We start from the raw sequence: 72,089 nt of genomic DNA, 5'->3' as shown, positions 1-72,089 counted from the left end.
AAGTACTCCTTTTCTTTCTTCACACTAGCTCAGGTTCATGAAGCCACTGTGAAGGGCTGAATACACTGACAGCCCTAAGCTTGCAACTTTCTATGCATGCAAAGGTGACTTTACCATACATAGAGGGTATGTCATGTAGGGAATTTGTGTTATTATACCTAATAAACTGTGCACAAGAGTCTTAGAAGAGCTCCATGTATGTCACTGAGGGGAAGTAAAAATGAAGGCACTTGCCAGGAATTTTATATGGTGGCTAGGCATTAACCAGCAAATAGAGCAGCTTGCTGTGGAATGTTCGGAATGTCAACAGGTGCAGTGCATGCCTAAACCAGAGTCATTTCACCCCAGGAATGGCCATCAGCTCCCTGGCAAGGTGTGCATATTGGTTTTGCAGGACCATTTTTGGAATGATGTATCTAAGAGTGGTAGATATCCATTCCAAATGGGCAGAAGGTTTTTGCATGAAAACCACCACAGCTGCACAGACAATAGAAAAACTATGATTTTTTTTTGCAAGAACTGGACTACCAGAGCAAGTTGTGAGTGACAATGGCTCTCAGTTTAGTCCAGAAGAGTTTCAGTTGTTCATGAAGGAAAATGGTATTAGATGTTTTTACCTTGGCACTATATCATCCAACCACAAATGGCTAGGCTGAAAGGTTTGTACAAACTTTCAAGTGATGCATGACAGATGAGATGGGGTCATTACAGCAGAAGCTGTCACTCTCCTTACTAGCATATCAAAATGCAGTACATGCCACGATGAACCAAACACCTGCAGGGCTGCTTATGGGCAGAAATCTCAGGTCATGTTTGGATTTATTAAAGCCCATAGAATCATAGAATCATAGAATATCAGGGTTGGAAGGGACCTCAGGAGGTCATCTAGTCCAACCCCCTGCCCATCTATATCTACAAGTCAGAAATAATCAAATAAGTCAAATTATGGCAAGAGAGAACAGTCATCTCGTCAGCTACAAGTGTGTCAAACAGTGCTGGCATGTAATTATCAGGACATGGCTTCTGGCGATTGTTAGTGCACTTTGTCCTATATAGTACTAGTGGCACCCAATATGTTTTTGCGCCTCCACATTGATTAATTGTGAGATTTGGGAGTGACCATGGCTGATAATAGAGGCAAAAATTGGGGAGCCATCAGTTGTTCCAACATTGGTTCCCCAGCTTGATGCAACAGCCAGTAACATTGTACCAGAAAGCAGCAGTTCTGAACAGCCAGAATCATCTGAGGGAACATCTGAGTCAGCCATTGCTGCAGACACACTCCTTCCTCGAGGAGTGTTCAAAATGTTGGCAGACATTATCCAGAAAGAAAATGCAGCCACCTGAAAGACTTGACATGTAACTGGACCTTGTGTTGTTCCCCCACACGTGCTTCTGAGGATGTGCCCATTTCATTTCAGAGCGACGATAGATGTGATGTATGTGAATGTATTGAGCAGGGTGTTGAATCTGTTTATGTGAATTTCTTAAGCAGTTGCTTATGTTGATTCTGCTGTTATACAGTGGTTACTATGTTTTTCTTCTCTCTCTTGGCAATATGGAGTCAGTCAGACATCATGGCTCCAACTTTGTGCATGTGTCTGTATTTCTAATCAGGGATTTGTGCTATGTCCACAAAACACAATAGCCTTGTTCATCTTTTACATCCTCACTGAGTCCTGCTGCCCCGGGACTGATACAGCTGTGCTGCCTCATTCCAGTCAACATCAGCCACATGCTGTCAGAAGTGGGCGGCATAGGAGGTGGCTGGCTCTTGACCTCTGACAAAACTTCCGGAGGGCAGCCTCTGCTGAGCGGACGTGATGTGGGTCATCAAAGATGGTTGCGAAGACTTGCAGGAAGGTGCCCCACTTGGAGAGCACTGGGTTGCTCTGGTCTGACAGTGGGGAGACCCAGTCAAGCACTTTGCTAGTGACAAGGCTAGTTACTAGCCCCACCTTTGTCTGTTGGGTACATTTGGGTGTGGAGCAGGAAGAGCAGCCGGCATTGGTTCTGCAACCATGAAATTTCCAACAGCTCCTGTCAAACCATTCAGGCAGCGGTACCATGGGCGCTGGTTCTGCACTTGGAACTAATGAAAGACTTCTTGTTTTGGGACTTACTGGGACTTCTGAGTTCAGTTTTGGACAAACTCTGTTGCCAGCCTAGTGAAAGTGAATTAAAGGACTTTGCGCTGAGCAGGTGACTGGAAGCTGAGTTACTTTTTTAGAGGGCCCTTGGCGAAGGGGAAATAGAGGCACTGTGGCCATTTCAATGCATCATCCATTTGCAGTAGCCTGTAGAGAGGACACCTGCTATACTGTCCAGTCTCCCTGCTTTCACTCAGCCTGTAGCACTCCCCACAACCTGTGCTTCTGCCAGGGGGAAAGGTGTGGAGGTTGTAGAAAGAGAAGGCAACCCTCTCATGTTATAGTGAGCTGAGCTGTCAGGCACAAGCGGACATTTTAACACCACTTGCTTCTACCCAGGCATTGATACTGTGGTGGTGCAGCTTCCAAACTCTTCTGAAAGAGCCAGAATGAAATAATGGTTTAGCACAGCAAAGAGCATGGGACCTGGAAGGTGTCAAAATAAGAGCATGAATGTTTCACAAGTGAACTTTTCATCTAGTTATTGTCTCCCAGGCCATCTCTTCTTTCTCCCAAGCCATCTCTTCAGGAAACATTGGGCCTGTGCCACCATTTCATCGTTCAAGGTTTACACCTGAGTAACTCCACTAAAATCATTTAGTGTTTCATTGTAAAAACATAACTGGAGGGCAAGGAACATTGCAGATAGAAACATATGACATTTCCACAAGGGCATGTGTCAGGGTGGATTCAGAGGTGAAGAGATTCAGGCACTAATTTTCATGCGTGCACATTTGGGTTCAAATCTGACTTTGATCACAAAGATGCCTTAGATCTCCACCAGGCCCCACTTGACATTAGTCCATATGAACAAAAAGAAGTTACTGGTATAATACAGTATTTGTCAGTCTCTGTTTAACGCTGAGCTGCTCCAGGTTTGAACGGAAGATGGGAGTGTGGATTAGGATGGAGGTGCACTGACAGAACAGGGTGCAGCACTGGAGTGGCAGAGCGTGCTGCATGGGGACTGGCAGAGCTGCGTGTGAAGCCAAAGCACTGGTGTAGCAGACTTCCAAAGCCAGACATGCTGCACACTGTGCTGTGAGGGCTCTGGTTTGTGGATGAGCTTCTCTAACACTCCTGTGGTACAAACATGAGAGAGGCCAGAGAGAACTGCTTCCACCTAAGGGCCCTTTCCATTTTATTCCAGCAAACACAAGTTCATTTTCAGAGCATGGGGTCGTGTTCCCTTGCTCCCCCTCCCCAACAAAGAGACACAAATCCTGCAGCACATCCTGGCCCTCCCTGGGCTCTAAGCCATCCCCGCTTGCCAGAGGCAGGTGATCTGCACTTATTTTTCCCTTGAGCTCATTCTCGCAGTTTTAGCTAGGCATCACTTTCCTTAATTAATGAACTCCTAAGAGGCTCGGTCTTGCTCACAGGAGATGCCAATCTTTGTTATTGGGGGTACTGACTGAATAGCTGATGAGCCAGGATCCTATGGCTGCAACCTACAGCAGAGGGAAAGTGAGCCCCAACCTGCTGTAGAAAGTGCACACCCAGCTGGGAACAGCTATGAGAGAGTCATACTCAGTCTTGCCTCCTTACCGTTCCTGCACTCAACTCTCATGCTGCCTTGAAGTCATTCCCATTGGGCCCATGCTCAGCAGCCCAACTTCCTCCCGCTGGAGAAAAGGAGCTTTTGTTGTCTCTTCTTAGCTATTGACAGATTAAGAATGTGGCTGCACCCAAGAAACAGCATAGATAGAAAGGCACTGGCTTGGGCCTAGGCCCAGATCCCTACTATCTCAGCTCATGTAGACTCTCCATTAGCTCCTAGCAGTACAAGGCATATGACACACTGAGCTGTTCTGATTCTATTCAGTAGTGGCCAGTGGTTCACATGCCAATTCATTACAATGTATGGATAATGTGTACACACTGAAATTCTCTCACAGGTGTCTCTCTAGAAACGAGGTATCCCTAACTCTGAAGGTGCCTCTAGAATGTTTGACTGGAGACAGGATAAAGGGGAAAAAGGTTGGGAAACTTCTTCAAACTACAAGTATTTCTATATGAGCTGAGCAAATAATTTGCAACAAATAATGTATCAAATTAATTAAGGGGTTTTTTTTTAGCAGATCATAAGTACATGAGAGTTATTAGTTACATGAAATGAATTTAACAAATTTTTTGACTTTTTTTTGTTTTCACAATTACCCTAACTCCATGTGTTGACTGCAAACAATTTTCTATTTCTACATGCTATTTGAGGTTTGCTATGTGATGTTATTGATTAGTTGTCATTGATCAGTATGAATAGATTCTTAGATTCCAAAGCCAGAAGGAACCATTGTGGTCATGTAGTCTGACCTTCTGTATAACACAAGCTGAGAACTTCCCCCCAATAAATGCTTTTTGAACTAGAATATATCTTTTAAAAAACCCAATCTTGATTTAAAAATTGCCAGTGATAGAGAATCCACCACAATCTTTGGTAAATTATTCCAGTGGTTAATTCTTCTCATTGTTAAAAATGTATGCCTTCTTTTGAATTTGAATTTCTCCAGCTTCAACTTCCAGCTATTTAATCTTGTTATACCTTTGTTTGCTAGCTTGAAGAGACCATCATCAAATATTTCTATCCCAAGTAGACACTTATAAACTGTGATAAGTGTATAAACAATAAAGTTATGTGCAGCAAAACACTTTAACACATGCTTAACTTAAAGTACGTTAGCAGTTTTTCATTGACTCCAGTGATGGTTTGCTGGGTTGGGGTTTATGTGCGCATGTGTCACGGACTTCCAGGTTATGCCCACTCTTGTGCCCCGTATGGTCCCTGAGGGGAACCTCCTTCAGTGTGACAGCCCTTCTCGGGGGTCCATTCTCTCTCATGGGTTAAGCCCCTCCACCTCCTGGAGCTGCACCTCTCTGAGCCTTAGCATGCCAGTCTCTTGCCGTGGGCCCCCTCAGGGAGTCCACTCGCTCTGGATCCCTGGGGCCTCCACTCCCAGAGGGAATAATGCAACCTGTTCTCTAGACCGGAGGGACTGTGAGCCAGTGTAAAACAGGAGAGTTTATTGAGCATCTGAACACAGCATAGGAAACCTTGTTTCCCAGCTAGGCATCTGACATCACCTCCCCAAGCCCTGCCTCTGTCCATTGTTTTCTTTCCAGGTAAACAGGGTTGCCTCCTCTCCTCTCAGCCGTCCTCTGTCCCCCTCTGGCTGGTACCGGCTGGTCAGGTCACTGGGGTCCTCTCTTCACAGCCCATTGTCCTCCCATAAGACAGAATTGGCTGTGATTCCCGAGCTGGGCCTCCAAGTCACCAGGTCACCAGTCGCTCGGGTATCCATTCTCCAGGCCATTGGCTGGGGTCCCAAGTTCCATCGCTGGTCCTCTGTAACAACAAACTCCCTCTCCCATCACCTTGTTAAACCAGTAACACCCAGGGAACCTGCGTCCCACCCCCACTGCATGAAAACCATTGAAAAAAAACAAGAAAAAAACAAGAACCCCCCCCCCCCCACTTTGTCACATCACGTACAATAGGATGCATAAACCTAATTTTCTATGTGGTGGGAGAGAGTTAAATTCTTCCTTTCCAAAGGAAATATACCTAGCTACCCTTAGAGCACTGATTGCCCAGGAACTCACCTATGACTAGCTGAAGAGATTTTAAGGTATAGGGGCCTAAATGAGGAGTGTGCTTTGAGGACTCTGGCAGACTGGACCAGCAACCTAGCCAGGCCCAGATTTGCCAGCTCTATGGACTTTCATCATAATCCACAAAATTTTTGACCCTGCCTATGGGGAAAATCCAGTAAGAATTGACAACAGTACTGACAGGTCATGACCTAGATCTCCCAGCCACAGGGCTGTAGGCCAAGCACTGACAGCCATAGCTGAGGCAGGACAGGTTGGGTATTTTTGTATAACGTCACAGCTTCTTATAGGGGGAAGGCCAAGTGTGAGCAGTCTGTCCTCACTTGGGGCAACTTTCCCGAGTATCATAAAATCATAATAATTAGAGATGGGGGAGAGTTTATTAGGTCTCATCCAGAAGCCACTGCTTCTTATAGGGCAAATTCTCCAGTCTAGTGTTAAGATTACCAAACAATAGAGCTGCAGCCAGGTCTCTTGGGACGTGACTGCACGTCCTAATACACCTCACTGTCAGGAGATTATTCATGGTATTCATGATGCATTTTCCTTCTCTTAAGTTCTCTTCGTGGCTTCCTCACAGTTCTGGAATTGTGCCACAGGCCAGGGTCAGGCGGCCATTCCCTGTCCAGGTGGGCTAAGTATTCCTGGGTAACTCACAGTCTTTTGTTAGGCTGCAGACTGCAGTCAGGCAGCCACTCCCTACTGGGGTGGGCTGGTTATTCTTGAGTACCTCCCAGTCTGTCACTAGTTTGCAGGACGATTGTTGGCAACAATAGGCTGGGTGTTCTGGAATTAGCTGGACCGATATATTATTATTTTGCAGTTTTAAAAATATAAATGCACAGATTATATAAAATGAAATAAAAAATAAAATGTATTTTAAATCAAGAAGAGACATAATCTGATCCTGACGGTCAACCAAGCTATTGCTGGATTCTCTTGATGACAGTCCTGTGGGTAAATCCATGCCAGACAGGAAAGTGGTGACCCCCACATTACCCAGCACAGAAGCCTCACTTTAAAATCAAACGTGCTTTGTGTGCAGAAGCCCACATTAATCGGCAGCAGATCTGATGTGATGCCAGCTGAGACACTGAGTTCAGCGGGAAATATCTCTGCCACTGTATGTAATGGATAATACTGCAGTTATCTGGCTACAGGTGCCTGAATTTAATTAGGTATTTCTGCATGATGATCATTTTAATTAAGTGCAGCCAGTTCCCTTTGCTGGATGCGTGAGTCCCTGCGTATCTGAAATTTCCAGGCAAGCTTTCATTTCAGCCTCACTGCTCATTTGTTTCTCAACTCCTCAGTTAATTTCCTCTTCTTTGTAAATAGTTAATTTAAATGAAAAGTGATTTTCTGCAGGTATGACACAAAATTCTCTTCCTGAAGCACATGCCAGGGCTCCTGAGATAGGAATTAGGGTAAGAAATAACACAGGTCTGGGACCAGGTTTATCTGTGTGTGCATGCAGTGCACAGCACTATGGGACGCTGACCCCTTGAAGACCCCTCTATGCTACAATTAAATAATAATATTAACAAGGGAGGCTGGGAAAATGACTTTCCATGTAAGATAACATACCTCAATGAGACTGCTAGAATTCTAAACCTGGCTGTATTTTTACAGGACATTAAGAAGTGGCAGACTGCCCGCACCCACTCAATCCAGATTGAGGGTACAGATTATGAGCTAGTTTTAAGGGAAATTGTTAATTATATAGGTTTCAGAGTAACAGCCCTGTTAGTCTGTCTTTGCAAAAAGAAAAGGAGTACTTGTGGCACCTTAGAGACTAACCAATTTATTTGAGCATTATATAAGCATTGGGGCATTAAGGATCCACAGTGTTGAGTATGGTTTCAGAGTAACAGCCGTGTTAGTCTGTATTCGCAAAAAGAAAAGGAGTACTTGTGGCACCTTAGAGACTAACCAATTTATTTGAGCATGAGCTTTCGTGAGCTACAGCTCACTTCATCAGATGCATGCCGTGGAAACTGCAGCAGACTTTATATATACACAGAGAATATGAAAAAATACCTCCTCCCACCCCATTGTCCAGCTGGTAATAGCTTATCTAAAGTGATCATCAGGTGGGCCATTTCCAGCACAAATCCAGGTTTTCTCACCCTCCACCCCCCCACACAAATTCACTCTCCTGCTGGTGATAGCCCATCCAAAGTGACAACTCTTTACACAATGTGCATGATAATAAAGTTGGGCCATTTCCTGCACAAATCCAGGTTCTCTCACCCCCCTCCCAAAAACCACACACAAACTCACTATCCTGCTGGTAATAGCTCATCCAAAGTGACCATTCTCCCTACAATGTGCATAATTAAGGTGGGCCATTTCCAGCACAAATCCAGGTTCTCTCACATCCCCCCCACCCCCATACACACACGAACTCACTCTCCTGCTGGTAATAGCTCATCCAAACTGACCACTCTTGAGTATGTAAGATTTCTGAGAGTCATTAGATAGAACTGTTGCAGATGGTCTTCCTAGCTTTGCTCATTTTAACATATAGGAATTATTAGAACTTGAAGAAATGCCTGTGGTCAGATGTGATACATTTCTTTTAGTAGCTGAACTTTTTTCTTGCCTGAATATCTTTGTTCAAGAATCTTTCAGCCCACAGGTTAAACCCACACATGCTTCAAAGTGTTTTAAGTGTGGACACAGCCTAAGGATGGCATTGGCTAGCACTCTGGAGCTTGCTGGAGTTCAGCTCATGAAAACAAATTTGTAAAGTATGACTCTTCCCAATTGAAATTGAAGCAAACTTAAGGCTCCTTTTCAGGGGTCTCCTGATATTCGAAGATGAGGCAAAAAAATTGCCCTTATACTTTAAACACAATCTGAGAGAAAAGTAGAGTTTTTCATAGCACTTGGAGAGGGAGAGGTCAGTTAAAGCAGAGTAAAGAGCTGAGGGCACTATGGAGGCACTGGCTCTAGCTTAGTGTTTATGAGATGAGTTTTGCCCTGAAAGCATGGAGTCAAGATTTCTATTTTGATGAAAAATAAATTGTGTCCTCCTCAAACTTACAGCACTTAGTCTTTCAGTATGGATTGAATTTCCAGAGACTTTACAAGTAAATCTGTTCATTAGTTTATGACTTAAAATTAGTTGTAAAGCGGAACTTTTAAGAGAGTTAGCACTCAATGTCAGAACATTCTTTGCCCTGAATGCCCTCAGTGACAGAATGACATAGGCTCTCTGAACTTTCCCTGTAGTTAAACCCATTGAACTCTTGTGCATAAACTCCATTTGAAGAAATTATGTTGCAATTAAGCTAAATTATTAACAGTTGTTGAACCTAAATTATGATTCTAGACTAATAGAGAGAGCCAGGTCAATTGCTCAGGTCACTCTTAAGTGACACAGTAGCAGGGACCTACGTGATCTGGCTTTGGGCCCATCTGCTGCCTCAGTTTCCCTCTCTCAGATGAGGAACTACTGGCTTCCAGCACTTCTTAACTCACTGTGTTGACTTAGCCTTCCATTTAAGTCATGAAAGTCCGTGCCCTCCAGAGTTATCAAAGTCATAGGAAAGACATCAAAAATCAATATATCACCCGACTCTGGCTGGGCACAGCCCTTCTTTCAAGGGTCTTTCCTGTTCACCAGCAATCCTTACTTCCAGCCCTTCTGGGCCTCAGACACCCCCCTCCTCCCTACTCCTTGTTGGTGGCAGGAAGGGGGCTGCACGCCTCACAGAGTGACACCATAGGGGGAATCCACACCCACCTGCCACTATGTGTTCCAGCAATGGAGCCCTTAACAAGTGGGCTGTCTGCCCCCATAATCTATCCAGTCCTGTCTCTCACCTTCCTAGAGCCTCCTCACTAGTCCTTCCCTGGCTAGTTCCCCATTCTTTTCTGGAGCATTGCGCCCCACATCTGCTCTCCCTGAAGTCTCTCCCCTATATAACCACAGCCAGGTCTGGTTTACAGTCTCATTCTCCCCATCACATGACTCCTGTACATGTACTCATTCCTACCACCTGGCGAAATGGGCTAAGCCTGGCACAGTGCAGCTGAACTCCATCCTCATTAAAGGAGCCATCTTGTGACAGGACCCATTGTGATATCAGAAGTAACTCAGCCAATCATCACCAGTCCTTGACAGCCACTTTGCATGCTGCAGTTCTGTTGGCTGACACGAGTCAGTGGGGCAAAGGGGACTGTACTCAGTGTCAAGTTCTCCTGTGGAGGGGACATAGCCTTGCAGTGGTCATGGGAAAGGTGCCAATTGACAGTGCTGTTAAAAGTCCCGTGGCTGCATCCTAGCAAATCAAAGGCCAGATTCAGCACTATGACTTGACTGCTTTGCACTGCTCCAGAGGGGCAGCACAATTGTTAGTCTGGCCTCACTAACTGGGCTGCTACTGCCTCTTTGTGCTTGCTCCAGAGTTCTGCAAAGCAGCACACACTGGTGGATTGGGAGGTGCCCTGTGATGATGTAGGACAACTGAGCAAACACTTGAGAGTTGTTAAGGGCTATTGGAGAGGTCTGGAGGTGGAAGGGCTGGGCTCATTGTGCTCCAGCGAACCCCATTGATGTAACCATCACCTGGAGGCCATTTCTAGCTGACACAAGCTATGAGGCAGTGCCTGGCAGCCTGAAGGTCAGGGGGCACAAAGATGGCCTTGTATTGACTGCTCCTCAGATGGTCTGGGAGAACCTAGCCCTTGAGATTGCCTGATTAAAAGCGGTGATGACCAAGCTCTTGCTAGGGTATGGTGGTGTTGGTGATGATGTATTGTAATGCATTTGCACAAGCAGACAAAGCTAAGGGTTCAGCCTAGACTCTGTCACTTCCTGATTTGTCAGATTTGTCAGGGTTTAACAGTGCAGCATGAATGTTCTGTTGGGGTGGTTTGAAATAAGCAGATAATTTGGGTCAACCCTAAACCAATTGGCCCTGTGGACTCTCCGGATCTGCCTTTTTTCCTCTATTTTGCATGTGATTTCAAATTATGGCACATTACTCTCCCCTTCTAAAGGGTTGTCTCATTACTACGGGCTCTTCCTGCAAAAATCTGTGCCTGTATTCTTCTGTGTGTGAGATACAGTAACTCCAGGAATACAAATCCATTGGCTTCTCAAGGAATAAATAAACAGGCACTGGCTGAGGGTGTTTCCCCAAGAAATCAAATAAACCAACAATATACGGAGATACTACATGCTTAAAAGGAAATCTTTGGAGCTGGTTAATTTGTGAATCCAGCCCTACTTAACTTTATTTAATTACTCACATAAAGCCAGCGGTTTCAAACAAATGCACAGTGAACAGATTCCAATCTAATTAGCCTGTGTTCACATTAATTAGATTCATTGTGTGTTTGATGCTCTTCCTTCAAGCTTCATCTCAGAGCATGTGCTCACAGTTAACCCAAATTTAGTGAGCAGTTAAGAGAACTACCCAAGAAGCTCCTGTCTTCTTATGCATGTGAAGGAAAATCAATCTGATCTGACAACCTAGAGCCAATCAGAGGAATGGGATAAGGATCTCAGAACACTGAAAATATTGTAGCTTTCATGGTGGTGAGATTTTGGCTCCCGCAGCGAAGCCTGAAATGGCAGATAAAAAATGTCAGGCAAAATCAGAAAAGCCTGCGTGGCCCAGTGGAAATAACAAGTCTGCAAGGAGGGAAGCAAATGCTTCTGTGAATCACATTACTGGAAGAGACAGGGAGTTGATAATGGATAGCAAATTAGATGCAAGGTTTTCAATATGATGCCACAGCAAAAAAGGCCATTCACATTCATTGGGCTACATTCACAGAGAGATCTCATCCCACTGCAGAGAGATAATAGTCCCTGTATGGATCTGGTGCAGCTAACTAGGATCTCCCATATCTGTTCAGTCGGGGCAGTTTTTTTGAAACAGAAAGGTCTTGACAAATTAATGAGCAATCCCCAGTGGCAAATTGCCTAGCCATTTACAACAGGTGATTTCACATCATCACTATGGTAAAAGTAAGTTGAGAGGAGAGATTTGAAGGAGGACAGGGTAGCAGCTTTATGGCTGAGTGCTAGGAGGAAAGCATGAAGATGCCAGGGACAGAACTGAACAAGCATGTGGAGGAAACTAGCATTGCTGGTGGAGGGTGATGACTCAAGAAGAGCAGATAAGCAGAGAGTGGCAGAGTTCAAAGGACCTGAAAGGTGAGTGGAATGTGATGCAATCAAGGACGGGGAGCCAATAGTGGGATTCAAAGAGGTGTGAGGTGGGTGAAATGACAAAAGCAATGCCCAAGTTAGTGTGTCTTGGATGAATTGGAGAGTGTTGATGCAGAGAGAAGGAGGTTTCCAACTTGATTACACTACTGTGCTACTCACACCCACTTACCCCTGGTGTGTGAGGGAATGGCCACTGAATTTGGGCAGAACTTTTCATGGCAGGTGAACCCACTCATTCCAGGCTAAAATTGACTCCTTGTGCATGTGTGTGATTGACTACAGTCCAAGAAACCAGAGACTGCTTCATACACCTTCAGCTCCATCCTGTTGACAGCATTATAGCCACAAGAGAAATGGCTCTATGTTCTGCTGGTTCAGATGTCTCAATTAATTTGACAGAAGAAAAATGGTTCACAAACTGAATGTTGCTCCTGTGGTGCGCTTGCTTCCCCTCGGTGTGAAAGGAAAGCCTGCTGCACGGCTTTGAGACAGCAACACAGAGACAAGCAGGCAGATGCAACCTGGAATATTGAAACTGGGAAACTTGGGAGAGAGTGATCCAATTAATTATATACCAAGCTAAGAGTCATTTAAGAGACTCTAATAGCAGGACTGTCTTGGGAAGTTGAGACATGCTCAATGTTCCTACCCAAAGCATATGTTAGGGTTCCTTCCTGACTCTGAACTCTGGGGTACAGATGTGGGGACCCACATGAAAGACCCCCAAAGCTTATATTTCACCAGCTTAGGTTAAAAACTTCCCCAAGGCACAAATTCCTTTCCTTGTCCTTGGACAGTATTGATGCCACCACCAAGTGATTTAAACAAACATTCATGGAGGGGCCACTTGGAGCCCCTTCACCCCCTTTCCTGGGGAGGCTTGAGAATAATATACCAACCAAATAGGTTAACAAGGTGAGCACAGACCAGATCCTTGGGTTTTTAGGACAGTAAAACCCAATCAGGTTCTTAAAAGAACTTTATTATAAAAAAAAAATAAAAGAAGCACCTTTGTAAAATCAGGATGGAAGGTAATTTTACAGGGTAATAAAAAGATTTAAAACACAGAGGATTCCCCTCTAGGCTCCACTGCAAAGTTACAAAACAGGAATAAACCTCCCTCTTGGCATAGGGAAAATTCACAAGCTAAAACAAAAGATAATTTAACACATTTTCTTGCTATTACTTACAATTTCTGTAATTTTAGATGTATTATTTTAGTAGGAGCTGGATTAACCTGCTTGGTCTCTCTCTTTGTCTTAAGAGGGAACACACACAAAAGAGCACAAACAAAACCTCTTCCCCCCCCCCCACCAGATTTGAAAGTATCTTCTTTTCCCATTGGTTCTTCTAGTCAGGTGCCAACCAGGTTATTTGAGCTTTTTAACCCCTTACAGGTAAAGGAGGGATTTTATGCTACCCTTAGCTGTATGTTTATGACAGCTTATTTAGAATGAAATAAATGGGAAGCCAAATGTCATTGCATTTGGGCCAGGTTCTGTGTTGCGGATGTATCTGCCACTTTGCTGGGAGGTACCTGAGTATGCTCTTGATCAGCTTTGACTGGCTTCCACTGACACTGCAATGCTTTTCTTGTTGGGGAATTTGGTACAGGTGAAAGCTATACGGATGAGGGTACTCGAAAGCCCTGGAGACCAGAGACCTCTCTCCTGAGAGGAGTTGCAGCCTGGTCAGCTGCAGCACAAGCATCTCTCGAAGCACCCCGAATGGACCTGTCAGTGTGAGAGCTATTTATGGTGCATTGAGAACCAATGGCTGCCTTTCACATCTTCTACCAGGGAGCCAAAATAGCTGAACTTCCCTCTGGAATAAATGTGCTGAAGCTTGTGGTGTGAAAGGCATGCATTCTCATCCAGCTCCCCCTGGTGAGTGACTCATCCCTGGATTGGGGAGAATTAGCCCCGTGATGGGAGGTGGCAACAATGGATTTTCCCTCTGGAAAATCAGGTGAATTCTGGGTCCTGGGCACTCAGTAGCCTTGACCAGAGTGGTGGGTCATTTTAGCAACACTCCAGCGTGGGGGCATGGTCAATGACCAAGCCCTGCAGTGGCATGGCATGCGGGGATGAGGTAACTCCACGTGTGTAGTGAATGACATTGCTTCTTTGGAGGAAAGTCATTTGTTTGAAGCTATTGCTGAAAAAGCAGCCTGTGGGCTCTAGGGACCTTGTTAGGGATCTTTGGAAGCTGAGGATGGCTGCACTGGAAAGCTCCAGAGGCTGCTTTGCAGCACTTCTGTGAGAAAGACAATAGGATGGATGATCCCTTTCTGGGGTAGCAGAGTTCAGCCACAAGGAGAGGAGCATGTTACAGTTGTGACTGACACTCCCAGAGCTCAGGTACGCAGCCTATGAAAATGTTCCCTCTCCTGAGAGCAGGGAGCAAATAAGCAACAGGGAAAATAAATGCAAACAAATCTCTCTCCAGGAGCTCTGTTCTGCTTTTTGGCACCTTGGCATGTACGCTCTCTCAGTCTGAGGTGAATCTGCCTCCTGAAGCCTGGGTCTGCTGCTCCTGGCATTTCTTATTGTCCGTGCCTGGGATGGGTGCATGGGTGCCTCAGCACATGAGAGACCACTGAGAAGTATGTATTACTAACCATACGGGGGGAGGGATAGCTCAGTGCTTTGAGCATTGGCCTCTAAACCCAGAGTTGTGAGTTCAATCCTTGAGGGAGCCATTTAGGGATCTGGGGCAAAAATTGGGGATTGATCCTGCTTTGAGCAGGGGGTTGGACTAGACGACCTCCTGAGGTCCCTTCCAAACCTGAGATTCTATGATTCATAGCTCCAGCCCTAACATGCATATTAAACCTAAGACTAACACAAACTCTCATCCTAACTGTAAACTTAATCCTAATTCTAAACCAAACTCTAGCCCTAATGCTAAACCCAACACTAAAACTGTTGCTAAATCTAACCTGAACCCTAATGGGAACTCTAATTCTGACATTAGCCTTAGGTCTAACCCTAAACCGAATGATTAATTAAAAGTGATTTGGCTGGAGGACACTTGTGCAGGTGACCCTTGAAGCTCTCTTCACCACTCTCCCTCCCATGGAATTGGGATCTCCATCAGTTGGACACAACAGAGAATGCAGTTCTGAGACCCCAGGATGGGGTAGTGGACCTGGTCTCCAGGTGGAGAGATTTCCAATGAGCTGTATCCCCTTAGGTACCTAGACCAGGGTTTAAAAAGCCAAGTGCTCACATGCTCCCTCCTTTCACCACCTGTCTCTGGACCTCAAGCAACAGCCTGAAGAGCAGACCTGCCACCCCATTTCCCCCAAGAAGCTGGAAAAGAAAGTGAGAGAACCTTGGTAACCCAGAAATCCCAAAGTCACCAAAGCGAGAATAAGTGAATAGTACCATCCAGTCTGCTCCAAAAAGCTGGACACAGAATGGATAGGGTGAAGGTTCATGCTTGAAAGCTGTCATTTTATTTGGTTTTATTGAACTATGCCTCCAAGTTATTTCACAGAATCTTGGAGTTCTTAAGGCCATACATTTGGGGGTCTACCAGAGACCTAGTCAGATACTGACCTGTCTCCTTCATGAGCCAGATAAACCCCAATGCGCCTGCAGCCCAGCAGCATTCCACGCCATCATCTGTCCTCATTCATTTTCATTACTCCCTCCATTCCTCTCCTCTCCATGCCCACCTGGTACTTTTTAGTTTTAGTACCTTTTAGTTTTCACCAGCAGGGTCTACACGAGGCAGAGAGAGCACAACCCATTAGCTCTCTCTACAATTCACACCCTTGTAGTCCACACTGCACTGCCATACGGACAAGCATTAAGCCTCTGTGATGGTTTGGTGTGCTAGGGAGCTGTGGCAACATACCAGCGCTCCATGTACCCTGCTTGGCTCTTGTACTGGGCTCTTGCAATCTGCCTGTCATTGATCGGCCACCATGGGCAAACTCTGTGCCCACGGCTGGTTGCCATCCTAGGCTATGCTCACTATTGACACACGTCTCTTGCCTTCTAGCATATCCCCGGCAATAGTATACACTGACTCCTTCTCAGATTGGATGCACTTTGGCGCAAAGGATGATTAGGAGCAACTTGCATTTAGTGTCCTTGCACATGTCTGTCTTCATGTTTCACCATTACAGGTTTTGCAGTAGTTGGGTGAAATGGAGGCATGAGGCTTTTCTCCAGCCTGAAAGGAATTTCCACTGTAATAGAGAGATCACTTAAGTCTGGTCTAGACTACAGCCCTATATAGATATAACTAGGTCACTCAGGGGTGTGAAAAATCCACCCCCCCCCCCAAGTGATGTAGTTATACCAACCTGACCCCCCCGTGTAGATAGCACTGTGTTGGCGGGAGAGCTTCTCCCTTCACCTCGGGGAGGTGGATGAACTACACCAATGGGAGAGCTCTCTCCTGTGGGCCTAGAGCATCTTCATTAAAGTGCTACAGTAGCACAGCTGTGCCAGTGCAGCATTTTCAGTGTGGACCTGCCCTTCATCTGTATGTGTCTCTGTATCTGCTCTCCCCACTGTCCTGTTCTGCTGCCTGCTCTTTCACTTTTTCCTCACTTGTTCTCTTGGAATTCCCTGTCCCTGTGCTCTTGATATTTATTTCCTCTTTCATTCTTGTTGCTTTCTATTCCTGAACACCCCCCATGCACACACACACACACCCCAGTCTCTCAACACTCAATCCCAATCATTTAATTGGCATGCCAAGGTATACATATGATGCGTTCAGTCACAGAGACCCCCTTGGGACTGTGACCTGATGTGCTGACATTATTTTGAGCCCATTTTCCCTGGCAGTTTGGGACTCCAGAACCCTGCCTTGTTGAGCCAGACACGCAAGCCTGCTGCAACACAGATCCAGGGTCTGAACCATGCCCCCAAAGCTGCAGACTTAACTGAAAACAGCTTAACAGGTCACCTCCCTCCAGCTCCCAGACACCCAGCTCCCAATGGGATCCAAACCCCAAATAAGTCTGTTTTACTCTGTATAAAACTTATACAGGGTAAACTCATGAATTATCCACCCTCTATAACACTAATAGAGAGATATGCACATCAGTTTGCTCCCCCAGGTATTAATCACTTACTCTGGATTACTTAATAAACAAAAGTGATTTTATTAACTATAAAAAGTAGGATTTTAAGTGGTTTCAAGTAATAACAGACAGAACAAAATAAGTTACCAAGAAAAATAAAACAAAACACACAAGTCTAAGCCTAATACATTTAAGAAACTGATTACAGGTAAATCTCACCCTCAGAGATGTTCCAATAAGCTTCTTTCACAGACTAGACTCCTTCTTAGTCTGGGCCCAATCCTTTCCCCTGGTACTGTTCTTGTTAGTTCCAACTTAGGTGGTAACTAGGGGATTTCTCATGACTGCAGCCCCCTTTGTTCTGTTCCATCCCCTTTTATAGCTTTGGCACAAGGCGGGAATCCTTTGTTTCTCTCTGGGTACCCACCCTTCCTTCTAGATGGAAAAAGCACCAGATTTAAGATGGATGCCAGTACCAGGTGACATGATCACATGTCACTGTAAAACCTCATTCTCTATTTTTTTCAGGGTTGGCCTGCAGGTACCCAGGAGTAAACAGAGCCATTTACAACCAATTTTCCTGATTAATGGGAGCCATCAAGATTCGAAACCATTATTAATGGCCCACATTTTGTATAGTTACAATAGGACTTTAGAGTAACACTTCATATTTCTAGCTTTAGATACAAGAATGATACATACATACAAATAGGATGAACACACTCAATAGATTGTAAGGTATCATTACAAAGCTTACAAGAGACCTTTTGCATGAAGCATATTCCAGTTACATTATATTCATGCTCATAAGCATATTTCCATAAACGTATGGAGTGCAACATCACAATGCCAATGTTCCTAAAGTTCATATACCCAACTACTGTGTCACAGAAAGGGTTTCACAATGGCAATGAGAGTCAATGGGTTTTATACAATGGTTTCTATACATTCTGTGTTACTGGCCTTTTCTGCGTTGGTGGCAGGCTGTCACTTATTGCCAAGCTGTTTCAGCTCTCTCCCTTTCTCCTCTGTTTTTGCTTTAACCTTTATTTCCAACCTCCCATCTCTCTGTACCAAGCAGGACCACTGCACCATTGCTGGCCAGGCTGGCTATTGATCCTGAACTCGGCAGTGGGCGGGGACAGAAAACTCAAGCTACCAGGCAGCTCATAATTTCCACAAACCTTTGTTTCTGCACCCCCAAGTAATACCCCATAAAGCATCAGTTGTTTGAATTCCCATAATCCATGCTGCTCCATCCAGGAGTTCTGGTCATTGCAGTGAGGTCTGAGCAGAATGGTTCACTACTGGGAGATGTGGTGAGGTGTGAGTGGGCTTTGGGAAGGCGGGCAGCACGGGCCCATGCTCAGAGGTACACATGGGAGCAGCCCCATGCCCTGGAAGCACTGAGCAGAAGCAGAGCACTGGGAAAGGGAGAGGAGATGCCCGCCAGTGGGAAAAGCTAGTGCTGGGCGCTGACCCTCTACAGTGCAGTGCAGGGAATTCCCTTGGAGAGTGGGAATCATTGGAAGCTAATAATAGACAGGCAGACAAGACTCCTGACATGTAGAAACCCTGAACAGGGTTTGAGATGCAGCTGGAACAGCCTCTGGGGGCCAGACACATTCCATAGCACAGCACAGGCTCCCAGAAAGCTGCTTGGATGACTGAAGAGAGAAATGCATACAGAATTGTCATAAATATAAAGGGAAGGGTAAACCCCTTTGAAATCCCTCCTGGCCAGGGGAAAGCTCCTCTCACCTGTAAAGGGTTAAGAAGCTAAAGGTAACCTCGCTGGCACCTGACCAAAATGACCAATGAGGAGACAAGATACTTTCAAAAGCTGGGAGGAGGGAGAGAAACAAAGGGTCTGTGTCTGTCTGTATGCTGGGTCTTTGCTGGGGATAGACCAGGAATGGAGTCTTAGAACTTTTAGTAAGTAATCTAGCTAGGTATGTGTTAGATTATGATTTCTTTAAATGGCTGAGAAAAGAATTGTGCTGAATAGAATAACTATTTCTGTCTGTGTATCTTTTTTGTAACTTAAGGTTTTGCCTAGAGGGGTTCTCTATGTTTTTGAATCTAATTACCCTGTAAGATATCTACCATCCTGATTTTACAGGGGGGATTTCTTTAATTCTATTTACTTCTATTTTTTATTAAAAGTCTTCTTGTAAAACACTGAATGCTTTTTCATTGTTCTCAGATCCAAGGGTTTGGGTCTGTGGTCACCTATGCAAATTGGTTAGGCTTTTTATCCAACATTTCCCAGGAAAGGGGGGGGTGCAAGTGTTGGGAGGATTGTTCTTAAGATCCAAGGGTCTGGGTCTGTAGTCACCTAGGCAAATTGGTGAGGCTTTTTACCAAACCTTGTCCAGGAAGTGGGGTGCAAGGTTTTGGGAAGTATTTTGGGGGGAAGGACACGTCCAAACAGCTCTTCCCCAGTAACCAGTATTAGTTTGGTGGTGGTAGCGGCCAGTCCAAGGATAACGGGTGTAATATTTTGTACCTTGGGGAAGTTTTGACCTAAGCTGGTAAAGATAAGCTTAGGAGGTTTTTCATGCAGGTCCCCACATCTGTACCCTAGAGTTCAGAGTGGGGGAGGAACCTTGACAAGAATACAGATGTGTCTGAAATCCTGGAGCCAATCCCCACCCTTCCCCACTCTCCACCCTACCGTGGGGGAAGTCAGCTCCAGATTCAGATCCAGGGCCCCCAACTGGCCCTTTTCTCTATAAAAGCCCAGAGTCAAACACTCTGAATGTATGGAGGAAGGAATCTACCCAGACTAATGTCCCCATAAACACCCATATTGGGTCCTTGTCTTCAGGTAAAGCCTTGCAGAGGAAGGGGAATCCAGTGGTTAGGAAACTAACCTGGTTTCTGTGAGACATGGGTGCACTTCCAGCTCTCACACTGACTCTCTGTGCCTCAGTTCCCCATCTGTACAATGGGGATAATAGCACTGCCCTGCCTCCGGGAGTTGGGGTAGGGGGGTTGTGAGAATGGATACAGTAAAAATTGTGAGGTGTTCCAATACTATGGTAATAGATCACTCCCACCTTCCCATAGCACATCATCTCGTGGTCAAACCATTGAACTGTATTATGCTGTTGACCACCCTGGGCAGACAGGGAAGGGTATGGCACTGTCCCAGCCCAGAGACAACTCCTCACCTTGCTTTTTCGGTAAAACTCCAGTCAAACCAGTGAAGCCCAGCTGCGGGGCACTGGTGTATACACGGAGCCTCGCTCACAAGAAGTTAATCCTCCTCCCAGCCAGGCACTGCACAGAACCTCCAATCAGGATGACCTAGGGGACTTGTCCTGTTGGTTTATAGCCCTCCACCTTGGTTAAGGCACTCAGCATATCAAAGATGGCCAGTGATTATTACTATGGCCATTATTAATGTCTGGGTGGCTGCTCTTGCTGTACAGTAATTTATTTCTTGTTGCAGGTGAAGCTGTCACTGACAAAGCCTTTGGGAAGAGAGCTCTTTGGTTTTTCTAACCCTTCTGAATTATGTGTGCCTGGTGTGAGGAGTGTCATTAACTCTAGCAGCAGGAGTAGATACCCTGCCAGTGTGTGTGGTGAGGAGGGTGTGAGCTATCCACCCACGTGTACAATAAAACTTCATCATGGACAGTGCTTTTCATACACCTGGTATCTGTCTGGGGGTTTTCACTAGCACCTGTCACTGCAGTAGCTCTTATCCCAAACTGCTTTGCAGATTTAAATAATGAGAACCGCAGGTAGTATATGGAGTAATTACAGAGAAGAGTAGGATGGAGATGGTGGATAAATTAAAGGATTCAGAAAAGGAGTACTTGTGGCACCTTAGAGACTAACCAATTTAACCTTAGTCTCTAAGGTGCCACAAGTACTCCTTTTCTTTTTGCGAATACAGACTAACACGGCTGCTACTCTGAAACCTGTCATTAAAGGATTCAGTTAGATGGCCAAAGAATAAGGGAAAGAGAAATTCAGGGGCAAAGGCAGTGGGAGAATGTTTGCTGATGAGATTAGGAAAGAAATGGGAAATGGAGCTGCATGAAGGCTGTTCCTGATGGCAGAAACTGAAGGAGACTGTCATGCTCTTGCGCTGTTGGTGGTTGAGGACTTCAATACCTCCCAAAGGAAGGGCTCTGTGCCAGCATTCCTCAAAGGATCAGCCATTAGGTTTTTGCTTTGGAAATTGTCTCTGATCTCATTATCAACCTGCCCCTAACAACACAATGGGGGTAAGGAGAAGCATGTTGTTGGGCATGTTGGCTGCAAAGGTAGCAGTGGAATAATTTTGCTAGTCTGGTACCTGCAACTTTCCGTAATCCCTTGGTAAACCCACACCTAGAATACTCAATGCAGTTCTGGGCACCCCATCTCAAAAAAGATATATTAGAAATGGAAAAGAGAAGGGCAACAAAAATGCTTAGCGATATAGAGCAGTTTCCACATGAGGAGAGATTAAAAAGACTGGGACTGTTCAACGTGGAAAAGAGATGACTAAGGGGGGATATGACAAAGGTCTATGGAATCGTGACTGGTGTGGAGAAAGTGAATAGGGAAGTGCTATTTGCTCCTTCTCATAGCACTGGAACTAGTGGTCATCAAATGAAATTAATAGGCAGCAGGTTTAACACAAACAAAAGGAAGTACTTTTCACATAACACACAGTCAACCTGTGGAACTCATTGCCAGAGGATATTGTGAAGGCCAAAATTATAATGGAGTTCAAAAAAGAAATAGATAATTTCCTGGAGGATAGATCCATCAATGGCTATTAGCAAAGATTACCAGGGATGCAACCCCATGCTCTGGGTGTCCCTAAACCTCTGACTTGTAGAAGCTGGAGCTGGATGACGGGATGGATCACTCAATGATTGCCTGTTCTGGTCAGTCCTTGTGAAGCACCCGATATTGGCCACTGTCAGAAGACAGGATACTGGGCTAGATGGACTATTGGTCTCACCCAGTATGGCTGTTCTTATGTTCTTTGTGCTTCCAGTTTGGAGACTCTTAGTGACACTCCTGCTTAAAGGAAAACCTGTTTGGGATGGGCTACAGTGAGATTTAGTCCTCAGTGGGCCAGGAGATGATATAGACCAATAGCGAGCCAGCAGGGCAGCTAAGAAGACTTGCCTGAGTCCTCTGAGGTAGTGTTAGGTAAGCCTGAGGCAGAGGAGAAGATGTCCAATGCTAGTTTAGAATTCCAGGGCCTTGTCAGGTCAAGTCTTTGGTTTAAAGTGCTATGACCAAGCACTTATCTTTTATGTTTGCTCCAAGCCAGGGACAGCCAGATTCTGCATTGGTTATTATTTAACTGTTTAAAGACTGTATGCTGTCAAGCTGATGTTATTGCATGGGTCGCCTTGCTCCAAACCAACTGCCACACCTTGTAAATGGAGGCTGGAAGTGCCTGCAATACCACACCTGGACACAAGGGGATGCAACAGTGCTGAGTGGAACTGCATACAGTAAGGTGTGAAGAAGGGGTTGGTCATGTCTTCAAGTGGTGGATGACGGTTAGTGTTTGCGATGCTGTAGACCATGAGGTTGGCTGAGTTGACTGTGCATCATAGTAGGGGTGGATGAGCTCACACTTGTGTGTTTCCATTCTCCCTTTCAGATTGCAGAGTTTGTCCACCCATCCCAGACGATCTGATGGGGCATGGATCTCCCATGCCTCCTGTTCCAGTCTCTGATTTCCTCCCACAGTAGGGAGATAATGAGGCAGGTTGGGCTGTGGATGCAGATGATCGACATGAGCCTGCCCACAGCAGTGTAAAAGGGCTGTAGCAGAAGAGATAATCCTCTATTCTTATCAAGTACAAAGACCTGAATATTTCATCACATAGCCACGGAACTCTAACCCATTTTAAAATGAGGTTTTTTTGGCTAATATGATTTCAGTTTCTAAATATTTTCTTGGAAGGGACACTGCTCAGTGGGAAATATCAGTTGATATACTTATGAATTGACACAATTGGGGTTTTTTTGTTCAAGTACTTCATATTCCTGTTTTACAGTTAGAACAATGTCAGACATGTAGTTTAATAGAATAAATAAGAGGTATAACAAATTCAGATACATATATGAACTTGTATTTGAAGCTACTCGATGCATATCACTAATGCGTGCCTCTATCATCTCAATGCTTCCTTTTCAGAAGGGTTTTGACTTGGTTTTATATTTTGAGATGACTGATGGGAGAAGAGCATCTATTTTGGGCCCGAGTTAAAACTGTTGTGTAGCAGCACTTTGGATTTCTTTGCCAGAAGCTGGGAATGGGTGATGGGATGGATCACTCGATGATTACCCACTCTGTTCCTTCCCTCTGGGGCACCTGGCATTGGCCACTGTCGGAAGACAGGATACTGGGATAGATGGATCTTTGGCCTGATGCAGTAGGGCTGTTCTTATGTTCTTATGTAACTGACATGAATGTTTATCGTGAGAGCAGAGTAAGATTTATGATCCTCAGCCTTTTGCATAGATGTGTCAACAAATCTGGCTCTGCTTTAGCTGTGCTGTCCCAGTCACTCTCAGACATCATGAAATCCAGCTTGCAGTAGGTTGAGTTAAATATTCAGAGGGCTCTAAGGGCTGTGTGTATTAGTGAGAAAGAGACCCAGCACGTGGCTACATTGGACACAGCTCATTTCAGCAGGCAACATCAAGCATTGCCTCTCTGGAATAGTGTCCTAAAATGTCTTGCTCTTCTCCAGCCATAAGTAGAGCACAGTTTACCCTTCCTGTAAAAATTTTCAGCATGCTGTACAATATTCTTGTCCCCAATAGGGACAGAAAGTTGAAATCTCAAAAACTTTCATGAACCATAAGTCCCTTTCCCCTCCATTCCCCCCAAAATCTATTCAGGTCAATCAAATGTTGTTTTTAATTTTGGCCACTTTTTATTCTACTATTTCCCCCCCCTAATTAGCTTCAATTTCTAAATCAAAGGTCATTCCAAACTGAAAAACTGGATATTTTTTCATTTAGACCATTTTGAAACTTTTTTCCAACACGTTTGTCAAGCTGAGCACGGCTTCATCCTTTGGAACTCCTGGGTTTGACAGTGCTGCCACTTGCTAATCAGGGACCATGGCATGCTGGACTCTGCTGCATTGTGGCTTTGGGTTCATCTCTGGCCAGCCAAGTGCAGTCATGCAGTGCTCCCCAGTAGGCCGATTCAGATAAGTTCCCTGTGGTACCCAATCCAATACCTAGTGTTGAAAGTCCTTCCACTTCCAATGGGGCAATGCATTTAGAAACTAATGCAAATAGCTAGCCTTACTGTATGGCCAGGAGCTAGTGGGATTCCATTACTGGCCTATGAGCTATCCAGCAATTCTTGGTGGTCACTCCGTGAGATGTTACTGGGGTCACCCAGAAAATTTGTCTTGCTATCCCATTTGGATTCTGTGCTGAGGGAGCATCTGATTCCGTCATTTATTTCCTGCTTCTCTCATTCCTTTAAAGAGGCTTTATTTCCCATTAAGGAGTGACAAGTCAGACCTTGAGCTCCTGTTTTCCCTGTGATAGGAACTGTGAAATATACAGCAGCCTGGACACCACCTCTCAGCTTTGGGCTGTTGTCTGCCATTCAGCACTACTGCAGCTGTGTTCCAGTGTGAATTAATCAATGCAAAGAAAGGATACAAATGTAAGTGCTGGAGGATGCCATTAAAACAAGGCCCAGTGTAGAAAGGAGAGAGGAGGTGGGACTGCACAGCAGCAGCACCTAGAGCAAAAATGGCTGCCTCCGACAGAATTTCTCCTGGGGCTTCTGCAGAGCTGATGCTGCGGGGGAGCTCTTGACATGGGTGGAACATGTGCACCCCTCTGCAGCTGGCCGGCAATGCTGGCTGGTGCGGAGGGCGATGGCGAATGCTACTGGCAGTGCTGAGGCAAGGCCGTGCCTGTGCTCCCCACAAAGGGTGGAAAGGAGTGTGTTCTCTCCTTGCCTACCAGCCAGGTCCAGCCACATTTGGATCCCAAATGACATTGAAACAAAGCTGGTGAACATTCCCCACAGTCCTGTCCACCTCTCCTTCAAAACTGTGGATGTGCCCTTAGGGAAAATGCCACTGTCAGACCCTCATGGCGGATTCTGTGTTGGCTGTATTCTCCATGTGCGAAGAGCAGGATCTCAGCTCCCAGCCCCTCCATGTGGGGCTGAGAGGAGTTGCAGGCGGGCTGTACTGTCTGACCTCCAGGCACAAGGCATCCCCAGCCACACAGCGGAAGCCTTTCCTGATGCCAGTGTGTGTGCGCCAAGCTGGCTGTGCCAGTCCTCAGAGCAGAGACATGCCCCCACCCCCGGTAGCTGGTCTGGAAGTCCAGTACTTCATGCACTGTCTACTTGCCGCTTTCTTGACTAAACAAATAGTATTCACCTTTAAAGAGACAATCTTTGATGCTAGTTTTTCCAATGAGGCCTGTCAGAAGATCCTTGTTCTGCCATCCCATCTCTAATTTTACACCTAGAGATTTTATTGAATTAGTGTTTTCCTTTTAATGCTGAATTATTGCTTGTAGTTATTACAGCCAGGTTTCCCCCAGGGAGTCTTTGATCCAAATACCCTCCCTAGTGAGCCAGTTTTCAAAACATCAGCGTGGAATAAAGATGATTCTTGTGTGGCTGGTTTGTGCACATTGCTCAGAACCATGTGCCGGGGGCATCGTGGAGCCAATCCACTCCAGAAGGAGGTCTGGGAGAGATGATCCCCCAGGAGGGGCCCTCTCTCCCAGGGCTGCTTTGCACTCATGAGGTTGGTGGCACACTCCGTGCTCTCCATTAGGATGGGGTAAGCTGCTCTCCAGCCCTGATCCAGGGGCTGGTGCTGGGCATAGCCCCTCCTGCCCTTCCCTGCTCCTTTCCATTGGGATTTGCTTCCTGGAGGAAGCAAGGATTTAGTAGACTCAGCTTGCAGGGATTGTGATTGTGCTCTGTCCTTGGGTGTGTTGTGTAGGGGATTGTTGAGTGTCACCCCTGTGCACTTGTGAAAGGGAAGATCACAGTCCAGCTCCAACCATGCATCCAGGCTCTGTCTTGCCACAGAAAACCAGCTGGAGGACAGCTCTCCTCTGAGACCTCCTTCTTCCTGGGGCACAAGGTGGCGCTTGTGTCTGATATTCTGCTGAGACTAGGGTGAGCTCTGTGCAAGTAGGGTGAGCAGAATATGAAGTCCAGCTCTGTGCCCTGCTCATGGACAGAGAAGAGGCTGTTGGAGATGAGATCAGGGGCAGGTGCAACAGAGACAGTGGATTCTCTGTGCACATTAATGATCATCAGCCTTACTGGCCCCTGTATAGGGGCAGCTTGAGCAGTGACCTGTCTCAGCTGGAGACCCATGTCACCAGGACATCCAGGCTGCATAAGCAATGAATGAGGAAGTGTCCAGATTGTGAGAGGCCCTGATGGGGCCATGCAGGGGTGAAAAAGAAGCCTCCCCCATTGCTGGGCCACACATGGCCCCCCCCCACACTCCAGTAGGGCTCAGTGCTCTGGGAAGTGCTTAGACTGCTCATTCTTGTTCTCTTCCCACCCCTCAGGAAGCAGAGACCAGCTGGGGAAAAGGGAGCAGGGGAGTGGAGGAAGTAGGGCATTGCCCTTGTCCCACTCCATCCTAATGAGTAAAAGGTATTGTCCACTCCCCATGGGTGAGAGCAGCACCAGAGAGATGGTGCCTGCCTGAGGGATGAGCTCTCTGGCCTCCTCCTGGTCAGCAGGGCTCTGCCCAAGCCCGTGCAGAGATTGTGGCTCATTGTGACACTGAAAACAAGAGACGTATTGGGGTGGAAGTCCATAATGCTGAACTCTTTGGTGTGACACACGACACTCTTGAATGAACTCACACAGAAAAATGAGGAAAGCCAAAAACACCCATCATCCATGGGCACGTTGCACCAAGTGATCTTATCTGGCCTCTCATTCCTCGGCCTGAAAGGAACCCGCACAACTGCTGCAAAAGACGAGCCTGGGAGCTTAAATTCATAACTCTGCTAGGCACTAAAAATCACGGACTGAAGAGAGATGCTGGATTTATTGTTTATTACAACAATCTATAACCCACTAGCCTCTCCCCTTGCCCCTCTTTTTTTCTCCCCTATGACAGCAGAAGTGTTAACGGGCCACTTCACCTTGAATGTTCCCTTGAAATAGCTGTTAACTCCTTATGCTAAACAATCTGTCCCAGCCTGTATTAGCTGTGACACTGAGTGCATTTCCCAGACCTGAGGAAGAACTTGGTGTAGCTCCAAAGCTTGTCTCTCACCCACTGAAGCTGCTCCAATAAAAGCTGTTACCTCTCCCAGCTTGTCGCACTCACGCCAGGACTACGCTACAGCTCTACATCAGTATAACTATTTCGCTCAGGGTGGGAAAATCCACACCCCTGAGCAATATAGTTATACTGACCTAACCTCCTGTGGACACAGCACTGTGTCAGCAGGAGAGCTTCTCCCATCCATACAGCTACGCTCTCTTGGGGAGGTGGATTAACTACACCGATGGGAGAAGCTCTCCTGTCGGCATAGGAGCATCTATACTACGAAATTAGGTCAAATTTATAGAGGTCGATTTTTTTTTTTTTTTTTTTTTTAGAAATCAATTTTATACAGTCGACTGTGTGTGTCCCCACTTAAGACCATTAAGAACATTAAGTCAGCGGAGTGCATCCACAGTACCGAGGCTAGAGTCGATTTCCGGAGCGTTGCACTGTAGGTAGCTATCCCACAGCTCCTGCAGTCTCCACCACCCATTGGAATTCTGGGTTAAGATCCCAATGGGGCAAAAACATTATTGCGGGTGGTTCTGGGTACATGTTGTCAAGGCCCTCCCCTTCCCCCCTCCCCCCCGTGAAAGCAATAGCAGACAATCATTTCATGCCTTTTTTCCTGGGTTACCTGTGCTAATGCCATACCATGGCAAGCATAGAGCCCGCTCAGCTCACCGTCACTGTATGTGTCCTGGGTGCTGGCAGACGTGGGATTGCATTGTGACACAGCAGCAGCTCATTGCCTTGTTCAGCAGACAGTGCAGTACGACTGGTAGCCGCTGCCGCCATCGTCATCATCTCCTGGTTGTCTTGGCTGACCTTGGTGAGGTCTGTCAGGGGTGCCTGGACATAAATGGGAGTGACTCCAGGTCATTCTCTCCTTAAGTTTTGTCTCACAGAGATTCAGTCTGCCTGGAAATGATGATGGCTAGCAGTCATACTGCACTGTCTGCTGCCAGCCTACCCCTTGCTCCCCACTCCCTCCCTCCGTGAAAGCAACGGCCGATAATAGTTTCGTACCTTTTTTCATTGCAGACGACATATTGCTGTCAGCATCGTCATCCACCCGCTGCTTCCGCTGCCACTCTACTTTCCTGCTCTTCTGCAGACGCCATACCACAGCAAGCATGGAGCCCGCTCAGATCACCGTGGCAGTTATGAGTGTTGTAAACACCACGCACGTTATCCAGCAGTATATGCAGAACCAGAACCTGCAAAAGCAGGTGAGGATGTGATGGCAGCGCGGTGACGAGAGTGATGAGGACATGGACACAAACTTCTCTCAAAGTACGGGTTCCGGCAATTTGGACATCATGGTGGTAATGGGGCAAGTTCATGCCATGGAACGCCGATTCTGGGCCTGAGAAACGAGCACTGACTGGTGGGACTGCATAGTGTTGCAGGACTGGGATGATTCCCAGTGGCTGCGAAACTTTCGCATGAGTAAGGGCACTGTCATGGAACTTTGTGACTTGCTTTTCCCTGCCCTGAAGTGCCAGAATACCAAGATGAGAGCAGCCCTCAGAGTTCACAAGCAAGTGGCGAAAGCCCTGTAGAAGCTTGCAACGCCAGACAACTACCCATCAGTCAGGAATCAATTTGGAGTGGGCAAATCTACTGTCCAGGAAGGACAAGGCCACACTTCACTTTAAAACTTATTGAATGCCAGCTTTCTGTTGCTTGGGTAGTCCTCTGGGGTGGAGTGCTTGGGTGCCCGGAGGGGCCCCCCCATTGTGTTCTTGGGCGTCTGGGTGAGGAGGCTATGGAACTTGGGGAGGAGGGCAGTTGGTTACACAGGGGCTGTAGCGGTGGTCTGAGCTCCTGCCTTTCCTGCAGCTCAACCATACACCGGAGCATATTAGTTTGATCCTCCAGTAGCCTCAGCATTGCCTCCTGCCTTCTGTCAGCTGACGCCACCTATAATCTTCAATTCACCACCTGTCCTCACATTCATACTGTGCTTTCCTGGAGTCTGACATTGCTTGCCTCCACGCATTCTGCTGGGATCTTTCAGTGTGGGAAGACTGCATGAGCTCAGAGAACATTTCATCGCGAGTGCGTTTTTTTTTCACCTTCTAATCTTCGCTAGCGTCTGGGACAGAGATGATAGTGTGAGCATTGAAACATTTCCAACTGTGGGAGGGGGGAAAAAAAGGGAGAGTAGTAGTTAAAAAGACACATTTGGGTAGACTCTTTCACAGTGAACCTTGCTATTAACATTACATAGCACGTGCTTTTGATACAAGGTCGCATTTAGCCTCTTATATTGAGGGCCTGCCAGTTTGGTGTGAGAGATCGCACATGCAGGGCCAGTCAACAGAATTCAGCTTGCAGGCAGCCATGGCAAGACACGGTCTTTTGGCTTCTTTAACCTTCATAAGATGTGGGAATGGTTTCAAACAGCAGTGCCCTCATTTCCCATACCAAGCAGCCATTGGGTTGGCCCTTTAAAATGGGTTGGCCATTTAAAAGGAGGGGTTGCAGTTTTCGGGTTAACGTGCAGCACAAAACCAACTAACCCCCCCCCCTCACACACACCCAATTCTCTGGGATGATCGCTTCACCCCTCCCCCCACCATGTGGATAACAGCGGGGAAGATTTCTGTTCAGCCACAGGCACACAGCCTAGCAGGAACGGCCACCTCTGAATGTCCCCTTAATAAAATTACCCAATTTCAACCAGGAGACCATGAGGAGTGACCATCCAAGAGAGCTTTATGGAGATGTTCCTGGAGGATTTCCGCTGCATCCCCAGACACGTTAATAGACTTTTCCAGTAGCTGTACTGGCCGTGAATGCATGCCAAGTCTTCAGGGAAAATTAATCATTAAACACACTTGCTTTTAAACCATGTATTATATTTACAAAGGTACACTCACCAGAGGTCTCTTCTCCGCCTGGCAGGTCCGGGAGCCCATCTTGGGTGGGTTCGGGGGGTACTGGCTCCAGGTCCAGGGTGACAAACAGTTCCTGGCTCTTGGGGAAAACTGTTTCTCCGCTTGCTTGCTGTGCGCTATCTTCAACCTCCTCCTCATCACCTTCCTTGCCCCAAAATGCGCATCCCTGTTGCGTGATAATCCATTGACGGAGTCAAAGCACAGGGGTGCGGTAGTGGTGGCTGCACCCCCTAGAATGCCATGCAGCTCATCATAGAAGCGGCATGTCTGGGGCACTGACCCCAAGCGGCCATTTGCCTCTCTGGTTTTTTGGAAGGCTTGCCTGAGCTCCTTAAGTTTCAAGTGGCACTGCTATGGGACCCTGTTATAGCCTCTGTCCTTCATGCCCTTGGAGATTTTTTCAAATGTCTGGCATTTTGTCTTTTGGAACAGAGTTCTGATAGCACGGATTCATCTCCCCATACAACTATCAGATCCCGTGCTTCCCGTTTGGTCCATGCTGGAGCTCTTTTGTGATTCTGGGACTCTATCATGGTCACCTCTGCTGATGAGATCCACGCTCACCAGCAGCTTGCCATGCTGGCCAAACAGGAAATTAAATTTGAAAGTTCCTGATGCTTTTCCTGTCTACCTGGCCAGTGCATCTGAGTTGAGAGCACTGTCCAGAACGGTCACAATGGAGCACTCTGGGATAGCTCCCGGAGGCCAATACCATTGAATTGCAACCACACTACCCCAAATTTGACCTGGCAAGGTCGATTTCAGCACTAATCCCCTCGTCAGGGGAGGAGTACAGAAGTTGATTTTAAGAGCCCTTTAAGTCGAAAAAAAATGGCTTTGTCGTGTGGACGGGTGCAGTGTTAAATTGATCTAACGCTGCTAAATTCGACCTAAACTTGTAGTGTAGACCAGGGCTAAGGCTTTGTCTACACTGGCACTTGTGTCATTAAAACTTTTGTTGCTGAGAGGTGTGAAGTACACCCCTGAACGACAAACATTTCAACAATGAAAAGCACTGGTGTGGACACCGCTTCGTCGGCGAGAGCCGCACCCCCAGGAACAAAGCTACAGCCCCTCATTATGAGTGATTTTATATTTTTGCCGGGAGAGCTACATTGTGTACCTTACACCAGCCTTTGTAAGGTGCATAGTGTATACATAGGACTGGTACAGCTGAGCTGCTGTAGAGCGGTACATGAAGCCACGCCCTAGAGAACACCACATTCATGAATGCACCTTGGGAAGTCCACCAGTGAGAAAGTCTCTGCAGCTTACACTTTACAAGATGCATAGTTAGGCCCAGATCCTCAAGAGTATGTAAGGAGGATCTGGGCCTTGAGCCCTGATCCTGCAAAGGCAGGAGCATATGGTTAACTTTGTACATGTGAGTAATCCCATGAAACTCAACGGGACTAATCATGTGTTACTAGCATGTGTGAATGGCAGCAGAACCTTCATGAGTCAAGAGCTTCTGAGCAACAGAGAGCAGGGACCTAGAATGGAAATGGGGTGCAGCTCCTTGCAGAGGCAGGCTGGGCAGTGGAGAGTAGCCCTTGGAGAAGATGTGTCTCCAGTCTCACCACAGGAAGAACCTCCACTGCTGTAGCCTCTAATGAATCTGTCAAGGGGCCTAATCCAAAGTCCAGCCAAGTCAATGGAAGTCTCATATTGCTCTCATCACTACAGTAACTGAGCACCTCCTCTTGCACCCATCTTCAAAGAGCCCCGTGACTCAGGCCTCCAGAGGCACTGCAGCAATGACAGAGCCATTGGCTTTGACATACAGGGGGGCATCTCTACAGAAATGTCCTTGCACAGTGCCATGGGTTCCGGTGGGTCATGGCTGAAACAGCTCTATGGAAATGTGGAAATTAATGGAGAAGTGATTTGTTATATAAATAGGGAATAAGCATTTGTGGCATGAAAAATTCTCTGCTCCAATGATGCACTGAGATGTGCACTGCAGTGTTACTGGGAATGTCCTTGTCCCAGATACGCCAAACACAATCACCTCACTTGAGGCAAAAAACATCCTGTCGGCTCTGAGGGTCACTTCACTTTGATCTTTCCTAGTCATGGAAACCCATCTGGGTAACTGCACGTCAGCTGTCAAGAAAGGAGGACTCATTTCCTACAGACATACATCCACACTCTGCAAATATAAATATAAGCTGTTTGTAAATAGAGCAGCTGTGAAAGATTTATGACCCATTTCAAAGCTTGCAAAAGCTGGGGGTTTGTTTACGTTAAAAAATTAGTTGTCTTGAATGCCACTAAGGGGTTTGCTGCCAACTGACATTTTTCACTATCCACTAATATCAAAGCCCAGTCAGTTCTTGCTGGAACCTGTTGACAAGCTAATAACAAGGGGTACATTTTTCCAAAGCTCCTAGGTCCTGTTTTCAAAAGTGATTTAGGCACTTTAAAGCCTGCATTCCATTGAAAGTCAGTGGGATTTAGGCTCAGAAGCATTTAGTGCATGTCTGAAATTATTAATTAGGCTCCTAAGTCACTTAGGCCCTTCTGAAAATTCCATGCAAGATGGCTATTTACTGCAATGATTTAGGAGCAGAGTGAGGTGCCTTTGATGTGCTAGTGGTGTCTGAGAGTGCTCTTTCATTCAAGTCTCAAGCTCCTCCCTCCCCTCCCCCAGAACCCACCTTTTTATTTTTAGTCATCTTTTGGTTTGAAAATATTCAGGTTTTGTCAGCCCATTTCTCAGACCTTCCATCAGCTCATTTTGCAATGACCGAAACCAAAAAGATCCTGTATTTTCCGCTCATTATGACATATTTCAGAAATTGCTTTTGTGGCTGGATTATCCAAATACAGTTTTTAAAAATTTCAGATATACTCTGTAGATTTAGCCTGTGCTTGACAACAAAACCTCTTGATCTAGTGAATGAAATATCATTCAGAAATAATAAATGTATCAGAATGTGTAAGGCATGTACTAAGGCAGGACTAGTTTGTCTTTCTACTAGATTTTTTTAACAATGTATGCCCTTCCAGATGTGTCTACAAATGTGGTTGTATATGGATCATCACACTTTGAAAGAAACAATGCTGTAACTGCATTCATTTCAGTGATTACACATTGAGATGGTACATTTTGGAATGAGAATTCCCACATAGCATTTGAAAGGTGTGTTCACTGGAATCCAGGATAGCAGAGCCAAGTAAGTGATTTCCCATGGCACAGAGAATTATAACTTTGCATCAGAATGTGACATAAATTTGTGCTTCCATGCAGCTGCTGCTGTTAGTCACAAAAAAAAAAAAAAAAAGGGACTTTCAGTATTAGTTAAATTGCTCTTCTCAATAAACTAAACCATAACAAAGTCAGGAAATACAAAGTTAAGGATTTAAAAGGATTAAAAGGTTGTAACCCAAGCACATTCCAGTTAGGAAATGCCAGAATGAGCATTGCCCATGTAACCTTAATTCGGCCACCTTGTGCATATGCATTAAGGTACGGTCTTTAATTAAATGCAGAAGTGACTATCAGTGAAAAGTTTGGCTTACGTGACTTACCCAGCATCACATAGGAACTTGGTGGTAGAGGCAAGAAACCAAGCATCCAGGGTGGCATTCAACTGCCCTAACCATGAGACCATCCTTTCTTTTCCTGCAGTCCCCTGCCTCACTCACTATACACCTTCCAGGCTCTGTAACAAATCAGTCAGGGATCCTACAGACAACCAACTCCTTCAAGACACAACCCTGATTCATTCACAGAGAAGATCCAGTCTGTGCCCTGAATGAACCAGGGGTCTTGTGTAAAAAAGTAATAGGGGATATCATGTCATTAAAGGCTGTATTTTATAATATTTTATAGTTTAGTTTATTGATGAGAGCAACCTTAACTAATGTCAAACCAAGCTTTTTGTTTGTGAATTTCCTTCATTTTTAATATAAAAAATCTTTTATATGTGTGATGTTTAAATAATAAAGCACATACACATTTGTTGTCTTCAAAGTATATTTGATTGCCATTGATATGTTTGTGAAGTTCCTTATTTCATTACTTGGTGCTATAGAATCAAAGAAATGTAGGGCCAGAAGGGATCATGAGAGTTCATCTAGTCCACTGGTTCTCAACCAGGGGTACATATACCCCTGGGGGTACGCAGCGGTCTTCCAGGGGATACATCAACTCATCTAGATATTTGCCTTGTTTTACAACAGGCTACACAAAAAGCACTAGTGTAGTCGGTACAAACTAAATTTTCATACAGACAATGACTTGTTTATACTGCTCTATATACTATACACAGAAATGTAAGTACAATATTTATATTCCAATTGATTTATTTTATAATTGTAAGATAAAAATGAGACAGTAAGCAATTTTTCAGTAATAGCATGCTATGACACTTTTGTATTTTTATTAGGGCTGTCAATTAATCACAGTTAATTCACACAATTAACTCAAAAAATTAAGTGTGATTAAAAAAATTAATCATGATTAATCGCACTGCTAATAGAATACCAATGAAAATTTATTAAATATTTTTGGTTGTTTTTTTACATTTTCAAATATATTGATTTCTATTACAACACAGAATCCAAAGTGTACAGTGTTCACTTTATTTTATTTTTTATTACAAATATTTGCACTGTAAAAATGATAAACAAAAAAAATAATATTTTTCAATTCACCTCATACAAGTATTGTAGTGCAATCTCTAGCGTGAAAGCATAACTTACAAATGTAGATTTTTTTGTTCCATAACTGCACTCAAAAACAAAACAATGTAAAACTTTAGAGCCTACAAGTCCACTCAGTCCTACTTCTTGTTCAGCCAATCGCTAAGACAAACAAGTTTGGTTATCTTTATGGGAGATAATGCTGCCTGCTTCTTATTTACAATGTCACCAGAAAGTGAGAACAGGCATTCGCATGACACTTTTGTAGCCAGCATTGCAAGGTGTTTACGTGCCAGATGTGCTAAACATTCTTATGCCCCTTCATGCTTCAGCCACCATTCTGGAGGACATGCATCCATGCTGATGCTGCTTGTTAAAAAAATAGTGTGTTAATTAAATTTGTGACTGAACTCCTTGGGGGTGAATTGTATGTCCCTGCTCTCTTTTATCTGCATTTTACCATATATTCCACGTTATAGCAGTCTTGGATGATGACCCAGCATGTGTTGTTTGATTTACGAACGCTGTCACTGCAGATCTGACAAAATGCAAAGAAGGTACAGATGTGAAATTTCTAAAAATAGCTACAGCATTCGACCTAAGGTTTAAGAATCTGAAGTGCTGTCCAAAATCTGAGAGGAATGAGGTGTGGAGCATGCTTTCGGAAGTCTTAAAAGAGCAACGCTCAGATGCGGAAACTACAGAACCCAAACCACCAAAAAAGAAAATCAACCTTCTGCTGGTGACATCTGACTCAGATAATGAAAATGAACATACATGGGTCTGGTTTGCTTTGGATCGTTATTGAGCAGAACCTGTCATCAGCATGGATGCATATCCTCTGGAATGGTGGTTGAAGCACGAAGGGACATATGAATCTTTAGTGCATCTGGGTTGTAAATATCTTGCGATGCCAGTTACAACTGTGACGCCATGTGAATGCCTGTTCTCACTTTCAGGTAACATTGTAAACAAGAAGCAGGCAGCATTAACACCTGCAAATGTAACCAAACTTGTTTATCTGAGCGATTGGCTGAAGTAGGACTGAGCGGAATTCTAGGCTCTAAAGTTTTACATTGTTTTATTTTTGAATGCAGTTTTTGTTTTTGTACATAATTTGACATTTGTAAGTTCAACTTTCATGATAAAGAAATTGCACTACAGTACTTATATTAAGTGAACTGAAAAATACTATTTCTTTTGTTTTTTACTGCGCAAATATTTGTAACCAAAAATAAATGTAAAGTGAGCACTGTCTACTTTGTATTCTGTGTTATAATTGAAATCAGTATACTTGAAAATATTTAAATAAATGGTATTCTATTATTGTTTACCAATGCAATTAATCATGTGATTAATCACAATTAATTTTTTAATCACACAATTAATTGTGATTAATTTTTTTAATCGCTTGACAGCCTTAATTTTTATGTCCGATTTTGTAAGCAAGTAGTTTTAAAGTCAGGTGAAACATGAGGGTACACAAGACAAATGAGACTCCTGAAAGAGGTATAGTAATCTGGAAAGGTTGAGAGCCACTGGGCTAGTCCAGTCTCCTGCACTGAGGCAGGATGAAGTATACCTGGACTATCCCTAACAGGTATTTACCCTGTTCTTAAAAACCTCCAGTGATGGGGATTCCATGACCTCCCTTGAAAGCCTGTTCCAGTGTTTAACTTTCATTATAGTTACAAAGCTGTTCCTAATATCTAACCTAAATCTCCCTTGTTGCAGATTAAGCCCATTATTTGTTGTCCTACCTTCAGTGAACACGGAGAACAATTGATCACCATCCTCTTTATAACAGGAATTGACATTTTGGAAGACTGTTATCAGGTCCCCTCTTCAGTTTTCTTTTCTCAAGACTGAAGATGTCCAGTTTTTTTATCCTTTCCTCACAGGTCAGTTGCTCTCCTCTGGATTCTCTCCAATTTGTTCTCATCTTTTTTTTAAAGTGCAGCACCCAGAACTGGATACAGTACTCCAGCTGAGGCCTTATCAGCGCTGCATATAAAAGGAAGCAGCTCCGCTTTGTCTGGGCTGGCTGAGGAGGAAAATGAATGTGCACTGCAGGTAGGGTGACCAGACAGCAAGTATGAAAAATCGGGACAGAGTATGTGTGTGGGGGTAATAGGTAATATAAGAAAATATAGGTAATAGGTAATATAAGAAAAAGCCCCGAATATCAGGACTGTCCCTACAAAATCAGGACATCGGGTCACCCTGTGCAGACTGCAGGCTCCTGCTAAGAAACTGCTAAAGCTCCAAACTGCTGAGGCCAAGCACCCCAACCATGCCGCAGGAACCCAGTCGACTGCGGAGACCAGAGGGGATGAGCAGCCGCTACCAATGGAGGTGCTACCAGAATCGGGACCAATGGTAGGAAGTGACCCAGGGAATGCGTTTGGACATACTGAAACTGGACCCTAAGCTAGGATATCTAGTTGGGGCACTTGGTTGGAACCCGGTGGAGTAGAGTGGGACCTGGTTCCCCTCCCCTCCCCACACTTGCCACTGGGCAACACTGCTGCTAGAAGAGGCGGCCCCTTTGAACCTGTGCCACTAGGCACTGCTACTGCCAGAGTAAGGGCAGACCCTTGGGATTTGTGCCACTGGGCACCACCACCTCTGAAGTAAGTGGCTTCTCATTGGACACTTGCTGTAGGAGACCAGAGACGGGGTGGCTTCTCAGACCCCGGCTGACCCCTTGACATATCTCAGGATAATATTAGCCATTTTTCACAACTGCATCACATTGTTGACTCATACTCAGTCTGTGATCCACTCTAACCACTGGATCCTTTTCAGCAGTGCTACCGCCGAGCCAGTTATTCCCCATTTTGTAGCTGTCCGTTTGATTTTTCCTTCCGAAGTGTAGTATTTTTCACTTGTCTTTATTGAATTGCATCTTGTTGATTTTAGACCATTTCTCCAATATGTCAAGATAGTTTTGAATTCTAATCTTGCCCTCCAAACTGCTTGCAACCCCTCCCAGCTTGGTGTCATCTACACATTTTATAAGCATACTCTCCACTCCATTATCCAAGCCATTATCCGTGTTGACAAATATACGGAAAGTAATTAGATTAGACTGTCTTCAAACAATTTGATTGGTTGATTTGTTTAAGCAGCTACAATTTGACAGCAACTTCTAAATGACATTTTTTAACAGAAAACTAAGAAGGGACCTAAAACTAGAATTTCCCACATTTTAAAAGGTAAATATCCAGAAAGCCATAGCTTTAAATTGGAATTTGCATCTAAATTAAATCCATTGCAAAGAGCTGTAATTTTGTATTGTATTTTCCTGCAGCTCTTTTTGAGGAAAGTAACAAACAACTGCACTTGGAAAAGGAGCAGTGTAACTCACCTAGCACAAAATCAGAGGAGTTCAGCAGGAGCTATCCAAACCCAAGCTGCTTTCATTGCATTGCCTTCTTGCAACCTTCTCCATGGCAAATCAGTAATCAAAGGCAGCTGTTGCCATGACAACTGGGGCAATAGTGATTCAGGTAGGCAAATGAACTGTACGAAGGGAGTGGCTGATTATCTCCGATGTCACAATATTATTGCTCAACCAGCAGCTGGGGACAGCAAATGTACCAGGCATAGGAGAAACAATCAGGGTTTTCTAATGTTTCTGTCTTCCCAAGTTGCCTGAACACCCAATAATTAGGACTGTCAAGCGATTAAAAAAATTAATCATGATTAATTGCATGATTAAAAAAATTAATCGTGATTAATCGCACTGTTAAACAATAATTTATTTAAATATTTTTGGATGTTTTCTACATTTTCAAATATATTGATTTCAATTACAACACAGAATGCAAAATGTACTTTATATTTCTTTTTGATTACAAGTATTTGCAATGTAAAAAAACAAGAGAGGGAATTTTTCAATTCACCTAATACAAGTACTGTAATGCAATCTCTGTAATGCAAGTACTGTAATGCAATCTTTTTATCATGAAGGTTGAACTTACAAATGTAAAAATTTTAGAGCCTGCAAGTCCATTCAGTCCTACTTCTTGTTCAACCAATCATTCGGACTAACAAATTTGTTTACATTGCAGGAGATAATGCTGCCTGCTTCTTGTTTACAATGTCACCTGAAAGTGAGAACAAGTGTTCTCGTGGCACTGTTGTAGCTGGCATCGCAAGATATTTACATGCTAGATGCGCTAAAGATTCATACATCCCTTCATGCTTCAACCACCATTCCAGAGGACATGCATGCATGCTGATGACAGGTTCTGCTCAATAATGATCCAAAGCAAACCAGACCCATATATGTTCATTTTCATTATCTGAGTCAGATGTCACCAGCAGAAGGTTGATTTTCTTTTTTGGTGATTTGGGTTCTGTAGTTTCTGCATTGGAGTGTTGCTCTTTTAAGACTTCTGAAAGCATGCTCCACACCTCATTCCTCTCAGATTTTGGAAGGCACTTCATATTCTTAAACCTTGGGTCGAGTGCTGTAGCTATCTTTAGAAATCTCACACTGGTACCTTCTTTGCATTTTGTGAAATCTACAGTGAAAATATTCTTAAAATGAACAACATGTGCTGGGTCATCATTGGAGACTGCTATAACATGAAATATATGGCAGAATGCAGGTAATAGAGAGCAGGGAACATACAATTCTCCCCCATAGAGTTCAGTCACAAATTTAATTAACACACTATTTTTAATGAGAGTCATCAGCATGGAAGCATGTCCTCTGGAATGGTGGCCAAAGCATGAAGAGGCATACGAATATTTAGCATATGTGGCACATAAATACCTTGCAATGCCAGCTACAAAAGTGCCAAGCAAATGCCTGTTCTCACTTTCTGCTGACATTGTAAATAAGTAGTGGGCAGCATTATCTCCCGTAAATGTAACCAAACTTGTTTGTCTTAGCGACTGGCTGAACAAGAAGTAGGACTGAGTGGACTTGTATGCTCTGAAGTTTTATATTGTTTTGTTTTTGAGTGCAGTTATGGAACAAAAAATCTACTTTTGTAAGCTGCACTTTCATGATAAAGTTTGGACTACTGTACTTGGATGAGGTAAATTGAAAATACTATGTCTAATGTTTTTACAGTACAAATATTTGTAATAAAAATTATATACACTTTGATTTCAATTACAACACAGAATACAATATATATGAAAATGTAGAAAAACATCCAAATATTTAATAAATTTCAATTGGTATTCTATTGTTTAACAGTGCAATTAAAATTGCAATGAATCAAGATTAATTTTTTAATCGCAATTTATTTTTTTAAGTTAATCGCATGAGTTAACTGTGATTAATCGACAGCCCTACCAATAATGCAAACACCATTGGAGGTCATTCCACACCTATTAAATAGTGACTCAGGTTTGGTTCCAATTCCCCATGGCATGTGTACAAAAAAGGGTTCCCAAAAAAGGCAAGACACTAAGGTACAGACCTTGCAAAACAGAAAGTCTGACGCAACTGTAAGGGGCCTCGCCACAGCAAGACTGTAACACATATACAGAGCACGAATCATCACAGTGCCTTTAGTTAAGAATTGCTCATATGTTAGTCACCTGTATCAAGACACCCACCTGAAATGCATACCATTTGAACAGTGTTTCTTAGTATGTTAACACAGCTGAGAGAGCCCTGCAGCTAATGAGGCTAATTGAGCATCACTGGCTGAATGTTGGAGTCTTTCAGTGGGTTTGGATCAGGCTCACACATTGCTGGGGTGCACATTAATTGTAAATGCTCAGGAACAAAAGAGCCGAACTTAAACTTGGACAGCTCAGAGAAAATCTGTCTTCAGTGTGCAGTGGCAGTCAAAGAACACACACTCCTTTCTGGTCATGACAAACCCCTTCCCCTTTCTCCCCCCTTGAAAACTGCCTTGTTCAAAACGCTGCTGCAAAAATCATTGTTCTAGCTTGTCACTTCGACCACATCACCTTCACTTGGCCACTTTTAAATCTCTGTCTGCTGTCATGCCATGTTGCCTACAGAAGTCTTGACACTGATGAGGCAGCTGCTGTGCTAGGTGCCAAAAAATTAAAAATTCTGTGCCAAAAATCATGAGAACAGTATTTAAAATTCTGCAAAATTCTGCAAATTTTATTTGTCAAATAATTGTGGAGGCTCCAGCATGGCATTGAGGAGCATAGGCCTTTTGCTGCAGAGGTGCAAAATCACTATGCAGCTTCCCTCTGGGACACGGACTCAGCAGTGAGGCTGCACCCACCCCTGACACAGTGCAAGGACCTGGCCTGCCCCAGAAACACCCTGGGGCCCTGCCTCTCCATGCCAGGTGCAACAGGTGTGGGCAGACAGGCTCCGCAAGGCAGAATCCAAGTGTGGAGGGGTTTAGTGTGGGGGGGTCAAAGTGTGGGTTGAGAGGGTTCTGTGTGGGGCAATCTGGGTGTGGGCAGCTCAGTGGGGGATCTGGGTGTGGGGGATCTGGATGCACAGGGGGTTGTGGGTGCAACAGTAATAGGACTATGCAGGGGGGTCCAGATGAAGTTGGTTTGGGCTCAGCAGCGGTGGGGGGAGAGAAGGGGTCTGTGTGTGTAAGGGATAGAGCTTGGCAGAGGGGTTTGGGTGTGGGGAGATCAGTGGAGGTTCCAGGTGCTGGGGGAGTGGGTCTCAGTGGGGTGGGGATCCAGGTGCAGCTGGTTGGGGCTTGATAGGATGGGGATCTGGGTGTGGGTGGCTCATTGGGGTGGTCCAGGTGCAAGGGGGAATGTGGTTCATCACGGGGGAGTTCTGGGTGTGGGGAGTGGATGGGTGGAGGCTCAGCAGGAAGGTCTGAGGGGGTCTGGATGCACAGGGTTGGGTGGATGGGGGAACAGCTCCCTGTACAATGATCCTCCCCCTGCAACTGAGGAGCGATGGTTGCAGGAAGCAGGCGGGGGGTGGGGGGTCAGTTTACAGAACTTCCTACAGCCAGGGGAGAAATCTGGGGGTGGGTCTGACACAGCCCTGATGCTGTGCAGGGAAAGAGGAAGTCCTGTCCTCCCCAGCCCAGCCTGGACTAGCAGCTGAGCCCAGCGCAGGGTAGGAGCCACCAGCCGGGTCTTCCTCAGTCCTGCCCTGCCACACAGTGATTTACTTTTCTGCCGGCTGCCCTTGTCACCTGAAATATACTGCTGGGGAGAGTAACATGACTGCTTTTGTGACTTCCCTTTGCTTCCTCATCAGAAAGTCATTTTTCTGCTGGGAAGAAAAGAAATATGTGGGGGACACAATTTCTGCACCTGCGCAGTGGTGCAGAATTCCCCCAAAAGTATCTATATTGCAGCCTTTGACTGGTTCTGCCAGAGAAAGGAGGAGAAGCACTGGGGAGGAGACATGGATTTTAGCTGGAATACTGTGTCTCTGCACAGGTGCAGAGGGCAGGACAGGGCAGTTCAGCCAGAAGGACTCACAAACACCCTGAAGTAGGGTGTGGCCAGCGGTTACTGGATGTCTTCCTTAGCTGTTTCTGAACCATCTGGGAAGTTTTCATTGTGGACAATCTGACTGGCAGGTCACACTCAGTCCCCTCTGACAGCTGAGCCAATGAGAGCACTGATGGGGTGGTTATAAATACAGGAGATAAAGACAGCCCTTTGGATTCAGAAGCTGATCTACCTGGGTCTGAGAGCTGTGTCTGCTTTAATGGCTGGGTCCCAATCCCTTTACCACTTTGGATACTGGGGAGTGCTATTCTGTTCAGACTTTGCTTACTAGGGAAGCCCTGCATTAGGACCAGGTTTGTTCCACCGCGGTATCTTCTGGACTTATAAATGAAGAGCTGGGAGGGGACAATTGTCCGTCGAGGCTACACAGCCTGTGGAGTTTACACTTAGCTATCAGCTAACTGCTTTAAACTGGGATTCTGTTTCAGTTACAGAGAGAATGGGGCACAGCTGAGTGACTTACCGGGCTTAAGGTGAGAAGATAATGCCTTAGAGTGAGAGCCTTTGAGAGAGATCCAGGGATGGGTGTTTTATATGTGAATACCAGTTCCTGAACTGCTCTGGATACAGGCTAGAGATCTGTTTCACCAGCAGCTGAGAGGATCAGGAACCTATTAGCCCAAGTAGATGACTGGTGCTTCCCCACACTGCGGGGGGGGGGCACCATCTAAAGGGGAAGACACGTGATCTCCCCTTGTGACCTGCCCACATAAATCCTCTCTGCCCCACACCTACCCTGGGGCCCATGTGCTCTCCCTGTCTCCTCCCGACCCCACATTACCTTGGCAGGGGCTCTGTCCTCCCACTGTGCCAGCTCCCCCGGCATGTTCAGCTGCTCTTTGTTCTGCTTTCCCTAGCATCCAGGCTCCAGAGCCACTCCTGGATGCTGCCTGGTGCAGCACAGCAGCTGCCTGGGAGAATGCCTGGCTGCAGCGTGCATCCCACCTGGGCTTGGATTCTGGGACAGCAGCTGAGCGAGTTGGAGCTCCCCTGCCCCTCCCAGCATGCTCTGTGCACAGTGGTAGCTGGCTGTGAGAGAGCCTGGCTGTGGAGGGAGCAGTGGTAGCCTGCTTCCTGCCCAGGCTTGACATCTGGGGACAAGAGCCGACTCTGAGCATGCTGGAGGGGCTCTCGCTCACTCAGCTGCTGTCCCCAGAAGCTGAGCCTGGATGGGGTGCAGCTTGCTACTGCTGCAGCAAGTCACTCTCCCAGTCAGCCGGGATGCTGCACCAGGCAGCATCCCAGGCAGTGTGGCTGGAAGAGGCTCTGGTCCCGCCTCATCTTTTCTGGCTCTTCCCCTTCTTCTCTCCCCAGGCTGGCTGCTGGAGGGGCGCTTGACCCTTCATGCCCCTCCCACGAGTCGCTGCGTTTACTGGCAAGGTTCTGAAGTATTTGAAGGGACTGAAACACTGATTGAGAAATTATCTCTGCAACAAAGTCACGGGAATACATTTTAATTTGCATGTGCTAAAGTATAGAGAATGTTATGTCCATTCAAATATGTTGAATAGTGTGACATTACACGCCATATGATTTTATGAAAATATGCTAATAAGTGTGAATATAATGTAACTGGATTATGCTTCATGCAAAAGGTCTCTTGTAAGGTATCATTACAAAGCTTATAAGCTACTGAGTGTGGTCATCCTACTTGTATGAATGTATCATTCTTGTATCTGAATCTAGAAATATAACTCTGAGGTCCTATTGTCATTATGCAAAGTGTGGGCCATTAATGGTGGTTTGGAATCGTGATAGCTCCCATTAACCAGGACAATTGACTGTAGATGGCTCTATTACTTGTGAGACTTCCTGTGAGTCAGGCTGGGAAGAATGAAGGCTTGGGGTCTCACAGGCCATGTGACCATGTCACCTGGTACTTAAATCCATCTTAAACCTGGTGCTTTTCCATTTAGAAAGAGGGGTGGGGCCCAGAGAGACAAAAGATTCCCTCCTTATGCTAAAGCTATAAAAGGGGGTGGAACAGAAAAAAGGGGGCTGCAGTCATGAGAAATCCCCTAGCTACCAGCTGAGATGGAACAAGGACTGAATCAGGGGAAAGGATTGGTCCCAGACTAGAAAGGAGTCTAGTCTGTGAAAGAAGCTCCGAGGGTGAGATTGTATCTGTGTTCAGCTTCCCACTGTATTAGGCTTAGACTTGCATGTTTTGTTTTTCTTGATAACTTACTTTGTTCTGTCTGTTATTACTTGGAACCACTTAAATCCTACTTTTTATACTTAATAAAATCACTTGTGTTTATTAATTAACCCAGAGTAAGCCATTAATTCCTGGGGGGAGCAAACAGCTGTGCATATCTCTCTATCAGTGTTATAGAGGGCAGACAATTTATGAGTTTACCCTCTATACGCTCTATACAGAGTAAAATGGATTTATTTGGGGTTTGGATCCCATTGGGAACTGAGTACCTGGGTGCTAGAGACAGGAGCACTTCTTAAGCTGTTTTCAGTTAAGTCTGCAGCTTGTGTGGGACATGGTTCAGACCTGGGTCTGTGTTTGTAGCAGGCTAGCATGTCTCGCTCAACAAGACAGGGTACTGAAGTCCCAAGCTCCCAGGGAAAATGGGCTCAGATGTAGTGTCAGTACATCAGGTGGCAGTCCCAAGGGGGTTCCTGTGACCCAACCCATCACAAATAGTAACAAAGTCAGCAAGCCTGTACCAGGAGCACCAGTAGATTTATTGTCTAATAGCTTTTATTTAAAAGTAATTCAGAGAGTTCCAAATACTACTGACAAGGCTTTATAATATTTTATTATGTTTTCTGTGTGCATTAAATGTTTAACTAAGGACATGTCTCCCCTACAAACTTTTGCCAATACAAGTTACATCAGCATAAAGTCACTGCAGTTATATATTGCTTGTACGCGTACATACTTAGCTCCTTGCATCAGCATTATGCATACTCACCAGGAATGCTTGTCTTGATGCATGTCACGGTGCCCTATGGATAGGTATCCCAGTGTGAAACCCACCACTGTCCAGCATACTGTCTTTTGGGAAGTTTTCGCAAGTTGTGGTGGGGCAGAAACAAGTTACACAAGGGTGATTGGAATGGCGGGGTCAAGTTCCCATCATGGAACTTTCTCCACTCCATAATGCCATCTCTATCCCATAATTTTTGCACCTATTTTGAAAACCCCACAAATCCGTGTGGGACTTGTCACTGTCAGCCATCTCTGATGGATGCATGGAGCCTGCTCCGCTCTGCACTATTATCATGAGCATTGCAAGCATAGGACGCATGATTCCCCAGTATTTGCAGAGCCCCAAGAAGAGCTGCGGGGAACATGGTGATTTTCTGGACGTCAGATTGCTGTGGGACATACTGAGAACCAATTGAAGATTGTTGGCAGCATTCACAGAGCAGCTTCTAATGGTGGAGTGCCACTTCTGGGTATGAGAAATGAGCACTGATTGGTCAGATTGCATCATAATGCAGGCTTGGGATGGCAAGCAGTGGCTGCCAAACTTTTGGATGTGCAAGGTCACATTCCTGGAGCAGTATCCTAAGCCTGCCTAAGCCCTCCAGTGCAGAGACATCAGAATGAGAGCTGCACTAACAGTAGGGAAGTGAGTGGTGATGGCACTGTGGAAACTTCCAACACCAGATTGCTACTGGTCACTGGGAAATCATCATCCACTGCAAGGGGCATTGTCATACAAGTGTGCAGGGCCATTAATCATCTCTTGCTAAGCAGGACTGTGACTCTCAGCGATGTGCAGGACATAGTGGATGGATTTGCAGCAGTGGGGTTCCCAAAGGGAGGTGGAGCAATGGACGGCACACATATCCCTATTTTGGCATCTGATCACCCTGCCACAGAGTACCTCAAAAGAAAGGGCAATTTTTCTATGGTTATGCAAATGCTGGTGGATCACTGGGGATGCCTCACTGACATCAGGGTTGGATGGTCAGGGAAGGTGCATGTCGCTCGCATCTTCAAGAACACAGGACTGTCCAGAAAGGTACAGACAGGGACTTTCTTTCCCAACTGGCAGATTACCATCAGCAATGTTGAAATACCAGTAGTGATCATGGGGGACTCAGCCTATCCTTTGCTCCCCTGGCTCATGAAGCCAACTCAGTAGCACCAAAGAAATATTTTGTTGCTGGCTTGGCAGGTGCAGAATGACAGTTGAAGAGGTGCTGGTGCCGTTTACTCACAAGATTGGATCTCAGTGAGAAAAATTTCCCAATGGTTAAAGCTGCCTGCTGTGTCCTGCATGATATCTGTGAAGCAAAGGGGGAAAAGTGTCCGCCAGGATAGAGGGCAGAGATGCCGACTCTGTGGGTGCTCTGGGGCTGAAGCACTCATGGAAAAAAATAATGGGTGCTCAGCACCCACTGGAAGCCCCACAGATCAGCGTTCCCCCTCCCTGCCAGTGCCTCCCGCTCACTGCAATCAGCTGTTCAGCATCATGCAGGAGGCACTCGGGGGGAGGGGGAGGAGCAGGGGAAGAAAGAGGCTGGAGAGGAGGCAGAACAGGGTGGGAAGAGGCAGTGTGGGGCAGGGGGAGGAGCAGGGGCCAGAAGAGGTGGGGTGGGGGTGGGAAGAGACAGGGCTGGGGTGGACACTTGGGGAAGGGTTGGAGTGGGGGAGGAGGGGTGACATTGAACTCTATGATTTTATGAAAATATGCAAATGAGTATGAATATAATGTAACTGGAATATGCTTCATGCAAAAGGTCTCTTGTAAGGGATAATTACAAAGCTTATAATCCACTGAGTGTGGTCATTCTATTTGTATAAATGTATCACTCTTGTATCTGAAACTGCAAATATGAAATATAACTCTGAGGGCCTATTGTAATTATGCAAAGTGTGGGCCATTAATGGTGGTTTGGAATCTTAATGGCTCCCTTTAACTAGGACAATTGACTGTAGATGGCTCTGTTTTACTTAAAAAGAAAAGGAGTACTTGTGGCACCTTAGAGACTAACGAATTTATTTGAGCATAAGCTTTCGTGAGCTACAGCTCACTTCATCGGATTCATTCAGTGGAAAACACTGAATGCATCCGATGAAGTGAGCTGTAGCTCACGAAAGCTTATGTTCAAATAAATTCGTTAGTCTCTAAGGTGCCACAAGTACTCCTTTTCTTTTTGCAAATACAGACTAACACGGCTGCTACTCTGAAATCTGTTTTACTTGTAAGTCTTCCTGTATACGTATGTGCTGGCAAGTGGGTAATGAAGTCTTACAGTGACATGTGAGCATGTCACCTGAACTGGAATCCATCTTTAACCTGGTGCTTTCCATTAAGAAGGAAGGATGGGAACCCAGAGGGACAAAGGATTCCTGCCTTATGCAAAAGATAAATAAGTGGATGGAACAGAACAAAGGGGGAGGCCATCATGAGAAATCCCCGAACTACCACCTGAGCTGGAACAAGCCCTGTACCAGAGGAAAGGATTGTGGCCAAACTAGGAAGGCATCCAGTCTGTGAAAGAAACTTATTGAAACATCTCTAAGGGTGAGATTGTATCTGTATTCAGTTTTTATTACTGTACTAGACTTAGACTTGCGTGTTTTATTTTATTTTGCTTGGTAATTCACTTTGTTCTGTCTGTTACTACTTGGAACCACTTAAATCCTATAGTCTGTATTTAATAAAATCACTTTTTACTTAATAATTAACCTAGAGTATGTATTAATACTTGGGGGGGGGCAAACAGCTGTGCATATCTCTCTATCAGTGTTATAGAGGGTGAACAATTTATGAGTTTACCCTTTATACGCTCTATACAGGGTAAAATGGATTTATTTAGGGTTTGGACCCCACTGGGAGTTGGGCATCTGAGAGTTAAAGGCAGGAACACTACTGTAAGCTGCTTTCAGTTAAGCCCACAGCTGTTAGGGGATGTGGTTCAGACCTGGGTCTGGGTTTGCAGCAGGCTAGCGGGTCTGGCTCAAACCAGGCAGGGTGCTGGAATCCTAAGCTGGTAGGGCAGGAAAGCAGGAGCAGAAGTAGTCTTGGCACATCAGAGGGCAGCTCCCAGGGGGTTTCTTTGATCCAACTCATCACAGGGGGGGCATGGGGCGGAGCGAGGGTCCAGCACCCCCAGGGAAACCATGGCACCTCTGGTGGAGGGTATGTCTGCTGAGTTTGAACAGCTGGACACAAGGGCTCAGCGCAGAGCTGTACGGTTCTGGGAGGCTTGAAAAAGCTCTTCAACTGTGAGCCCCAGTAATGAGTAGTGATGTACTTTGCTCTAGCCTTCTGTTTGTGGGCCCGTTGGGAACTGTGGGGTGCTTGGTGTACATGGGCCACTGTCAATGCACCCCTTAATGTTGTGGTGCCTGCTGTATATATGTGATTATTACGCTGTGTTTGTCACTGATCCCATGAGTTGTGTGTCCCAGTGCACAATAACAAGTGGCTGCTTTCACTACTGCCAGGCATGCTGCAGCATATGTTGAGAACTAATCAAGATGAATTATTTTCCAAACCGTAGAGTTTTATTGAATAACAAAAACACTTATAATAAATTCTGTGCAAGTTAAAAGCAAATACATTAAAATCTTAATAAATGTATGGAGCAGAGCTTAAAGAAGGAAAAGGAGCATTTATGTCCATTTTAACTACACATGTATCAACGGTGGCTCTCACAGGTCAGTGCATGGAAGTTGTGGTTGTCCTTAATGTCCTCTAGTGTGGTGTGTTAGGGGTGGGGATGCGGCCCTTGGTGCCACATGGGGTGGGGATGGAGGGAGGTGCTATAAGAAAGTGTATGGTAGTCTCCCTGTAGTTACCTGGGAACTGTTCACAGCTATTTATCAGGGTTGTACATACAATAGCCCTGAAATTTAACTTTGTGTAATACTTTCTGAAAAGTCTGGCTTCCACTTCAATAAAGAGTTAAGCAGCAATGCAGGCAGAAGGAGAGTGTAACCAAGTTCTACATACATTGCTCAGAATCCCCATATCCTGTTAGACTCTGGCTATGTCTACACTGCAGTTAAACATGCACAGCTGGTCCATGTCAACTGACTCTGGCTCCTGAGGCTTGGGCTGTGGGGCTGTTTAATTGGGGTGTAAACATTCAGGCTTGTGCTGGAGTCTGGGCTCTGGGACCTCATAAGAGGGGAGGGTACCAAGGCCCGGACTCTCGCTTGAGCCCGAATGTCTACACAGAAATTTTTAGCTCTGCAACCTGAGCCCCGTGAGCCCAAGTCATCTGACATGTGCCAGCCACGGCTGTGCTGCGGATCTCTTATTTCAGTGTAGACCTTCCCTCTGACACAAATCTGTATCTTTAATTGTTTGTATTTAATTATTTTAATGAAATAATACTCTCACTGTAACATTGTACTATCCCTGTCCATTCATCATACCAGCCTGAAGTCTCTTGTCTTATACATGGGCTTGGCAGAATTCAATTTTTATTTTTGTGTAATTTTGATAGAAAATATAGATTTTTTTATGCATTTTTTCTATTTTATATTATTTAAATTTTCTCAGTTGCACAAAACAATGGATTTTAGGCATTTTTTAAATTTTATCGATTTGAATTTTCACAGTTGTGGGAAATTAAATAATTATTGCCTTCCCTCTCACTTAATAACAGTAGATGTTGAGATTCAAAAAGTTAAAGCTTCGTTTTTAACAAGCCTAATTCAAAAGCCTAAATCACAGAATGTTGCCCATAAAGTCTTCGGTTCCCACAGCTAAAAAGTTCAAACAAACAAAAAAATCTTGGGCCTTTTGTTACAGTTCCTGGTATGTGTAATTATTTTCTAGAGCCAGCAGACAATCCTGATTTTGAAAGCTCTCCAAATTTCAGTTTAGGTTCTGTGATACAGGAGGGCCAGGGAACAGTGGGAGAGTGCTAGAGGGGAAATATATAAGCTCAAGGCTACTTAAGGCATGGTTCCCTGTAGACTAGGGAAGGTGGCAGCAGGTTAATTGGAGCACCTGCAGTTAATCAAGGCCCTGTTAGGAACCTAATAAAACCCCCTGCTTCAAGCAGACGGGGGGGAGGACTGGAGCTTGGAGGTGTATTAAGAGATTTGGAAGACCTGAATACTGAAGTAAGGGAGACCCTGCCCCAGCAGGACAGGGAGACTCCCTTCCTCCCAGCATCTAAGGACTGAGGGTAACCCCACCAAGGGGGTATGAGGGTAAGAAACCCGCAGGGGTTGAGAGGGGCTGGGACTCAGAGTGAGGAGCAAACCCAGACCCTCCCCACTTCTCTCCTCTACTACCTTCCCGGGCTAGTAACGGGGCCCTCAGCACCCAAGAGCAGGGGCAAGGGGTGGCATCTTAGCTCCCCATCAAAGAAAAGCGCAGGACCTACCAGACTAATATTGGCCATCTTGTCACAGTTCTTATAGTACACAACATTGAGATCCCCACATCAGTCTTCGGAAAGGTGCCTGAGACACCTGTCTTGAACTTTTCTGAACAGACTGAATGATCTTCCCACAACACTGAAGTTACTGCCTCTGTGAGTGCACATAATGCCTCACTGGACATGACGGGCCATGACTGGGTTTCACTTCTCCATTATTCAACTCTTTTTATGTTGTCACCACAGGGCACTTCACATGCTATGTACAAGTCATAATCTTGCTTGAACTCTTCTGCCTTGCAAGGGAAGATACAAAAAATATTTTTGTAGTCATTAAAATCCTGTGATAGCTGAGCCTTGACTAATGGCTGAAACACTTCAAAGTTGGCAAAAAAAGATCCTGATCTGTAGAGACCATCAGGTACGCTGCTGGATATGGTTGCCTTCAGTTAGCTTTGAAATTCTGATGCGAAGGCATGCATTGCAGATTAAAAGAATTGCCTTTTGAAGATCATTGAGTAGAGTTCCATTTCTTTTAAGGCATTATGTACGTCAGCTGCAACTTGTAAATCAAGTTAAGCAGCATATCAATGCGATGTATTAGAATGCATTTGTTTCCATTTGCAAAGGAATCCCATGGATTTTTCCCAAAAACACAAAGAAAATACCTCATGGCCTTCTTTAAGGTGACTGCATCCTCGTCTTTAATGAGAAAGTCTGTCACGCTTTCCCAATGTGTACGAATAAGTTTTATTGCCTTGAGCCAGGAAAACCAGCATGATGCCACAACACCAGGGGGCACGCACAAACCTAATGCAGTGAGGATGTTTTTATATATACAGACCATGAAAAAATGGGTGTTTATCACTTCAAAAGGTTTTCTCCCCCCACCCCACTCTCCTGTTGGTAATAGCCTATCTAAAGTGATCACTCTCCTTACAATGTGTATGATAATCAAGGTGGGCCATTTCCAGCACAAATCCAGGTTTTCTCTCCCGCCCACGTTCAATGACACAGAGTTTTCCCACATTTGGCCGTACTCCCCAAACACATCCTGAATCCAAATTGAAATGAGCCCTACATTGCACTGAAGAACAGCAGAAGATTTCAATAGAATAGTATTTATTGCTTTATTTTTGTCACTGTAGAACACTGCAAGGATGATAATTTTTTGCTGTCTGCAACGTTCTGGGGTTTCATCAATTTCTAAAGAGAATTTCTCACCACTCAAAAGACCCTTAATTACAGCTTCGTGGGGAATGAAAATTTCAGGCAGGTAATTTTCTTCCAGTTGATGATGCGCTGGGCCAATGTGTGCTGCTGGTGCATACTTTTTTTTTCTTTTTTCTTTTTTTTTTGAAGCAGAGCTAATAAAAAGCTGGAATCATGGATGGCATTCATTGGAATCACCTCAGAGCACAAAGTGCGTACCAGGTTGTGTGGAAAATCCGCAGGTTTGTCTCATTCTTCCCAAGTCTGGGTTACCTTTGCTTGACTTTCTTGTGTTTTTCAAATGAGACTTACTGTTCAAATGTTCAGCAATACAACTTGCCTGTCCGAAGATTTCTGTGTTACAAACTTTGCAGCATAAAATGTCCTTGTTTTCCTTTCCAGACTTTCTCACTGTTTGAATTTGAGGTCAGAACATTTACTCAGTATTCCTCTAGGGTTTCTCTTTTGCAATCCATTACTGGCATAACACGACAAACTTGGCCTCCCATACTGTACTAGTGCAGTAGAGCCCCGCCACAAATATAATTGCATTCATGCTCTTCCTGAACTTTGACCTCAAAGCACTGTTGTGTTAATCAATCAGATCTGCTGCTCCAGCACTGCTTGACAGCAGCCATAGCCCCTTGTCAGATGATCGCCTGCTTCAGCTGAGTGTTCCTGGCCAGGACCTCATGGCCGACATGGCCAGGAAGGTGTCCTGGTCCCTCTGGGACCACAAAGAGAAGAAGGAGCCAGAGGGCTGGTGACACCAGATTCCTGAAGGTGCAAAATGTGGGGGAGGCTGTGGTCGTGGCAGGGCAGAGCAGAGATCCCCATCCAGGAACACGAAGAAGAGGATGAGCGCCCGGCTGTGGTGGATGTTACTCGGCTGCTGAACAGCTTCTGCCTGGGAATGGCCCCTGCACTCCCATCCGGTGAGTTAGTGTGGCAGTGAGCACAGGGCTGCATGGCCAAGGGCCTGGGATACTGGAACCCTTCAGGTGCGAGATGTGGGGGAAGCTGTGCCCATCGACTACTGTTGAAGGATATTTTTTTTCTTCAAGTTCTGTGAGTTAGGTGAAATCAATGTTTACCGTTGAATAATGATTTAGCTCAAATCCTGCCAAGCCTACCAAGATAAAGAGACTAGGAGGGTGGTGCAGCACTGGAATGGGTTACCTAGGGAGGTGCTGGAATCATCATCCTTAGAGATTTTTAAGGCCCGGCTTGAAAAATCCCTGGCTGGGATGATTTAGTTGGGGTTGGTCCTGCTTTGAGCAGGGGGTTGGACTAGATGACATCCTGAGGTCTCTTCCAACCCTGAAATTCTATGATTCTATGATAGTGGATAGCACCTGGGACCCAGGCCACCTGGATTCTATTCCCAGCTCCGCTGGGTGACCTTGGGCAAGTCATGTCCCCTGTCTCTGCATCTCTGTTTACTCATTTGTAAAACGGAGATAGTGACCTCCTTTCTAAAGTGCTTTGAGAGCAATGGAGGAAAAGTGCTTCCTAAGGGGTAGGAATTATTATTATACTTACATTGTAAGCTCCTTGGAGCAAGGACTCTCTTTTTGTTATAGGTATGTGTGAGAGTCAGATGAATGATAAATGCTACCACTACAAATAAAAAAGTATAAAGAAAATGGAAAATAATACTGAAAATATAAAGCTGTTATCTACATCAATGGTTCATCTTCACCCAGACTCCGGAGTTCAGTTCTGATCACCCAATCTCCAAAAGGATATCTCAGACATAGAAATGTGCTTGGAGCTGAGTAATGGAAATGAGCAGTGGCTTGGATTGAAAAGGCTGTGCTGATCAGTGTGTAGAGGAGATGAATAGAACTGGACATAGCAGAGGTACAAAATAATGAATGGGGTAGAGAAGGTAAAATGGATGCTCCTATTTACCTTTTCTCATAATATAAAAACTGGGGGAGATTTGCTGTGTTAGTTTTGATGCATAAATGGGCCCAGAGAGTCGAAGGTGTTGCATGTCACTGCACAACCTTAAATAGTTTTAAACAAGGTTTGGAGTTTTGGAATACCTTGGCCTCCTTAATACCTGGCAAACACACCACTGAAAATCTCTATAACCTTTCATTAAAGATACAGAAAATAAGGGAAAACAGTTACAACATTTGAGATGTAAAATGTTAGGTAATTTAACAATATACTTGTGATGGGGCAGACATTCCCACCCATTCCTCATAGCTGGATGGGTATGGATCAGCTGCTAAAATGTATGGCCAAGCAGAATGATCAATAACAGCAACAGCAACTCTTCCAACAAGTGGCCAACCACCAGCAGGAGTTAATCTGCAATCTGATGGCCCAAGAGTGGCAACAACAGCAGCAGCTGATACAACAGGTGCCACTGTACTACGGCCACCTTCATGCCTTGGTCTGACAGTGTAAGCCTGATGGGAACAGGGGCCAAAGATGGTGCCTGACAATAGGCCCGAAGCTTTTCCTTGAAACCTTTGAGTGGGAGGCCACAGCCACCCAGTGCCCGAGATTAGGTGCAGGTCCAAGCGGCCATCGTTGACGCTCTAGTTATCTTGGGAGAGGAATTCTGGCAGTGTTTCCTGGAAGAGCAGCATTAGCCAGGAGCATGGCCCTTCCGGGTCACTCTGAGATTTGTGCTGGAGATGGCTCAGACATGAGAGGAGGACAGCAGCTCAGGGGAGAGATGATTTTACTCAAACAGACCACTCAGATACTCCCCCTTGAGAGAAAGGGCTGGATCCTTCAGCATCAACCCAAAACCATGGCTGATGATGTTCACCTCTAGGAGAACCACCTTGTGTCTAAGGCCCTGTAATGACACCCACTGGGGCCAAGGGACCAGCGCAGACATATCAGAAAGCTGGCTGTGGAGGCTGATGATTTGAGGGGCTTCACTGCAATCCCCCCTCACCAGGACTCAGGAGGTCCATGGGTTTCAGGACCATGAACAGCCTGGACCCAATGTCTGGAGCTCCCAACCTGAGGCTCAGTTCAGAAACTGCTGATCTACTTTGTCTTAAGAAGAGAACAACCACTGAAACTGAACTAGGGAGACCCCATGCAGAGGGGAGGTCCCAAGAACCCAGGGGAGGCCCTGATCACAATGTCAAAGCCCAAGACATTTGCTTCTTGGGTGGCCACCCTGGACACAGGTTCCAAGATTGCTCTCTTATGAAGCGTAGCTTTGGGCAAATCAGGATGGCAGTGGCCTGAGCATAAAGCCCACAGTCTGCAAAGTTGACCATTCCCTTAAAAGGGTGAATGGCATAGAAGAGGTGACCCCTGTGGACTTGGGATGTTCTCAACCCCTGGTGCAGAGCTCTGTGGTTCCAAATCCTGGATCACCCCAGTGCACCAGCCTTCCAGAATGTGTACACAGGATGCATACAGAGTCCCTGATGGTGAGCCAGGCCCCATCCCTCACCTATCCTGTTATTATCAGCTGTTATTGGGACTACTTCAGTGATCTGTTGAGGGAGTTCATGTGAGGGAGGGCAGAGCTTCCAAACGTGCTTTCTTGAGCAATAAGACTTCCTTGCTGGAGTCCACACCCTCAGTTCCACTCCCTAGTGTGGGAGACATTACTGATCCTGGTGAGGAGCCCTCCAAGCAACCGAGCACAACCGAGCAAGGCAAAGTGCAGTCGCATCCCAACCGGGACACCCTTCCCCTACCTGTGTTGGAGTCCCTAACAAAGTTCCCCAGCTTTACTGAAGATCAGAAAGCTGACGATGTGCTGAGCTGGGCCCATACCAAAGTAGCAGTTGTTGATGGGGAAATGGTGGAACCCTGACAAGCTGAAGTCTTGCCTGATTTTGAGATGCAGGTTGACCACCTTTATTGCTGTGAGAGAGACCCAAATCTTGGTGCCCAGAATCTGTTGGAGGGAGATCATGCGGCTGGCCCACATCATACACTTCACAGGGCTCTTGGGGAGGGAGAAAGCATTTGCTCAAATTTTAACAATTGTTTTGGCCCAAAGTCTTAAGGATGTTCCGAGCTTTTGTGCCTCATGACCAGAATGCCAGCTCATGGCAACCCGACCACCAGAGAGAGCTTCCCTGTTTCCCTTCCTGCTGGTGGGCAGACCCTTCAAATGAATTGGGATGGATATAGTTGCCCGCCTCAGAAAGAGCATCATGGGCTGCTAGTACATTTTGGAAGTTGTGGACTATGCCACCTGGTATCCTGAGGCCATACACCTGTGCTCAGTGAGTGGCAAAGTGGTCACTTCTGAATTTATGAAGATCTTTGCCTGAATTGGGGTACCGTGGGAAATGATAAAGAACCAGGGGCCAAACTTTGTGCCCCAGATAATCAAGCAACTAAGTTGGCTGTTGAAAATAAAGACCTCTGAACTTCTGTCCACCATCCCCAAATAGATGGGCTGGTGGAATGGTTCAACAGGACTCTAAAGAGAAGGCTAAAAATATTCATCACTAGGAATATCTGCCACTGGGACCAATTATCCCCTCCCCTCTTGTTTTCTATATGAGAGGTGCCACAATCTTCCACTAGCTTCTTCCAATTTGAGCTATTACATGGAAGACAACCACGAGGAATTTTGGACCTCATTTGGGAGATGTGGGAAGAACAGTCACCTTGAGCCGATAACGGGATACAATACATTCTGAACCTTTGAGAGAAGCTCAAAGTTTTAGGTTCATTCTCTGGAAGAATCTTCTACATGCCCAGAGTACCAGGAAGCAACTTATAATAAAGGTGCCCACCTTGGAGTCCCCCATCCTCCCTGTAGGCAGCTGGGAGCTCTGGAGCCCCCCTGACAGCTGACAGTTTCAGCTTTGCTGCCCCAGGGCACAGGGCAGCCTTCTCCTCCAGTTCTTTGGCTCTTGCCTCCATTTCTTTTTCCTTTGCCTCCATTGCTTTCCTGTGGGCAGCCATTTGGTGGTGTTCTGCCTCTTTTGCTGCCTTCCTTTCTTTGTCCTCTGCCTCCATTTCTCTCCTGTGGGCAGCTTCTAGGGCTTTTTCTGCTTCTCTCACTGCCTCCAGTCTGGCTAACTCCAATTTGTGTAGTGTCTTGGTTTCTGTCATCTTTACCTCTCTGTTTTTAACTAACTTTACACCCGAGAGTTAGAAATAAAACAAACAAACAAAAAAACCAAACAAAACTTGGCTTGTAAAATTTTGCTGTGCTGTAATAGGATACCTATATTCTCTGATAGTGACTGTCAGCCTACAGAAAAATCCAAAAAAGCCCCCACCCAACAACAACAACAAAAAATTCACACCCCCCCCCAAAACCCTAACACCTTTGTCTCCAGGCAAATAGGCAGAAAACCCCTCTAGTTGCTCTTAGGTTAAAAAAAAACTTCAGGTCTGTGAAGACTGGTGAATTTCCCTGCAGGAGGTTAACTACCCAGCCTTTAGGTAGAGAAAACTCCAGCTCACAAAAGACAATTCCCTTTTGTCTTTGCTCTGGCCCGAAAGCAGAGAAAAAACTAACTGCTTTCAGTTGGACCTGCTTTCCAGCAGCCCAAAAGAAAAAAAATCCCTTTTAAAAATCTGTGCTTCTGGTTCAAAAAAATCTCAAATTGATCTCAAAATGATTTCAAGTTAATCCCACCGCTCTGCCACCATGTCATGGTTCCTTCCCCACTCTGAACTCTAGGGTACGGATGTGGGGACCTGCATGAAAACCTCCTAAGCTTACTTTTACCAGCTTAGGTTAAAACTTCCCCAAGGTACAAACTATTTTACCTTTTGCCCTTGGACTTCCACTGCCACCACCAAATGTCTAATCGGGTTTATTTTTGAAAAAGCGTTGTTTGGAAATGTCTTTCCCACAAAAATCCTCACCAAAACCTTGCACTCCCTTCCTGGGGAAGGTTTGATAAAAATCCTCACCAATTTGCATAGGTGACCACAGACCCAAACCCTTGGATCTTAAGAACAATGAAAAAAAGCATTCAGGTTCTTACAAGAAGAATTTTAATAGAAGTAACAATAAAAAGAATCATCTCTGTAAAATCAGGATGGTAAATATCTTACAGGGTAATTAGATTCAAAACATAGAGAATCCCTCTAGGCAAAACCTTAAGTTACAAAAAGACACACAGACAGGAATATGCATTCTATTCAGCGCAGTTTATTTTCTCAGCAATTTAAAGAAATCATAATCTAACACATATCTAGCTAGATTACTTACTAAGTTCTAAGACTCCATTCCTGTTCTGTCCCCGGCAAAAGCATCACACAGACAGACTCTTTGTTTCTCCCTCCCTCCAGCTTTTGAAAGTATCTTGTCTCCTCATTGGTCATTTTGGTCAGATGTCAGCAAGGTTATCCTAGCTTCTTAACCCTTTACAGGTGAAAGGGTTTTTCCTCTGGCCAGGAGGGATTTTAAAGGTGTTTACCCTTCCCTTTATATTCATGACAGTCACAAAGGACTAGTTGACAGATTGCTATCAGCATTCTCATGTTTCATTTCAATGGCACACCTGGGAGACCCACGGCAGGCTTTTTGTGTCTCACACATACTTCCCATTCCTGTAGATTCCTCAGGAAGAAACTGACAGGTTGCAGGCTCCATTAGAGCCTATAGCAGCTGTATAGATGAGGGTGAATTTTATCTTTTTGATAGGTTTTGCAGAACCTGGAAATAAAATCCATTAGGGCAACTTCTCAAATATTTACCATGGGCAAAGAATTTCTTGTGCTATGAACCACAGGCAACAGTTTCAAGTTGGCATCGAGTCATTTTGTTAGGGCAGGGACTGGACACAGCCCGCAGGAGTTCATCAGACCAGCTGCTCTCTGGTGGACACATCAATTCTGGAAGAATTTAAGCTTTCATATAAAAAGCCAAATTAAGTTCCTAGGCCTTATGGTTCCTCTGAGTGTCCCCTGAAGAAAAGCACTCTATTTCAACCAGGTGACCATGAATTATATCTCACTCTCCTGAGGATAACACAGAGAGATAAAGAACGGATTTTGGTTGAATGCCAGCAAACATACACTGCAATGCTTTTTTCTACAGTGATTCCCGAGTATGTGTTACTGGCCTGGAGTGGTAAAGTGTCCTACCATGAAGGATGAAATAAGGCTGCCCTCCCCAGAAACCTTTTGCAAAGGCTTTAGGACTACATCTAGGAGAACCGCAAATGCCAGGGCAAAGTAATCCTTTCACATGCTTGCTTTTAAACCATGTATAGCATTTTAAAAGGTACACTCACCAGAGGTCCCTTCTCCGCCTGCTGGGTCCAGGAGGCAGCCTTGGGTGGGTTCGGGGGGTACTGGCTCCAGGTCTAGGGTGAGAAACAGTTCCTGGCTGTCGGGAAAACCGGTTTCTCCACTTGCTTGCTGTGAGCTATCTACAACCTCCTCCTCCTCCTCATCTTCTTCGTCCCCAAAACCTACTTCTGTATTGCCTCCATCTCCATTGAAGGAGTCAAACAACACGGCTGGGGTAGTGGTGGCTGAACCCCCTAAAATGGCATGCAGCTCATCATAGAAGCGGCATGTTTGGGGCTCTGACCCAGAGCGGCTGTTCGCGTCTCTGGTTTTCTGGTAGGCTTGCCTCAGCTCCTTCAGTTTCACACGGCACTGCTTCGGGTCCCTGTTATGGCCTCTGTCCTTCATGCCCTGGGAGATTTTGACAAAGGTTTTGGCATTTCGAAAACTGGAACGGAGTTCTGATAGCACGGATTCCTCTCCCCAAACAGCGATCAGATCCCGTACCTCCCGTTCGGTCCATGCTGGAGCTCTTTTGCGATTCTGGGACTCCATCATGGTCACCTGTGCTGATGAGCTCTGCATGGTCACCTGCAGCTTGCCACGCTGGCCAAACAGGAAATGAGATTCAAAAGTTCGCGGTTCTTTTCCTGTCTACCTGGCCAGTGCATCTGAGTTGAGAGTGCTGTCCAGAGCGGTCAGAATGGAGCACTCTGGGATAGCTCCCGGAGGCCAATACCATCGAATTGTGTCCACAGTACCCCAAATTCGAGCCGGCAACGTCGATTTAAGCGCTAATCCACTTGTCAGGGGTGGAGTAAGGAAATCGATTTTAAGAGCCCTTTAAGTCGAAATAAAGGGCTTCATTGTGTGGACGGGTGCAGGTTTAAATCGATTTAACGCTGCTAAATTCGACCTAAAGTCCTAGTGTAGACCAGGGCTAAGAGAAAACTAAGGAGGGTCAGTCAGGAGAAGCTGAGACCCCTTGAGAGAGCACCCCAAGAGATGGTGACAATGTGGTACCAGAACTGGGGCTTAACTGCAGTTAACCATCCCTGCAGAAAAGGGAAGCAAATAAATAAATTCTTCCCTCCCTTTTTTTCCTATATACACAAGAGCACTATGGAGGTGAATCTGCTCCTGCAATGGCTGGCTGACTCACAAGCACAGCAACAGAGACAGCAACAGCTGTTTGAACGGATGGCAGCCCACCAGCAACTGTTGTTGTAATGGGTGGCAGAGCTAGTACTGACTGCTACCCCTCAGAGTTCTGCCTTCATAGGGAATGCATCCCCCATCATTCAGGAACCACTCCGGTCCTGACGCTCCCCAAGATGAAGACAATGACCTGGAATCATTCCTGGTAACCTTTGAGAGAGCACCCACGGCTTTCCCCTGGCTCAGTGGACAATCCAGCTCACCCCACTACTCCTCAGGGAAGCCCAGGCATCATACTAGGGGCTTGATGATGCAGTGGCCCAGGGCTACAAGCAAGTGAAGGCAGCCATATTGGACATGCTAGGCCTAGATGTAAAGACCTACCTCGAGCTTTTTTGCCATGAGCACTACCATGGGTGATTGCCTAAAGACTTAAGGACTTCTGCTAGCACTGTTTAAAGCCAGAGTCCTGGGTGGGACCCCAGACAGCTGAACTCATAGTTATGGAGAAGTTCATAAAGATTCTTCTACCTCCGGGTTGAGACTGTGTTTGTAAACACCAACCAGTAACTCTAGCTGAGGCCACCTGCCTCATGGGGGACTATATGGCTACTCAAGCTGTTTGGAGCAGTTATTTCCTCTGTAGAGGGTCCCCAGATACAATGGAGAAGGAAATGGGCCAGGTTTCAAGAGTGGTGGCCCCTCTCATGAAAACCCCAAGAAAATGCAGACAGCTGACTGGTTGATGGACAGATGAGGGGGCAGGCAAACACTTCATTCAAAGTCTCTGGGTCAGATTTCCCTGCTACAGTAGGCCTGTGGCCTAAAGTGCCCTGCCAGCGCCTTGCCCCATGCCTGCATAGGAATGAGGTCCCAGTGAATCTCAGAAAGAGGGTAACCCAGACACTAGAAAACAAGGGACAGACACAATAGCCTGTTACTCCTGTGGACAACAGGGGCACAGATTTCATGACTGCGCCTACATAGAGTATAACTTTGGACAGGTCTGAACTGCAGAGAATAGGGCCCGGAAAAAAAGCCCAGAGAAACTAACAGTCCTAGTCAAAGTAGAGAGTTAAAAGACCATGGCCCTTGTGGACAGAGAGTGTGACCAGACATTTGTCCAGGAACAGATAGCCAAAGTGGGAGGGAAACTCAAGAAAAGAGAAATCCCTATTAAATGTATCTATGGAGATATTTTGTAGTATCCAAGCATGAAAATAAGACTGACTGTTCATGGGAACCAAGTCCAGATGAGTGTATGTGTGTCTCCGGACTTCCCCTACTCTGTGATATTAGGCTACGACCGGCTGTATTTCCCAGATGTCTTGCAGAGACATCCCTTAATCCTAGCAAAACACCCAGAGGAGTTGTTAGGGGCCTTTTATGGACACTAATCTTCTTACCTCCCAGCCCAAGAAAAGAAAATCCTGAAAAGAGAAACACATAGAAAGGAGAGAGCAGAGGGAGGTGAGAGAGGTGCTCACTTCATAGACATAATAGAGACAACAGATGCTGGAGCTGACACCAGGAGGATGGAAGACCCTGGGCCCAAATATAGCACCTCTTCTGGAACTGAACCCAGAGAAGCTAATCAGACTCTCAGATTTCCATGTGGTACAAAGGAACAATGAGAACTTGAGTTGAGCCTTTAAACAAGTAGCCATGATAGAAGATCATAGAATATCAGGGTTGGAAGGGACCTCAGGAAGTCATCTAGTCCAACCCCCTGCTCAAAGCAGGACCAATCCCCAACTAAATCATCCCAGCCAGGGCTTTGTCAAGCCTATCCTTAAAAACCTCAAAGGAAGGAGATTCCACCACCTCCCTAGGTAATGCATTCCAGTGTTTCACCACCCTCCTAGTGAAAAAGTTTTTGCTAATATCCAACCTAAACCTCCCCCACTGCAACTTGAGACCATTACTCCTTGTTTTGTCATCTGCTACCACTGAGAACAGTCTAGAGCCATCCTCTTTGGAACTCCCTTTCAGGTAGTTGAAAGCAGCTATCAAATCCCCCCTCATTCTTCTCTTCCGCAGACTAAACAATCCCAGTTCCCTCAGCCTCTCCTCTGAAGTCATGTGTTCCAGTCCCCTAATCATTTTTGTTGCCCTTTGCTGGACTCTTTCCAATATTTCCAGATCCTTCTTGTAGTGTGGGGCCCAAAAATGGACACAGTATTCCAGATGAGGCCTCACCAATGTCGAATAGAGGGGAACGATCACGTCCCTCGATCTGCTGTCAATGCCCCTACTTACACATCCCAAAATGCCATTGGCCTTCTTCGCAACAAGGGCACGCAGTTGACTCATATCCAGCTTCTTGTCCACTGTAACCCCTAGGTCCTTTTCTGCAGAACTGCTGCCTAGCCATTCGGTCCCTAGTCTGTAGCGGTGCATTGGATTCTTCTGTCCTAAGTGCAGGACTCTGCACTTGTCCTTGTTGAACCTCATCAGATTCCTTTTGGCCCAATCCTCCAATTTGTCTAGGTCCTTCTGTATCCTATCCCTACCCTCCAGCATATCTATCTCTCCTCCAGTTTAGTGTCATCTGCAAATTTGCTGAGGGTGCAATCCACACCATCCTCCAGATCATTTATGAAGATATTGGGCAAAACCGGCCCCAGGACTGACCCTTGGGGCACTCCTCTTGATACCGGCTGCCAACTAGACATGGAGCCATTGATCACTACCCATTGAACCCGACAATCTAGCCAACTTTCTATCCACCTTATCGTCCACTCATCCAGCCCATACTTCTTTAACTTGCTGGGAAGAATACTGTGGGAGACTGTGTCAAAAGCTTTGCTAAAGTCAAGGAACAACATGTTCACTGCTTTCCCCTCATCTTCAGAGCCAGTTATCTCGTCATAGAAGGCAACTAGATTAGTCAGGCATGACTTGCCCTTGATGAATCCATGCTGACTGTTCCTGATCACTTTCCTCTCCTCTAAGTGCTTCAGAATTGATTCCTTGAGGACCTGCTCCATGATTTTTCCAGGGACTAAGGCTGACTGGCCTGTAGTTCCCAGAATCCGCCTTCTTCCCTTTTTTAAAGATGGGCACTACATTAGCCTTTTTCCAGTCGTACGGGACTTCCCCCGATCACCCTGAGTTTTCAAAGATAATGGCCAATGGCTCTGCAATCACATCCGCCAACTCCTTTAGCACTCTCGGACGTAGCTCATCCGGTCCCATGGACTTGTGCTCATCCAGCTTTTCTAAATAGTCCCTGTCAAGGTTCGTTCCTCATTCTGAACTCTAGGGTAAAGATGTGGGGACCTGCATGAAAACCTCCTAAGCTTACTTTTACCAGCTTAGGTTAAAACTTCCCCAAGGTACAAACTATTTTACCTTTTGCCCTTGGACTTCCACTGCCACCACCAAACATTTATCTGGGTTTATTTTTATCAGGAAAGAGTTGTTTGGAAACATCTTTCCCCCAAAAATCCTCCCAACCCTTGCACTCCACTTCCTGGTGAACGTTTGATAAAAATCCTCACCAGTTTGCATAGGTGACCACAGACCCAAACCCTTGGATCTTAAGAACTGTCAAGGTTCCTTCCCCACTCTGAACTCGAGGGTACAGATGTGGGGACCTGCATGAAAAACCTCCTAAGCTTATCTTTACCAGCTTAGGTCAAAACTTCCCCAAGGTACAAAATATTCCACCCTTTGTCCTTGGATTGGCCACTACCACCACCAAACTAATACTGGTTACTGGGGAAGAGCTGTTTGGACGCGTCTTTCCTCCCAAAATACTTCCCAAAACCTTGCACCCCACTTCCTGGACGAGGTTTGGTAAAAAGCCTCACCAATTTGCCTAGGTGACTACAGACCCAGACCCTTGGATCTTAAGAACAATGAACAATCCTCCCAACACTTGCACCCCCCCTTTCCTGGGAAATGTTGGATAAAAAGCCTCACCAATTTGCATAGGTGACCCTTGGATCTGAGAACAATGAAAAAACATTCAGTTTTCTTACAAGAAGACTTTTAATAAAAATAGTAGTAAATAGAAATAAAGAAATCCCCCCTGTAAAATTAGGATGGTAGATACCTTACAGGGTAATTAGATTCAAAAACATAGAGAACCCCTCTAGGCAAAACCTTAAGTTACAAAAAAGATACACAGACAGAAATAGTTATTCTATTCAGCACAGTTCTTTTCTCAGCCATTTAAAGAAATCATAATCTAACACGTACCTAGCTAGATTACTTACTAAAAGTTCTAAGACTCCATTCCTGGTCTATCCCCGGCCAAGACAGAATATAGACAGACACACAGACCCTTTGTTTCTCTCCCTCCTCCCAGCTTTTGAAAGTAACTTGTCTCCTCGTTGGTCATTTTGGTCAGGTGCCAGTGAGGTTACCTTTAGCTTCTTAACCCTTTACAGGTGAGAGGAGCTTTCCCCTGGCCAGGAGGGATTTCAAAGGGGTTTACCCTTCCCTTTATATTTATGACAAGAACAATAAAAAATAAATCAGTTTTTGAAAAGAAGAATTTTAATAGAAGTAACAGGAAAAAAGAAGTAACAATAAAAAGAATCATCTCTGTAAAATCAGGATGGTAAATACCTTACAGGGTAATTAGATTCAAAACATAGAGAATCCCTCTAGGCAAAACCTTAAGTTACAAAAAGACACACAGACAGGAATATCCATTCTATTCAACACAGTTTATTTTCTCAGCCATTTAAAGAAATCATAATCTAACACATATCTAGCTAGATTACTTACTAAGTTCTAAGACTCCATTCCTGTTCTGTCCCCGGCAAAAGCATCACACAGACAGACTCTTTGTTTCTCCGTCCCTCCAGCTTTTGAAAGTATCTTGTTTCCTCATTGGTCATTTTGGTCAGGTGCCAGCGAGGTTATCCTAGCTTCTTAACCCTTTACAGGTGAGAGGATTTTTCCTCTGGCCAGGAACGATTTTAAAGTAGTTTACCCTTCCCTTTATATTTATGACAGTCCCGAACCACTTCTTTCTCCACAGAGGTTTGGTCACCTCCTCCCCATACTGTGCTGCCCAGTGCAGCAATTTGGGAGCTGACCTTGTTCGTGAAGACAGAGGCAAAAAAAGCATTGAGTACATTAGCTTTTTCCACATCCTCTGTCACTAGGTTGCCTCCCTCATTCAGTAAGGGGCCCACACTTTCCTTGACTTTCTTCTTGTTGCTAACATATCTGAAGAAACCCTTCTTGTTACTCTTAACATCTCTTGCTAGCTGCAACTCCAGGTGTGATTTGGCTTTCCTGATTTCACTCCTGCATGCCCAAGCAATATTTTTATACTCATCCCTAGTCATTTTGTCCAATCTTCTACTTCCTATAAGCTTATTTTATGAGAAGATGGATCCCTTAAAGCCATGGCAGTACCTCTTTGCCCTTAAAACAGATTTGTTATAATGCATAGACCAAGACTAACAGACCCAAAAAATATGGACACAACTTCTAGTACCCTGTGTATATCACTGCAAATTCCTGAATCTGGCACATGCAACCCCATGTGCGGGCCATCTTGGGAAGAACAAGGTGTAGTCAAGGATCTTGGCCCAATACTTTTGGCCAGGGGTCTTTAAGGAAGTCAGGAATTTCTGTGCTTTGTGTCTCAAATAGCAATTAACAGTTCCTAAGGGAATCCTGAGGACTCCACTAATACCTCTCCCCGTGGTGGAGACTGACTCCCTTTGAAAGGTTAGGAACTGACCTTATAGGCCCCATAGGGAGGAGCGCCTCTGGACATCAGCATATCCTTGCCATAGTGGATTATGCCACCAGATATCTGGAAGCCATACCACTCCAGTCTACGACTGCTAAGACTATTGCTAATGAGCTGCTGAAGTTCTTTGTATGGGTAGGGCTTTCCAAACAGGTTCTAACAGACCAGGGGGCAAATTTCATATCCTGGCTAATGAACAAAGTATGAGAACTACTGAAAATCAAGGCATTATGCACATTTGTATACCACCTACAGATGGATGACCTAGTGGAAAGATTCAATCAGACACTCAAGAGGATGCTCAAGAAATTCATTACCCAGGATCCTGACACTGGGACAAACTACTCGCAGTCTTACTCTTCACCATCAGAGAAGTTCCCCAAGCCTCAGCAGAGTTTTTGCCCTTCAAACTGCTATATGGATGACAACCAGGGGGTATACTACACCTGGTATGGGAAACTTGGGAAAGCCAAGCTCCAGGAGCTGAAACCTAGTGCGGTATGTTTTAAAGTTATGTGAGAGACTGGAAGCTATGGGGGCATATGCTAAAGAAAATCTTGAGGAAGCACAGGAACAACAATGACAGCATAACAAAGGGGCACAGATGTGTGTCTTTCAGCTGGGTGACAGAGTCCTGTTACTTCTTCCAAGCTTGGAATCAAAGTTAATGGGCAAGTGGCAAGACTCTTATAAGGTGATAAAGCCATGGATGACTTAGTCAACCAACACAGAGAAGAAAAAGAAAGAACAAGTTTATTGCATTTTCCTGGGAAGACATTCCTGGCAGAATATTGTATTAATACAGAACCCAGTAAAGTAATACAGAAAAGGCTCAAACCAATCCTCAATTATTTGAGAGGGGTCACTGAGAAAAAGATAAGGACCATTTTGGAACTGGAGTGAGAATAGAGAATCCCAGAGTGACTGAAGGAGGCATACTGTGCTGGTCCCAAAGCCAGATGGCTCACTATGTTTGCATACAGATTTCAGAAAAGTGAGCACAATTTCTAAATTTGATGCTTACTCTATGCCATGAGTAGATGAACTCTTAGACCAACTGAAAGAAGCCCAATATGTCACCTGTGGATGTGACAAAGGGGTACTGGCAAATTCCTTAACAGTGGAGACGATGACTTTTTCTACGCTGCTTGGCCTATTTCATTTTAAGACCAAGCCCTTGGGTTTACATTGGGTGGCAGCCACTTTCCAACATTGATGGGCCGATTACTCCAAAAGCACAGTCACTATGCGGTGGCATAGTTGGATGACCTAGTTATCTGTAGCAAGGATTGGGACTCCCATCTGGACAACGTAGCTGGAGCTCGACACAATACTCCAGCTGAGGCCTAATCAGCATGGAGTAAAATGGAAGAATTACTTCTTGTGTCTTGCTTACAACACTCTTGCTAATACATCCTAGAACGTGTCACAGCACATTATTACTTACAAATTACTTACTTTCTCATTTTTACCATATAATTATAAAATAAATATTATACTTATATTTCAGGGTATAGTTTATAGAACAGTATAAACAAATCATTGTCTGTATGAAATTTTAGTTTGTACTGATTTCACTAGTGCTTTTTACGTAGCCTGTTGTAAACTTGGCAAATATCTAGATGAGTTGATGTGCCCCAGAAGACCTCTGCATACCTCAAGGGGAACACGTACCCCTGGTTGAGAATGACTGGTCTAAATCATTGATAAAGATGTTGAAGAGATCCAGACCTAGGACCAATACATGTAGGACCCCACTCAATATTCCCTTCCAGATTGACTGTGAACCACTCATAACTACCCTCTGGGAAAGGTTTTCCAGCCAGTTATGCACTTACCTTATAGTAGCTCCATCTAGGCTATATTTCCCTTGATTGTTTATGAGACGGTCATGCAAGACAGTATCCAAAGTTTTATTAAAGTTAAGATATACCACATCTACCACTTTCCCCCCATCCACAAGGCCTGTTACCCTGTCAAAGAGACCCATCAGGTTGGTTTGACTTGATTTGTTCTTGACAAATCCATGCTGACTGTTATTTATCACCTTAGTATCTTCTAGGCATTTGCAAATTGATTGCTTAATTATTTGTTCCATTATCTTTCTGGGTACTGAAGTTAATCTGACTGGTCTGTAATTCCCTGGGTTGTCCTTATTCCCCTTTTTACAGATTGACACCATATTTGCTGCAAACTAAACCCATGACTTCTAATCCTACCTTTAGTAGACATGGAGAACAACTGATCACTGTCCTCCTTGGCTATGTCTACATTTGGAGCTGGATGTGATTCCCAGCTGTTGTACACATACTTGTGATAGCTCTCATCAAGCTAGTGAGCTAACAATAGTTGTGTAGCCATGGTAGCAGAGGCGGGGCAGTGGCAAGTGGCAGCATGGGCTAGCTGCCTTAAGTACAAACTTGCCTACACCCTGTGGGTACGTACACAGTGCAGCTAGCCCATGCCAGCTTTTGCTGCTGCCTGTGCTATGTGGAAGGTTTTAGTGCACTCGCTTGATGAAAGCTACCATGGGTATACCTACGTACATCCCTAGTTCCAAATGTAGACATAGCCTTTACAACAGCCTTTTATATATTTGAAGACTGTTGTCATGTTCTTCCTCAGCCTTCTTTTCTCTGGACTAAACATGCCCAATTCTTTCAACTTTTCCTCAGAGGTCAGGTTTTCTAAACTTCTTGTCATTTTTGTTGCTGTCCTGTGGACTCTCTCCAATTTGTTCACATCTTTCTTAAAGTGTGGTGCCCAAAACTGGACACAGTATTCCAGCTGAGGCCTCACCACTTCCAAGTAGAGTGAAACAATTATCTCCTGTGAGGTATGACACTCTTGTTAATACATCTGTGGTGGGAGCTACTTGCCTCTTGTGAGTGCTTCCTGCTGACCGGGTGCGTGCCTGCATTTTTTTCTCAGTTCATGGTATCTCATGTCTGCTACTCCCCTCTTTAGGTGGATCTTCAGTGACTCAGCCCTCCAGCCAAGTCACACTCTGTCCGTGTGAACACAAATAGACCCCTTCTGGGGTAAACAGTCCAGCTGGGCCTATCACAGTATCCTCAGTTGGTATCAGCCTGCAGCCCGGTCCCTGTGCTCAAGTCCTTAATCAGTCGAACACGGCCTTGATTGGTTGATCTGCAATACCCTTGGTTGGTTGATCTGTAGCCCTCCCTGGGCAAGATTGCAAAGGTCCCTGCTCTGTTATGGAGCAGCGCCCCCAGATCTTCTTCACTGGAGACTCTTTGCCTCCTGGCCTAGCTCTCCAGCTGTGTCAGTCTTTCAATTCAGTTCCCTTCCAGGTATATCAAAGTTCAGAAATGTGGTCCCTTTTCTGGGCCTGGTTAAACTCCCTTTACTCTGGGCTTAAGCCACTTCCCCACAGGCTGTTGTGGGGAATCTGGGCCCACCTACTACTCTGGGTTCTGACCCAGGAACCCTATAAGTAGCAGCTGTTTGCTGCATCGCTTTACCTACTCATTACGTTTCCCTGGGCTGCTTCCCTGTGGCACCTTAACCTTCTTCACCCATGTTTGAGTCCCAGCAGCCTTGCTCCCTGGTCCCTGCCAGCAACTGCTCTTGAGTCCCAGCAGCCAGCTGGGAGCACCATCCCTACTCTTCTGGTTCCAGTCAGCAGATTACTCTTTTCTCTAGCCCTGCAGCCCCTTTCATATGAGCCTGCTGGACCCTGATTGGCTGCTTCCCTCCAGCTTCTCTCTGGTTGGCTGCTTCCACACAGCCTCCCTGGGCAGCTAGGAGGACCCACCTTCCTTGCTTTTTTCTGGGGAGGGGTGCAGTAGGACTGCAAGCCTTCAGCAGGGGGGCTTAGGACCTGGTACACCCCATCACGACATCCCAGAATATTTGACATTTTCACAGCAGCATCACACTTTTGACTCACATTTAGTTTGTGATCCACTAAACCCCCCAGATCAAGTACTGCTGCCTAGCCAGTTATTTCCCATTTTCTAGTTGTGCATTTGATTTTTCCTTCCTAAATCAAATACTTTGCACTTGTCTGTACTGAGTTTCAGCTTATTGATTTCAGACCAATTCTCCAATCTATCAAGATCATTTTGAATTCTAATCCTGTCCTCTAAAGTGCTTACTACCCATATTGGAGTGACCTATAAGGAGAGCTTGTTTCACACAGTCTCTTTGCTCTTTCGTTGACTTAGCTCTGTGACAATCACAGTTAGGTCTGGTTGAAATTTTTCTGTTGAAACTGGGGTTTGATGGAAAACTGGGGTTTTGACAAAATCAACTGTGATGTGAAAATGATGACTTTTCCTTAAAAAACTGAACACTCAAAAACAAAATTTTCAATTTGGGAATATTGAAACACTTTGTGTCAATGTTGTCAATCAAAATGAAACATTTCAACGTTCCCCATATCAACGTCTTTCAATTTGCCTCAGTTTGCCATTAAACTGAGCAGCCATGGTGCCTCATGGGAGTTGTTGTTTGGGTGTCTCAAGCTGCCACTTTCTGTGGGCTCTCTGGCCAGACTACATTTCCCATAATGCACCACAGTCACATGACTTCTGTGACACATTGAAATGTGTCAGCAAGAGGGGAGATCATGGTGCATTCTGACAGAGTAGTCTGGCCAGGGAACACTGCATTGCATATTACACAGTACACTAAACACACTATATTGCATAAAGGAAATAAACTCTTGAATTAATTCCCTCTGTCCCCATGCTTAGAAACTTCTCATCTCCACAGAACAGACTGGCAGTGGTTTTGCTCCAGCAAATATCTTATAATTACCAATCAAAAATCCAGCAGCAGAACACCGGAGGAGACCTCCCTTATAATTATCAGCTCTTCGTGCAGTTCCTCTCTCACTACCACCTGTCTGCTCCTCCTGCCTCCTATCTTGGTTTTTTGCATGTTCTGCAATCGAAGGAGTCTTCTTCCCATACCCCCACCACATTTACAGGAAGACTTTTAGTCCCTCTTAGAATCATCCATTATGTCCAGCATCAACATTGCAAAACTAGATGTAAAAACAATGATGGGGGAATGTCAAAAGTTTGGAGTTTGGAGATAGTCACAAAGGCATCCATAGGTTCTATGACTAGAGCTGGTGAAAAATTTCCCATCGAATCATTTTCCAATAAAGTAAGAGCTTTTCACCAAAAGAATTCCATTTTCTTCAAAAAAAATATTGTGGTTTTGTCAAAATATGTGAAAACCAAAATATTTTTCTTTTTGGGGTTCTCAGTTTTTCAACAAAAACTAAAAATTGCTCAAGGAATGTCAGATCTCCATTTCACCTAACCCCTCCTCTGTTTCTCTCTCCTTCTAGTTCCCGCCTTCCTTGCTTTTCCTATTTACATATTGTGACACTCCATACCTCAGAGTAGCACCCTGGAATCCCCATATTCACCACTGTCATATAATTAGGATATGTTTTGTACAAAGTGTGCATTGTGAGGTATCATTTTAAAAGTCTTGATCTGTTGAATACTAATATCCTATTGGATTTTATGTGCTATCATTGTATGGGAAGTTATGAAGTTTTGTCACATGGATGTTACTGAAATATGTTGTGAGGTTGGAAAAACCCACAACCAGCCTTTCAGATACAACAATGGAGTAGCCAGACGTGCTGAGGGTCCATTAAAGGGAATCCACTCCCCCAGAAGCTATCCCAGAAGACTTGTCTATGTGTTCTCTCTGAGAATGGAGACTGTTTGAGCAGTGGGGGCAGACACCCATGTCACAAGCACAGATCTTTTCAGCAAGCTGGAAGAAACTACAGAAGAGGGAAAGTGACATCATCACTTGACCTCTCTTTCTCCCCCAGCAACTCAACACCTGAAAGAAATGGGTCCCAGTTTGGAAAAGAGTCCCAGCCTGTGTATGAAGGATCTGTAACCTGCTTATACCATCTGTCAAGGGGAGATACTGCTTGATTCAAATCCTGTTTAGTTTGTAGAACTCAGACTGCTAATTTATTTTGTTTCTTAAGTAACCAACTTTGATCTTTATACTTGATACTTATAATCACTTAAAATCTGTCTTTCTGTAGTTAATAAATCTCTTTTATATTTTACCTAAAATCCCCACCCTAATGTGTTATGTTGTGTAGTATTGACTGGCTTTGTACTATCAGGTTTGCAGCTTTGACAAGTGGTAAACTTGCATAATAATTCTACTGGGGATCCTGTGAAACGCATGATTTTTGA

Source organism: Lepidochelys kempii, chromosome 8 (genome assembly GCF_965140285.1).
Source record: "Lepidochelys kempii isolate rLepKem1 chromosome 8, rLepKem1.hap1, whole genome shotgun sequence".
Taxonomy (NCBI): domain Eukaryota; kingdom Metazoa; phylum Chordata; order Testudines; family Cheloniidae; genus Lepidochelys; species Lepidochelys kempii.
This window is presented reverse-complemented; position numbering follows the sequence as displayed.